Genomic DNA, 72,089 nt, shown 5'->3' with positions numbered 1-72,089 from the left:
TTAACACACCGGGGATATATACCGGGGTATATCTCCTGAGCCAGTGTTGCAACTCACCCGTGGCTTCCCTGTGAGGTTAGGGTGAGGTTAGGTGTAGGGTGCCTGGCTAATGCCGGACTATTAGGACTAATGGTGTCGGACACTTGTACATCGGAACAAACACATGCACCCCATTAAGGGCCCTATTCATGATCTATCAGTATCTATTCTACACAGTGTGGTGCACTGCACAGTGGCACATGTGTTCGGGGTTGTTGTGGTACAGTAGTTAAATGTCTTGTTACCTGAGTGCAAAGTGAGGTGCACGCCACAAAGTGTATATAGACCCATCTACTCACTGCAATTAGTGTTTGGTCATTACATTAATTAAACCAATCAGAGTGCTCCCATTACCTTTAACTACATTGTATATGTGTAGCCAGGGCACTAAGGCCCGGACACAGAACACCAGACTACGCCACTCTGGGAATTTCACCCAGAGAATATATGTACAATAGCACACTGGGCAATGATAAGAAGAGGGAGCAGAGACGTGTAGTTCCAGTACAAAAATGTATATTGTTTTATTATGTTGAATACAAAAGGGTTACTTAAAAGAGACTTTAATCATAAAGGTCCATATCAAAAAGGAGTCTACAATGACACTAGCCTACAATAGATACCAGTAGCCGGGGGGGTACCAGGGGTGTCCTTACAGACAGGGAGTGAGGGGAAAGAATCACCGCCACCAAGGACGCACACACTTCACACTGCAAGAAAACAGAAAAGGAATTAGATACACACAACACTGGTTTCACAATAAAAGGCAAGCCACCGTATAAAAGCATAACATGCAAGTAAAATCCCATACAGCCTTAGTACCACGTGACCCACCACCTGTCGTGACTACAACCCTAGCCCTCCCAGCTACGGGCAATTCTGGTATAGCCAGAGCCTAATACTATAATATATATAGTTCTATATTCATCAACTGCTAGTGAGCTGGTTTGCACCAAAACAAAGTAAACTTAAACAAAACAAAACAAAACGAAATCATAAACAAATTAACGAGGACAAAAAACAGCAGAGGCAAGGCAGACTGGATTGGGTACAAATTGGATGGATTGGATACAAACAAAAAGATACCATTAATACCTGGACATGATTAACTGATTTCAAACTATAGTCTAGTATAGCAGAACTGCCTTACCTCGGTTAAACGGTTCAAACACATATTGGGCAGACGTGCCCACCAGAGCCGAAGAGTTATGATAATCCTTTTTTTTTTTTTGCCGGTAGGCCTACTTTTATTTACAGATTGGTAATAAACACAGCGGTACGATTTCAGAACACATGATTCACTCATCTTGTTTCAACATGCAATGTTCAACAGTAAAGAATTAAATTTTTTCAACATTTTCAATGATCAATAGTAAAGATTTAAATTGTTTCAGCATATTGTTGCAGCATTTCAGCATGATCAATTATTCACGTACCATTCAGCACACGAGGAAAGTGTTTCTCCTTACAGCACAGCGGTCAATGAACTCGTTGGCTATGCCAGACACGTCCAATTTCTTTACTAAATTCTTGTAACAATTGGCTCTTAAAAGAACCGTTGGACTCGGAGTAGCTGCTTCGGCGGCGGGTTTAAGCGGCGACAGGCTGGCATCACTGGCGAACTGTAGCTTTCTCTGGACGAAGCGACCCTTCTTAGCTGGTGGCGGTTTCATTGTGAATGAAAAGTAAGCAGGGCACTGTACTGTACTGTAGGCATATTTATACCTCCCTGGCTAGGTGAAAACAAAAGAAACCCGATTAGCATTTGAGTACTTGGTGGCCGCACCCAACCCTTTTAACACCTCTGAACAGCCAGGCGGAGAGGATGTGTAAATATGTGTAAATAGTATGCTCCGACTGTGTCACAGAGGGTCAATAATTCCCAGGAAATCTGTAATGTAAATATAAAATGTCCACGAAAATCTTCATGGGGGCCTAAAGGGGCCCTAGGATTCTTCATGGGGGCTGCAGCCCCGTGGCCCCCACAGACTCTACGTCGTTGGTGCCCACAGCACAGGACAATGCCTCCGCTTGCGAGGCAAACGAGGGCAGATGAGATGACAGGGGGGACAGCTCTAAGCCTTGGTTGAACAGTACCAACTGTACCAACCCACAGCAGCCTATCCCACTGTCAGATGCCTGTAGAATAAGACACTTAGATTTTGCTCATAACTTTACAATTACACAAACACAGGGAGACCTTACATACCGTCAATGACATTCTCTTGCACATGCGACCCCAACACACCACCAGGCAAACACAACAAAGCCAGCCAGCTACTCTGATCGCTGGGTGTGGCTCCCTCTTATTCAGTGAGCAGCCAGGTCTCTCAGCTGTCCTGAATATGGGTAATTAGGGTGTCACATGATTGGAAAAGCTCAACCCACTACATATGCCTGCTTCATGCCCACTGCTACATAAATGCTGCATTCGGCAAGGAGGAGATACAAACAATTTCATGCTGAGAGCAACATAAAACCTACAAGAGCAGCATTAATAATGTGATATAATGATACAAGGAGATGTGGAAGGAACAAAAGCTGTCTTGCATGGAAATGAGGTGGAACTGCCGCAGTGGCCGTTAGTATTGTAGTCGAGTCCACCTATAAAGCTAGTCCAAGTCATGACCACCAAACAAGCCAGGTTTTATCTAGCATCAGTATTATAATGACTCAAATATTAAATAATCTGCATATCAGCACCCCCACCACCTCAGGACATTGTGGTACTGCATCTAAAACTGCTTTCAAAGTCCAGAAAGAAATGACAAGGCCTGGTTTATATCAGAGTGGTGATTGAGGCTCAAACCATTAGAAATAACATTGAGGGACATAGACAATATGATATTAAATATTAAAAGCAGTTTTAAAATGCATGTTATTTGCACTTTAATATTCACAACATGCTCATCGTTCATATGCCGTTGCCGGAGCCCCAATTGGATATCGAGAGAGAACTCTCTCGTGGGATACAGGATAAATAATTGAAAATGGAAGTGATGACAATGAAATTAGCGGAGAACTGGCACACTAAAACTGAAGCTGATTAATGGGCGCTCTATCCTGACTTAATTCAATTGGCAACTGACCTGTTATTGAACAAACACTCCAATGATTTACCTTATTTTTTCCATGAAACGGTTGTGTTTTAACAATAAAATATCCCTCCAAAGAAGCATGGAGACATTCTCCTAATTATTATGCAATATATGGACAGTCTAGCCCAGATCATGATTAATTCATGTTTTAATCGCAACATGGAGTCCCTTGGCAATCTCATCTACTGTACCATGTTGATCATGAGTGTTGTTTTAGATTCAGATCAATTGCCAATTGCAAGCAGTGTGCGTGCATTGCGAATCCACCTAGATCTTTAATCAAAATAGCAAGGAAATATCTGCACTGTCTTGTCACTGACTGTGCTGGATTTAAGACAAGCTCAGTACACAATGGCCTTCTTACGTAAAGATAGCAATGTGCTAAGAACAATAAAGACCATCACTGTATAGGCCAGTCAATTTAAGCTGAAAAGGGGTGTGACCCAAAAGTAATTGCAATAGTAATCATTCAAGGTTTTTTTATGATGATAAAATATTATATAAATGTTGGATCATGATAAATTCAGGGGTTGAACATTGGAGTACCATTGAAAACCTATAAGGCAAATATTTTATTTATAATTAATTATGCTTTAAGGAGCATGTGACATGTCAAACTAGGCGTTATTTATTTAAATATTATTTATTTATTCTGAACCCATTCTAAGCATTAGTTTTGGGCTAAATTCGGCCATAGCCAATTGCCCAAATGTGCTGACATTTGGGCACAAGGAGTGTTTAATCTTAGAAGCAGTGTTCAATTTACAAAGAAAGACTTTGTTTCAAACTTCATTAGCTGGATTGTGAGTTTTATGTTATCTGTTCCTTCGTTGTGCATTTCCTTCCCGCCATAATTGAAAGACCAGATGTTATAATGTAATTGCATCATCAATCAGATTGCTCAACCCCACGATAGGGGAATGTCCTGATTGCACATTGACTTCTGATTCTCTCACACACACACACACACACACACACACACACACACACACACACACACACACACACACACACACACACACACACACACACACACACACACACACACACACACACACACACACACACACACACACACACACACACACACACACACACACACACACACACACACACACACACACTCCTTTAATTCAGATAAGCTCATGACTGCTTAAAGTCATTATAGTTGTAGATGCCCCTTCAAGAGGCCTCACCATATTCATTTGAAATAGATAAGCCAGATATAATAGCTTTCCACAACAGAAGGAGAGCATGCAAGACCTGGGATCAAAGAGGTGATAAACATATAGCTAAATAGATCAAGTTAATGAATTGCCCCAGGTTGAGGCAATGGGCATGCACCAAGAATAGAATATACAATATAAAGCTCAGGTGATTGAAATGGCCAAAAGCCATTAAAGTGTCTGTTGTGTGATGAGCATTAACATTATGTTATTCTTCATATTTCGCCAGTTTGCTACCCTGACAAACACACGGGTGCACCGCACACAACCCCTCCATGAAGTTTTGTAAACTCTGCCTATTTTGCTGTCCTCCAAAAGTCCCCCGAACAGTGCACTGTACACGACAGCGAGCCCAGTGCGGTCAGCGGTCTACTTGAATTACTAACATTACAATTCCTTTGTTTAAAGTTTAATTTAAAAGATGAATAACAGTACCAATACCCTCTGCTCTGTATTTTTAAAGTTGGTGATTTGTATCACAGAGAATTGTGTAACCTTGCATTTATCGCTGCAAACAAATAAACAATGCATTGCTGTAAATTGGAAGGCCCTTCCCCTCCCATATTGTCTCAGTAAAGTCAGAGATAGCTATATCTCGCTTGATTGGTTGGACATTTACCACAACATATGGACTCTGTAAATCGTATAAACCTTCTGACAGACTGAATATGGAAACTACTATAGAAAAATAACGAACAAAGACGACAGCAAAACAATAGTGTGGCACCATACATTTGTAATAGCTGGGTGCATTCTTAATCATAAATATGTTTGAATCTGCTCCCTTTCCAGAGTGCTCTGGTGTTGTTGCAACTTGCCAGAGAGTGCTCTGATATCAGTTAATCTACTTAAGTCTGACATTTGAAATGCATTCAAATAACGTTAATTCATCCCATGTGTAAACATGATCTTCTGTTACACATGCGTCTTGAATCACATTTTGCAATGACTTCAGCCAACCGTAGGTGTGTCTGTGTCTCAATTCTGTGTGAATACAGTGAATACAAATACAGTGAATACAAATATAGTGTAAGATACTCACTGATATGTCACTGTGTGTCAAAGTAGAACCCAAAATGCAGACAACACAGGCAGGTACTAATGTCTGCCATCCGCCAAAGAATGAGCAGAAAGAGTCCAGTTTTGTAGGCAGTGGCTTGATTGGGGAAGTTGCCACAGGTGAGTAATGATGCAATTGGAGACAGCCAGGTGTGTAAATGGGACTGTAGTGTGGTGGAATGGAATGTGGGTGTGGTCAGGGTCATAGTCACTGCCGGTCAGTTGGTCCGTGTCCGTCTGTCCAAGTGTCCAGGAATCCAGAGGGCAAACCATGAGTTTATCATTAGGCCTACATGCTTGTTTATTTTAAGGTGGTAGCTAAGTTAAATGATTATTTATTGCTGTGCATTTGATATTAAAATAATAATATATAATATAATATCATTAGCGTTTTGTTGACCCAATTTATTTCACAAAAAGTCTAGTTGTGTTTTACCTATACCTGTAGGCTGTAGCTAATAGCTAGTAAGAGGGTTTATGACGCAAAAGGACTGTGCTTGTGCACAAACTATGAAAATGTCCTGCCTTAATTACCAACATAAATGTTGGTAATCTCCCGAGACACCATATGGTACAGTATTTGCCTTACATGGCTTCAAACATATTCCAGTCCATCAAACAGCAGCCTGTGCTATATGTTTCTTTTGTTGCCAGAAATGGATTGCATGCATGGCTCATATAGTCATAACAATGCAGATCAATCCAGAGCACGCTGTTTACAATTGTTTTGATGAAACACTAGTATATGATCAACCAAGCCTAGATCCCAGGGGGTGTAGAAACAGAAGAACAGTCCTACACAGCACCCCCGACCTATTATGTCAAATGGTCATATAGGTTGCAGTTAGGGTGGTTTGGTTTGTTGTGGCATGGTTTTGGCAAGGTTAAATTAATTAAAAGTTAAGGTGTTATAAGTTTTATGGTTAAGTATGGGTTTTGTATATGTTTAACATTAAGGTAAGCTGGTTTAGATTCTTGTTTGCTATTAATCAGTCAATAAAAACAAGAAAGGTATAACTGGGCATCAATATGCCTTTATGTACTGTATTGTATAGCTATAATCTGTTAAGCATGAGGAACAATGGAAAGCATCATCTTTTTAATTTCACTACTTAGCAAAGCTTTTATTTTCAGTTATGTGGCCATGTACATTGTAGAAGTTCCAGAACAGTTTAATATCACTGGATTTAAACAAAACGTTATGCTACTTTCCATTAGGCAGTACTGTTCCGATGATACATTTTAGTGTCTCTACACTTTACTATAAATATTTATAACCAAACAATCTGAGATCTCCGCCTACTGATATGCCTGCCTGATTAGTCTGATTATCTGGCTACATGATGAAGTGCCAACATAGCTGGGCAGGATTCCCAGCATGCCTCTTGTTTATTAAGTTGTTTATTAAAAGTGTCCCCATTAGTTGAGGCCAATGTCAGCAGATAGTTTTCCATGAACTGTTTCATTGGCCTCTATTGTGATGTTATTGTTATTTGCTACAGGGAATATGTTGTGTGGATGCATTTTTATGTTCTTTTATAAGTTCTATATTTCATTCAGCAGTTTTTGTTAACTCATTAAAACCAGGAAGGCATCTGCGTCATTTTAGCAAAATAGCAGATGTACAAGCTCACGTTATGCAACGCTGCGAGCTTGTACATCTGCTACATTATTAAAAAGAAATAATAATAATATATATATATATATATATATATATATATAGTGGCGACTGTCTGATACACAAATACTCAAACCAGGAGAAGTAGTTTATTACAGAAAGTTAAAATACAGGTCTTTCTTTCCTTTCTTTGCAGGGGAAAGCAGTCAAAGGTAAGCATGGATAAACTTAAAGTTCATTTTCAGGGGAAGAAGAGAAGCTGTCGTTGCTCGACCTCGCCGCTGGACTTCAACAGGTAGGTTATTTAATTAGGTAGGTAGGTGTGCAACTGCAAGGGATTGTGCTGAGTATGGTTTAGCTTTAGGCTTTCTCTCCTAGGTGCAGATAAGGCAGTTCAACTCAGGTAACTATTAACAGTCAACATCAAACTTAAAGAAGGATTTTCTTTAACCGGTAAGTATTTCTACTCAGCCTATATTCGAGTAGGTTTACTCCTCCGAAGGCTGTGTACTAACTAAGGCAGGTATACAAGGCTGCTGTACTTTATACCTCATACTTTAATTCTTAGTATGAGGTATATAGTACAGCAGCCTTGTGTTCCTAAAACAGAAAGATTGGGTATTGGGTAAGATTGACATTATGTATCTTTCAAGACCTTTCACTGCTTTGTCTCAACCATGGCTCTGGTCTCAGCCACCGTGGTAGATGTTTTGACATTCAGTTTTTTTATGTTTTTTATGTTGCCACTACTGTTGGAGCAGCCATAAACTACACAGGTTCATCCCGATGTTCTGGGCATCTTTGTAATGTTAGTGTTAGTAAAAAGCAGGTACAAGAGTAACATTTGAGGCAGACTAACATCAGTCGTCTCCGCCTACAGGAAATACGTAGGCTGCGACCATGAGACCAGTTACGGAATCGGTATTGTTGTCATGTTGCTCCCTGGACCCTGGGAATCTTAAACTGAGCATTTCGAAGAGATACAGAATAGATTTCTTGCTCACAATGGTTAACTTTTCTGAACCTTAAAAAAGAAATGTCTCTGTTGTCAGTGTTCTCAACCCCACTGTGGTGCAGTGTAGCATTGCCAACAAATTGTGTTTTGAATGTGAATCTTTTTAAATGTTAGCAGTATGGACATTTTACCACTTTAGCTAGATGTATATTTCATTGTACGATGGTGTCACACAGTGTAAATTAACAGTTAACTTAATAGCATTAACTTTGACACCAATTTGGTGAAATGAATGTCTTTCTTCTCCTCTCAAGCCTGAGCAGACGGTGTGCTTTTGGCAAGCTTTAGATCTAGAATTGCCTAAATGTCATCTAAATGTCATGTTGACGTCCCAAAATCAAATGTATCCCCATGGGTATAGCTGCATGTTTACACAGATGTGGAGCTGTCTGACTATCTTTACTGGATGTTACGTTTTACAAGAAAACAAACTTTAGAGCAGAAGAGAACTGAACAGAGAGACAAAACAGCAAATCAAAGGAACTGGGATTCAGCTGAGATCTGTTCCACGGTGCATGGGGGCAGAGTGTGGCTTTGATGATTATAGCCCTGGCATGTGATCTAACTAGCAAGCCTAGCTTATAGCTGAGCATGGGAGCAAAGCACCCGCCATGCAAACGTGGCTCGTGTTTTAAGGATTACACTTAAACCACACTACTTAAACCGACATCCTTCCGTTGGGGTCTATACCCCACGCCTCTACGGCAAATCTCTTCGACCTACAGTAGTCGACCTACAGTACAAGTACAAGTTTTTGGTCACTGTTAGCCTATTTTGACGAATGTTTTTATTATGACATGCTAGGATTGATTGATTGATTGATTGAATACTTTATTCATCAGACATGTAGCAAGTGGTACAGTAAGACATTACAAGGATGCTAAAAGGATAACATAAAAAAGTCCTATAGGGACTTGTACATTCAATTAAATTTCAATTCACTTTTATTAAAGTGTCAAATCACAACAGTTGTCTCAAGACACTTTACATATAAAGCAGAAAACAAAGATCCACCCAGAGCAAGCAATATTGCGACAGTGGTAACAAAAAACTCCCCTTTAGGAAGAAACGTCAGGCAGAACCCGACCAAAGGGCTGGCAGCCATCTGCCTCGAACGTGTCGGGGGAGATGCGGGCCGGGGAAATAGAAAGAAAGAAAATAGAAGAAAGATAGACATTGTGGTCCTGTTCATCTGTTCATATACATACTGTACGTTTAAAAAAAAAGTCAATCTACAAGCTCATATGGCATTGTGATGGGACATATTTTAAATATACTGTGTAGTAAAATAGTTAGTCTAAAGTCATAATAATATAATAATTAAGTCATTCATTGACTTGTGTAGGTTAAAGTGGTAAATGGAGCATATCAGAACACTATTTGTGCATGCTTGCATGCGTGCGTGCATGCGTGCGCGCGTGCGTGTGTGTAGTGAGGGGTATTCAGACTGAGATAAACGTATGTTTACGTCACTGATGTAGAAAGAAGTGGCAGGAATGATGTGAGGCTTCTATAGTTCTGTCAACGTCTCTCACATTCCTTGTTGGGCCTCAAAGAATGCAAACATCCTTGGGTGGTGATATGGTTGTCTTCTAGCCTGGCTAATAAGCGAGACTCAAATCACACTGTCGCAAAAATAAATTGCCAACGGCTGATTCGGTCTGGCTTATTAGCCAGGCTAGTTGTCTTTATCAATTTCTTCAACTGCCTTCCTTTAAAAGAAGAAAAAAATAACTGTCTTCTACACAGCCTCATGTGAAGATGAAATATTGTATTTTTTACAATTATATAGGCCTACCTGTGCTTAAGTCCAACGCACATATACACACGTGCACACGCACACACGCACAAACACACACGCGCACACACACACACACACACACACACACACACACACACACACACACACACACACACACACACACGCACGCACGCACACACACACACACACACACACACACACACACACACACACACACACACACACACACACACACACACACACACACACACACACACACACACACACACACACACCATACAGTAGCACAGGTTTTACATAGAGGCTACTGATAATTGGTCATACTCTATTGATAGAGTATTGTGAATAGTATATACACTGTACTGAAAGGTTCTGTTTGGCTCATTGCCAGACATCATTGAGCTTTTCCTTAAGTACATTTAAAAGTAGACCGCAGACATGGAAGTGGAGTGGAGTATCTACAGACCATATTATGCTTCAGTTTAAATGAGTGGGCGACAGGCACCAGTGGCCAACAATGTACTGTAGATAATCCCCTAGAATATTGTTATAGGTTGACTAATTCATCCTAAGGAGCCCCGAAAGCCCTCAAATATGTATTGTGTTTTCTATGGCTGTGTGTATGGAATAAATGCAATGTATGTAATTAAGCTGCGCCTCTAGGCAAGACAGAATGTAGTTCATTAATGAACAACATGGCAACCATTTTCCATCCCCAGTTAGATTTTTGAAATGTTTAATGTGTTAGATAACGCAGTACAGTTTCACATGCTAGACGCAAAATATCCTGCACTCTTCGTGATCACAGTGAGATTTGAGCCCATGACCTGTGCTGCTCACTGCTAACGCAGTAAATGCAATACATTTTACCGTAAAGTGCTCACAGAAGAAAACAGCCTCTTCATCTCCAAGTACTGGCCTCTGTGGAGATAATGTTTTGTAATCAAACAGAGGTCTGCGTAGTACATGAGATTTCTTCAGAGATAACTTTGCCGTTGGCAAGTTGGCAACACAAACGCTGGGCACACTGTAAAGAGCAGGAATTCACTTGGATAAACTACATGCACAGAGAGACGTAATAGAAAATGTTGATCAAGCCAAAGTTGCTGATAAATGTGCAAAGACAGAAATGGAGAAAGAAATAGATTTCCTTTGGCCAAATGGAACCTAATCTTTATGCTTCACCTCCTAAGTGTATAAAGACAAAACCGCTTGACAAGTACAATGTTGGTGTAACTAAGATTATATTCATTTATAGTTTTTCACCTCACCTGGAATTTTGTGCAGACTATTCATGCTGGCTCATTTATGGCTTCATGATGATGTTCAGCACATACAGAAATACAGACAAACCCTGTTCAACTTCTAGGCCAGTGGATCTCAAAGTGGGGTCCAGGGACCCCCAGGGGTCTTTGAGGGAGTTCCAGGGGGTCTCCAGCTAAATGATAGTTTGGAACCAAATGGACCCTTATGGGTCTGTAACTCTGAGAGTGTACAAATGGAACCGAACACTCTCAGAATTAAATGAACATGGATTTCACGATATAAATTGGGGTCTCAGAGATAGAAATGCCATTAAGTGGGAGTCTGTAGACTAATGCACGTCAAACTGGGGGTCCGTGGGCTAATTAGTGTCAATTTGGGGGTCCTTGACATGAAAAAGTTTGGGAATCACTGTTCTAGGCGACTTGACGTTTGGCCACGCTATAAAAATAACTATACCACCTATTCTCTGCTCTCTTCACTTGGAAATGCGATGCAGAGATACAGCAGGTGCAAATTATGTCACTAACATCTGCTGTGAGGGAAAACAAATTTGTAAAGCCCTGACAGCAAGGTCTGAAGTAATAGTAAGTACTAGTAAAGTACACCCTTCGCTGCTCAAGTGTCAATTCTCCAGCTGAACCAAGGTGGGCAGATGAGCCATAGTCATAGATTAGATGAGCTTGCTGAATCGGCATAGTCTGCTCACACTCTTGCTGAAGTGTACTTTATTTCTGTAACAGGATTGATGTAGGACATAAAGACAAGATTTTTATGTAGAACATAAAGACATTAGGAGATTCAAGACAACAGAGACATTGCATTCTGGCAGAATCTAGTCGGATTCTAATGCCAAAAAAGGAAAGCTTAATAATAAACAATCATTTCAAAGAATTTTAAGAAAGGGGACCCAAATAAATGTCAATGTTTAATGGTACTTTGTTTTTGTTTTATATAGGTTTTACTTTTATTTACATAAATATAAAAGTACAATCATCAGTATAAATGTGCAACTTGCAACCAGAGTTAACTTGCATACATAAACTCAAAGTTACACCACGATGCAAGCAACATGGGACATACAGCAAGGAGGACATCAAAAAGGTCAACATAGCTATGGATTACAGACACTTGGTGCAGTTTAAACAACTTTGTCGTATGCCGTTGTCGCGTGGCAAAAATAGATCATCTACAAGCTCACGTGTCACAATGTGCCGCATTGTGAGCTTGTAGATCTGCTATTTTCACCTATAATTACATGACCAAAATACTGACGGGTCGAAAGTGGTTAAATCTTACACTCAACTGCAGTTCTGTTCTACGTTCTGCAGACGTGAGTTAGGACTCCTCTCAGGCTTTATTACAAAAAAAGACAGATCCACCTTGGACCATCTCCTGTGGATTTGGAAATCAAGCTCAAGATCAAAGACAGTGTAGCCTACTGTTTGCCCTGCTGAGTCTCTGGGCAGCCAAGCAAGGTAGCAATACAACACATCCTCCTGGCGAGGTGAGCTATTCCACTGTTCAATGCTGTGGAGAGCAGCTGCTGGAAGGCCCTGAGCAATTATTTATAATGTACCGTAGCCAAATTGATCTGAAATTTAGATTCTAAAAATCCACAAATGGGTAGCTTGAATGGCCACAAAAAAGCAGAGTTCATGCATTGTTTTTCTTCTTTTTTTTGTGTGGAATTATAATAATTGTACGTAATGTGCTGTAACTTTGCTGCCTAAATGGAAATGGGGTAATTATGCTACATGACCAGTGACCATTAAGTCACCTGTCTCAATAAAACAAGCTTCACACCGTTATTAAAGAGCTCATATTCCTGGACTTTGTGGGAGTAAACAGATTGCCAAGACCATGCAAACACTTCACAGGTCTTGACCCCATGCCGTGCCGCCCGCTATAGGAATAATCTAAGCCTACACACAGTATTAGCACTGAAGTCGATGTCTGGCGTCGTAAACCTATAACCATGTTATTATGCAGCTTTCTAACACTGCTGGCAAACTGCAGCTTCTCACATAGCAATTAAAATGTTGTAGTCAAGAGTGCTTTTATCTTTAGCTGTTGCAGGCAGAACATCCAGTGCCGCAATCCAAGTCTGCTATGTTCACCCATTATATAATGTGTGGGTTTGAAGATTTTGCATCATTTTCAAAGAAATAAACCAGTGGACTGTAGTTCAGGATGTCACGTCATGGTTGACACCATATGAGATAAATAAATGCAGATTAGAGAGGAAAAGCCGATGATATCACAATTAATAAGAAGCATTTATGTTGATAACGAATACAAACATACAGTCATTTTAGACCACCTGTCTCCCCTTACAGAAGACACAGAGGGCAGCAGGACATTTAAAACCATTGCAATCAATGGAGATCAATTTTGCGAAATGCAAAAGGTATTAACACACAAGCTCTACATACTATTGATTTTGACAAGGAATCTTTTTTTCTTTGTTTTTATGCAAGGACAAAAGTAAGGCAATTGATTTCAAGCCATGCATGCATTTTAAGTGAGCAAACATTACTCTAAATACTCAGTATCAAGGAAAATACATTTTGAATGGATAGTGAATCATTAATGAGTTCCGAGGGCCCATGTAAAAGCCTATAATTGTATATGCAGTTACACAGCGGTCTTGCTCGCCAAAATAAATAACTTATGGTTTGTATCCGATCTGTTATTTTTGAAGAGTGACACCATCGGACGACAAACAATATAAATGAGGCCTTATAGGGAGGCATTGAAGATGAGTGTCGCAGTTCCTTATTTGCCATTTCAGTCCTTTTACACATCATACTGTTTCATATCTTGGGCACGGAATCATGCATGCACACATACACACAGGCAGTTCTCGTCCAAAACGAATGAAGGATAAATATCATTGGTTAAGCAATTGTGAACCTCGGCCAATAGGCTACACCTTTTACGCTCCAATAGAGATAATGACATTTTGCAGACATCAGACGGAAGTAACATTTTGCCAGTGCACAGTACAGTATATATTTTCCCTTTGGTGACATATTAGGCGAAGGGAACACCGTTGAATTCAGAGGATATATAATTTGCTACAGTATACCCATATACACGCGGTCAAAGCCACGGGGCTTGACATTTCCTCATCGGTATGGTGCCAGTGGTCTCGCAACATAACAAAACAGGCTTCACATTCAAGGTATGATGTCTCCTTCACCATACACAGTCAAATCCTGCAGTGTAAATTGAACTCTACAAATGTAACCAAAATGGTTACATTTTTTGCACACTCCTCCATGAGTTATAAACAAGATACATTTAACACATTTCACTGTGTATACGTTCATTAAACTGATCATCATCATCATCGCCATCGAGGGGTATTAAGTCATCAGGGGAACGATCGTGACTGCTTAAGAGACACACGCGACAGTGAGACACATTCACATTCAGTCATCCATTGTGTCAGTATGTACCGTATAGATATTTGAAAGCTATATAGAAAAATAGATCTCAAAGAGTCCTCTGTTTTTATATATATATATATATATATTATATATACAACTACAGTATCTAGTATGGCTTTACCATAATGGCATGCAGGAAACTAAGACAAGCCTGAAGTTTCATCTACCTGAGTCATTTTCTCTATTCCTCTTGTTGAGGACGCGGGAAGAAAGTAATTCAGACCTATTAATGCACACACAACAAAAGAAACGGCATGGAAAACAATAAAGGCTAGATCTACTGTAGCTCTAATTTCCGTCCTAATCCGCTGCTATTTACAGTCATGGTGTGTTTTTTTATTCACAGTGCAAAGGCTGATGAGAGCTATGCAGAGCTGAGGTCTTATGAGGGAAGCAGGAGAGTGTGCGTGCATGAGTGTGTGCGTGCATGAGTGTGTGCGTGTGCGTGTGCGTGTGCGTGTGCGTGTGCGTGTGCGTGTGCGTGTGTGTGTGTGTGTGTGTGTGTGTGTGTGTGTGTGTGTGTGTGTGTGTGTGTGTGTGTGTGTGTGTGTGTGTGTGTGCGCGTGCGTGCGTGTTTGTTTTGAATGCAGAGATGACAGGGTTGTTGGGAGGGAGAAAAAAAAGCGTGGGTTTACTGGGAGAATAGTAGATGATGCCAGGGAGAGTTCAGCCCTCGGCTGAGATAGACTGTGGATTTTACATTGTATGTGGATGGGCAGGGTCGTTTTTCACTCTCTCCGTGCACTACCAGCCCCTATTCTATCAGGCCCTATGCTTGGTTTCCGAGTCTCTGTTCGCATCCTTTCTCTGGGACAGTTTCCCTGTCGACGTAACCTAATAACCTCTCTCTGCCTTTGGTTCATGCCATCACTGCTTAAATCCTGAGGATTTGCTGTGGATTTGTATGTTAACCCCAGCTATGCAGCTAGTCTCCTTGGTAAATGTTTACATAGGGAGAATCAATGCTATTCAGAGAGCCTTTTTTGTGTGTGTGTGTGTGTGTGTGTGTGTGTGTGTGTGTGTGTGTGTGTGTGTGTGTGAACAAGTTTTATTTTCCAACTCAATGAAACCTACTCCACTGGTCTGTCTCTCTCATTAACACAATGTGCCTGCAGGACAACTCACAAACCCTTCCACCCATCAAAACCACCAGAACATAAACATGTATTTCAATTTGTATTCAAAATATCATAAATAAGCCCACATACGGAGTTTTCAGTGTAAATTATGTGTGACGACCAACCCCCACACTTGACGTGGCAGGCTTTTATCAATTCCCCCTACTGTTGCACACAGCTGCAGAAGAGTTGGAAAGTGCCAGCCTCTTGTATCCTACGGATACCCTTTAAGTCAAGGTTTTGGGTCCCTGAAAGCATGTTCTGAGCTGATAAGAAGCCCAGCTCCTCCTCTCTCAAGAAAGGATTTCCACTCTCAATCTACTCCACTCCACTCCTCTCTATTTGGCGCAATAGGAAATTGCAGCTTGAAGCCCCGGGGTCCTCTTTAATATCCTGTCCTGACAGACCACTACTACAGTACCACCACACCACTACACATGGCAACTGTTCTCTCCACTCGGCCCAGAAACAAACCACCTGAGGGTAAGACTTGACCAGTGTCAAGAAATCAGCCCAATGAATGGAAGGTCTACAAAATGGTGCAAATAATGCATGAGGAAACATATAATGCATAGTTTAATATGTGCTATATCATCCAGAAATGTCCTTTGCTTTTACCGTTTAAATGTTTCTATCGCCATACATTCAAATAAACTGGTAAAAAAACAATAATGATCACACTGAGTGATTCCCTTGGCTCCAATACAGTACACTATTTCAATTCGATATATTAATCATGTATGGCTGACTACATCTGATGCACAATAACACTGTGTTCTCAGTCATTTGTTCTAGGTTGGTATTGATTTAAGGAGTAGGAAAACGGGATTATGGCCTCCCTGTTTTCAAGTCGTCTCATGGTGCTCGCCTCTCACATGACATAATAAAGAAGGTACAGGTTTAGATTCTCTCACCACCACCACCATATCATCAACATCATCATCATCATCATCATCACCACCACCACGGCTCATCAATATCAACCAATACGTTCGAAAAGGTCATGCATATCATGCATATCAATTAGTGATACTGAGAATCCATTTTCAAAAGACCCTGTGTTTGTCCATGAGAAGTGACCTCAGGTGCTATCATGCAGGGTAAAACAGCTGCTCCTCTACCTGGAATTACTGGTCTCTGCCAGCCTGTTGTTCATAATACCAAGGGCGCCAACGCCTCCAGAAAAACCATTATGGCGAGAGCTTCCGCACACTGTCCTGGGATATCCATTGGCCGAGTCCGAGAGCTGCTTCTGCATGAGGGCCAACGACACTTTGTTGGAGGCCGTGAGCTCTTTCATGGAGATCATCTCGCCCGACAGCCTGCGTCCCTCCGTGTCACTGTCGCAAGGCCCATCAGAGTCAGAGCGCCCTTGGCGGCTCTTGGAGCCCGGTCGAATGGCGTTGCGGCGGCTCAGGAAGGCGTTGGCCTTGTTGCAGCGCTGGCAGAACAGGCAGCTCATCTTCTCCAGCATCCAGTTGAGCACCTGCTTGATGACGATGGATATGACGTTGAAGAGCGAGTAAATGCAGCACACGCCCAACAGCAGGAAGATGAAGTTGGCCAGCCGGTAGAGGCTCTGGTAGCCGTAGGCGGCGTTCTGGCTGCTCACGAAGTCGCCGAAGCCGATGGTGCTGAACGTGACGAAGCAGAAGTAGAGGGAGTCCAGGTAGGCCCAGCCCTCGACGGGCGTGTACATGGCCGAGGCGCAGCAGGAGATGGTGATGGAGGACAGTCCGAGGATGAGCATCACGTGGTAGACGGACGGCTTCCAGCCGGGGAAGCTGTAGGCCGAAAAGTCGTGGCGGATGCCCGGCGGGAGGATGCCACTATTCCTGATCCTCCGCTCCCGCACAGCCTTCATCACCACGGCCAGCAGGGTGATGATGCGCTCCAGGAAGAGGTTGAAGAAGAGGATGGTGGCAGCGCAGCCCAGCATGCCGTAGAAGATCAGGAACACCTTCCCGGCCACCGTCACAGGAGTGGACATCCCGAAACCTGCCAGAGAAACAGGACAGGGGATTAAAGGGTTGGAAGCTCTGAAGTTGAGGTTCATTCTTTCATAATAATAATAATGGCCTGGGCCATGGCTCAGTGGTCCAGGCACCTTGGCTGGTAATCCAGTCTGGCAGTGTGCCGCGGGTTCGACTCCCGATCCTGACGGCCTTTACTGCATGTCTTCCCCCCATCACTCTCCCCATTTCTCTCCTACATTTCCTACTGTCTGTCCCTCCATAAAATAATATATATATATAATAATATCTTATATAGTGCTTTTCATAGTACTCAAAGACGCTTTACATGTGTGGGGGCCAAGGGGAGGGAACATAACAAAATGAGGGGAAACAAGTAAAATAATAATTAAAACCAATAAAACAGTACATGTAACAAGTAAAAAACAGGTCAGCTTGGGAAGGCTAGGTGGGTTTTCAGTGCGGTTTGGAGGGCGGAGGCATCTCTGCTGTGTTTGGGGAGAGCATTCTAGAGGCAGGGGCGGCCTTAAGGATCGGGAGGCCGCGTTCATGAAGTCATAATTTTAATAATGAATAATTATATAATAAAAAGGACTTTTGCGGACTTCAAAGCATGAACAGCATACACAGCCAAGTAAAAAATACACAAAAGCAGCTTGCTTGATTAAACAATATTTTACTTTAAGGTATAACTGGAAGGCAACATATGCTATATATAGGCTACAATGATGCAATCGCAACTGTCAGTGCTGCTAGTGCAGTGAGTGCACACACTGGGAAGTGGGAACAATTACAACCAAACAACACACTATACTACTACTATTTCTTTTTTACAAAAAAAAATTGAAACGATTGAAACATATATAGAGGGTAGGGGCAGCCACAGAGAAGGGCCTGTCGCCCCAGGTTTTGCACTTGATCTTTTTGGGGACTTCAAGGAGGCCGGCGTCACTGGACCTGAGGGAACGGGATGGGGGCGTGAGGCTCGAGGATTGCGGAGAGGTAGGGGGATTTTCAATGTCCCGATGGAGAGACACATTAATCGAAACGTTGACAGCAATAAATAAATAAGCAGAGCTTTTTCATTACCGGTGTGCAGACCTTATTTCCTTTCGGTGTTTGGGCCTATGGGCATCGACGTGAATTATGCGTGCACTATTGGATTTCATTTCAGTTTTGCTGAAATGCTGCAATCTCAAACTTATTTGAATTAATCCATGTTATTCAACCAATCTGTAAGGTAGAGGATGTTAATACAATATAACTAGTAGTCTACATCTACACCGACATGTCGGGAACGTTGCCTTCTGGTTGACAAGTACAGTAGCTCTGCCGAAATTCATAAGCTCAATATATCCCCTGGACAAATGGGGATTCCCCCTGAACGGTAGTTTAATTGGTCTCCTACGCAAGAGAACCAAGTTGGAATCCCCGATGTTAACAGTTGCAGTTACCCCTCTCAGACAAGAGGGGACATAAAATGTGTGAATTGAAGCTTTAAAGTTATTTCTTTCTCACTGGATGCTGTCAGTGGTCTTTTTTCCCATTTGGAAACCTATAGGTGCACTCCATCATTGTCGAAACAGAGAATAAAAGAAAGAAAGAAATGGAACAATGTTTTACAACGGCTATAAAGACAAATATTCCACAATATTAAAGTAGACCTGGTTCCACATTGACAAAGGACTATCAATCCATGTATCTGCAAAAACACCCAGCAGACACGGTGTTTGTGTTTGGTAGCCTACTATTTTTTTAACGGCAAAGTATACTATGAAACTGTTCAAATATACTATACTTTTGTATTGTCTGTATGTCACGATTTGCAATAAAATATGAATTCCTTGACTGTTACCTATAGGAGGTTATAATGGGCAATAATGTAGAGGCATAATAATAATCAATTTGTCAGCACTCTGAAATAATCTGTAACACTGTCTGTGATGACAAGTACAGTAGAGTGTTGAACTTCACACAAGTGATCAACACTCTTTAACAATAATTATGATAATGATAATAGCATGGCTCTCAAGTGAAGAGCTAATTAAGGTTTTTATGTAACATGGCATTGTTATTCATTTTACACAGAACGACAGAAGTCTACAACGGGATAATCTTTCTGGATATAAAATGGGACAAAAGGTTTATTTTAGGGCAGTTAATGATGACAGGGATGTGCAAAGTTATACAGTACTCTTTGGCTGAAAATACTTGACTTGGAGGCGTGATGTGGCTTACAGTACGTGTATGAGTTAAGGAAGGGGGTTATGAGTGGAGCATTAATTGCGACTGTAGAACGGATTTACTATGAAAACCTGCATTTCCGTGTCACACCTCCATCTATGGTCACGCCTCGTGACTTCACGTGACATCATGGAGACCTTGAGATCTCCATAATTATATAGTTGTCAGTCCATCATGCTCCATCACCATGAACCCTGGCCATACCGTCATTGTGCAAGCACAGCACTTGCCCAGCAGTCTGCTGTCACCAAGGCGGAAGCGTGCACACACTGATCTGCCCCAGCAGCGCGACCACCTCAGATGATGCCCTAATACAATCCCTGATATGCCCATATATGGAGATCCCTGATGTCATCAATATTAAGCCCATATATGGGAATGTCAATATACTGTATATGGCCAATTTGGCCATACTGTGACAGTCTCATAATAACCAGTGTGGTTGCCGCGATGCGAGTCACACTTGCAAATTAACCAGGTTGGTACTGTACAACACATGGATCTCCGTATGTGGAGCTGACTATCATCACCTGGGTCTCCATATATGAAGATCACAACACTGACCTCATCAAACCCTGGATAACCGTACATGGTTTGACGTACTAGAACTCCATATACTGTATGAGCCGGCCAGAAACTCTACATCTGACCTCACTGACAACAGATTCATAGTTTAACTCTTGCTTCTCGACCGTATTAAGAAGCTCTGTTGTTTCAGCACGACCTCACCCTTTAGGGTGAATCATTGGGAAGAGACAGAAACAATGAAGTTGTATCTACAAGGAAGTAGGCTACTTAAAAAAAAAAAAGCTGTCAAGATAGCAAATGGAGTTTGAACTACTTCTACTTATTCTGAAACTAACCAACTATTTTTCAATGCATGACACCGACGTGCAACTAGTATAAGCGAGGCTTTAGAGAAGATGTGGGTTCTGCTGCATGTGGAGTGAACATGCAAACAGAGCAAAGTCACAGAGGCGAGACTGGCTGCAGCTGTATGACTAACACTTGCCAGTTGCCAGTGTTGCCAGTGAGTTAGTGACTCATTAAAAGCCGCATTATGCAATTGCAGATACAGTATGGCAAGAAATCCGCCACCATTGTGTCCAAATAAATATATGGCATATGATGATAAATATGATAATTTTTCATCATTATTTTTTAGCTCCATGTCTTTGTAAACGGATTGCATATACTGCAAATAATGGATATTATCCAAAAATACAGTTTATGGAAATGAATCACTGCTGGAAAACAAACAGTAAAAACCTTTATTTAACATCCCCTTGCATTTTAAATGTGATATGTGATAATGCTAGTTTCTCATAATCTGAACAGCACAGTGCAGACACGGATCAAGGAATGATCGCTCATTTAAAACTTTTGTGTACATTATGTTCAAGTAACGGGCTCCTGAACCGGCTAGTATCAAACCAACCCACAATGCATTACATGAATATCCTGAGCCGAGCATGCAGAGCTCAGGTATACAGTATTGTACATACTGTACAGGTGTACATTATATTGGCTTGTGCCTCAGGCATTACAGATCCCTCGATATCTAAGTTTAGGTAATGCTAAAATTGTTTTGTTTAGGCATTACTGTAGATTAGCAATGGGTTTGAGGTGGTTAAGATCTGGGAGGGCAGAGTAAGCCAATGAGATTGGATGACCTCAAACTGTAGACATAACTTTTGTTGACTGAATAACCTTCTCAATCCCTGAATACGACACTTTCCTTGAGATCTGGAAAGTGATCTCCACAGGTGGCAAAGTGCAAGTGCACGCACACACACACACACACACACACACACGCACACACTTGGTGATTGATAATCTAGATATATATAATAGAGTAGTAGTAGTAGATATGGGCGCAAGCGCACGCCACACACACACACACACACACACACACATGTGTACACACACACACACACACACACACACACACACACACACACACACACACACACACACACACACACACACACACACACACACACACACACACACACACACACACACACACACACACACGCTACATCAGACCCCTGGTCACAGGCCAGAGGATGGTATATTTGTCCACAAATAAAAGCGTGCTGAGAGATCAACGAGTTCACTTCCCTGCCAAGGTTAATAGATTTTTTCATCATTGCAAGCGTCCATTTCTGTCTTGTCAGGGCATGAAAGTCATGCTCTCCCCTTCCCTCCCGGCAAGCGCTCTGTAACCAACCCTTCAGTTTCAGGTAATAAACCACATCAAGATCCAGACAACACTTCCATTATGAAACACAAAATGGCTCTTTTGACCTTATCTTGTGGATTGCACACCACTCTCATGTGAGTTCTCTGTTGACATGCCGGGTCATTTAGATCCCGTCATGATTGTGATAGATTGTTAATAATATACATGCAGAGAAATGACCTCCCCTCTTATCTCTTCCATGTGTGCGTGTGACGTGCACATACAGTACCACCTTATATGAAGGCTTCATACAAGCACATGTAAGTCGAAAGGTAGAAGAAAAACATAGTATAGTGTAGTGGTTTTCAACCAGTGATCCGGGGACCACCAGTGGTCCTTTGGGGGAGAAGAAGTCTATATTAATAGACTTTAGAGAAAGTATAGACTTTAGAGAAAGTAGAAGAATTGCTCATTTGATCAATGTTTGCCTGTTGTCTCTATATGGTACCACGTCAATACAGCATGGAATCCTACAATACAGCATGGAACAAAATCCCAACGATTACAAAATATTCTTTAGATTTGGGTCTGAGATGCAAAATCTAATCAAATGGTGGTCCGTGGCTCAAACGCTGAATAAATAATGGAACTTGATATGAAAAGGGTTGAAAACCACTGCTATAGTGCATTGATTCTCAACCTGTTTAATCCGTTAAAAACAGGAAAGCATCCCATCTGTGTAATTTTACATTTTAGCAACATAAGTTGTTCTGAAGACTGTTAGGACCCAGGGGTCCTTGAGGGGGTTCCAGGGGGTCCCCAGCTAAATGTGTTAATGCAGTATTACAAACATTTTAACCCCTTTATCCATATTTTATACTCATTTGGGGGTCCTTAAGGGTGTCACACTTTGACTTAGGTCACATTCTCACCTAATACTTCGGTAGACTCGATGCGAATGGGCGGAGAAGTTGGGATTCTTGCATATGATTTGCTGCGGTTTGCCTTCACACTGGCTGTGCCAAGCACAGCAAGGAAACGAAGCAAGGGAATTTTATCATTGTGTTCAATTCACAAAATACACAGTGAAAGCTATGGTGTCAAAAATATACTTTGAGTAATAGTTAGGACTTTTGACGTAAAGTGAGGGTAGCAGATGCAAAGCAAAATTACCATGTTTACCCAGGGTAACTGGATTAAGCTCAAGAAGTGCGTGCGTGCACATTTTAATCACTGGTATCCTAATTTACACCGTGTACACAACATGGAGCCAAATGGACCTGGTTCCATTTGTATACTGTCAGAAATTACAGACCTCAAGGGTCCTTGGTGGTCCCTAGATCTGACATTGAGGCACAGTGTGATTATTTTCTGGGAATAATTGTTATATACCGGTAGTAGATACAGTACATACTGTAGAGCGAAATGTTTGAGTAGTTCTCACACGTTTTAATTTCAAGGACCCCAGGACCGCCACAGGCGTCCACTAATGAGAGTGGAACCCCACTCAGTGACCCTGCTGGAACCCACTTTGAGAACCACTGGTGTAGTAGGCCTATAAGTGATTCATGTCGGGCAATGCTCTGTGACAAATTAGCAAAACACAGGTGAACAGGAGAATGGTGCAGCATGCAGTGGAGTTACCAAATTAAGTCCTCCATGGCAATCACGTCGTCAGTGTTTCATTGTTAATTAATTAAGCAGCCCGACCCTCTCTGAAGGACGGGGCAGGCCAGATTAAATCTGATCTGTTACGTTGAGGGAAGGACCTCTGTAGCGTCTCTTATTACCAGCTAAATTAGCTAAGAGAGGAAAAACACCAGGCATCGATTCAGCGTAGCATTTCAAAGCCATTACTCCAGACTGGTGCGTCAAGATCCATTAGGGACCAAAAACAACTCTAATGGAAAGCAAAGGACAGGCACGCAGAGACCAAGAGTCAAGCATTGCATGGCTCTATCTGCACTGGGGGACACTTTAATTGTCTTCAATGAGATTATGAAACCTTATATTAAAGGTTATAGGACTTGTCGGACATTGAAGCCAGCTGTCCAGACCCATGGGGACTAATTGCTGCCCTCATGGAAGTTGTTTCTTGATCTCTCTCCATTCTGGTCCGGCCAAGATGAGTCACTTACTGTAATTCAACAGAACTTGATAAGGCAGGAAATATATGAGCTAATCCAATCCTGTCAGAGCCGTGGGGGAATATTTAGCCATTGATATCAAATGAAGAATAATCAACTCAACATTGAAATGCTATTATGGGCTCTATTGGCTAATGATAGCTGCTCACATAATTACACACTAGGGACTCAACCAGAAGGAAAGTACAATTACAATTTAGGCATTTAGCCAGTGGTGTAAAGTAACTACGTACATTTACTCAAGTAAATAAGGTATTTGTACTTGAGTATTTCCAATTTCCAATACTTTTACTTGTAGGCTTGCCGCCTACTCCACTACATCTCAGAGCCAAAATGTTTACTTTTAATCCACTACAATTATTTGCAAACTTTAGTTACTAGTTACTTTGGAGATTTACATTTTGATTAGAAAATAATATACATTAACCACTTCAAAACTATATACATTTTGGCCATTTGAAAATAGCCAATCGACAAGCTCACAATGCGTCGCGATGTGACACATTGTGAGCTTGTAGATCGGCTAGAAGGGAGGAAAGTGATGGAATTATCCATTGGCTACCACACACACTGTAATGTTCCCCAAGCTAAGGGAAGACAAATGCACAGGCCTATAGCAGAGAATCTGTTTGGGATTGTGCAGTAGCTTTTAGGCAAGCATAGGCCTATAGTGTTAAATGTTATGTGCTCAACAAAAATGAGAGCGATTGCACAGCCAAGACTTGGTGGCTCTCATTGCATTCTAGTTCTGAATTACTTTGGTCCTTTAAGAGAGAGAGAGCAGAACAAGTGGAAAGACTGATGCATTATAACGCTGTGCATTTGACAACTTGTCTGGCCTTCCTCCCTCGCTTGCACTTATACTGCGAGCCTCTAAAACATTGATGGCATATTGAATTTTAGGATTATAGGTGGTACAAAGGTTTAAAGGGGTTAAAAGCAGCAGCTGTTAAATAGATTACCATCTTCAAGCAATATTTCATTTGGCAAGATATATTGAAATGTGATATTAAATACTAGAATGGTACAAAACGCAACAAAGGAAAACACTTAACCTGCCTTTGGGCATATTGATCGCATTGAGCATTGACAAAGTATAAATCCATCTTCATGGATGGCCGAGTGTGTGCACATACAATTCAACAGTAGGCCTACTGAATATAGTAGGACAGCAGCCAACATGCTTGAGTCCAACAAGAGAGAGAAAACTGATATGCTTCCCTACAAATTCAAAACTACAGTACAAACCTATACTAAGGTAATAAAAGCTTGAATTAATAATAAGGCCCTTCTAATTACTAACTTCATTATTAATTATAAGGGAGCTCTGGTATGAGATCTTTTCAAAATCTCCTTATGAATGCCATGTGGCCATGAGGTTAGGAAGGAATGACAGCTTTTAGCTGTGAGTTGACATTGCAACACTAAAATAATAGCCATACAACAGGAATATGGAAGCAACAAAGGAACAGCACAAATCTGTGTTCACTGAGCTAAAGTTAAGGGCATTGCTTCTAACATACTGTAGCACTCAATACAATATATACAGTTTGAATGTGAGTCAGTGTGAAAGGTACTATAGGTACGCCAATGTTTTTCCTCTACGTTGTTAGACATCTATGCATCACACACACACACACACACACACACACACACACACACACACACACACACACACACACACACACACACACACACACACACACACACACACACACACACACACACACACACACACACACACACACACACACACACACACACACACACACACACACACACACAGAGAACAATGGCATGCAGGGGTTCTTTTGTCAACAAAAATCAAAGCTGTGCAAAAAATACAAATTACCGGCGTAATTACCAACTACAATAAATTGAAGCCAAATAGAGTGAAAGAGCAGCCAAAGCCCCACCGTGTCCCAGACTAGGCCTACAGAAAGCACCTGATAAGGTCTGATATAAGACCCACGGGTGAAATTGCAGTGCAAGCCTATTTCTCTGAAGGCTGTGTCTCTGTGACGAACAGGAAATCATTAGTCACAGGGTGGCGCAGCGGGAGGTCTGCAGAGACCTGCACTGAAGCAGCAACACCGCACACACCATCTGCTGAGGAGCTGCCAGGATTACTGGCAGACTGGACAATAATAGGCACGTTGAGTGAGTGTAAACACAGACGGTGCTGCCAATTGTATCTCATGCCGATATGGAGAGAGCATATACTACAGAATACTGATATATTATTGATTTGTAAACATGGCCCGCTTTAATTACTTTATGTCCAATGTATTTGTATGTCGTTTATAAAGTTTACAGAACAATAATTAAAGGCATTTGAAATTAAATAAAATGTATATATTTTTTACTAGATCGGCTATTTTTGCTACAACAGTAACATGCATGCCCATGGCCCACCAATATAGTGATCAAGCACCATGCACTGCGGCTGTATTTGGCATTAAAGCCACTGTGTGAGGGGAAAGTTATAACGGGACATGAGACCCTATAGCAGGGGTATTCAATTAGATTAGGCCGGGGGCCACAACTGTAGAATGATTGTGTGTGGGGGGCCGCACAGTGTGCGCTCGAAGTGCGGAAATTTGTGGGTTCTCAAAATGCTTTTTGTGCTTAAACACGAAGATTTATGTATATTTCCGCACAGTAATGAGCAGGATAATATGTCTATACAGGTATATGCTACATTAGAATAGATGTAGGCCTAGACCTATTTGACAGTGCATAAACAGCATTGCTTTGACATTAACGAACATCAGCTGGACGGACACACACACACACACACACACACGCGCGCGCGCACACACACACACACACACACACACACACACACACACACGCACACACACTCACTCTGCTGTGGGCAGTTCAGAAACCCGTCCACGACCACCAGTGACATCATCGTTAGGCAGATTGTTTTTTAAACAAGATTTATTTACGTGAGAATAGTTTATCAGACTATATAAAGATCAGATTACATAGAGCAGTGATTCCCAAAGTGGGGTTCGGGGTCCGGGGACCCCCAGGGTCCTTGAGGCAGCTCCACGGGGTCCCCAGGGAAATGATGGTTTGGAACCAAATGGACCCTTATGGGTCTGTAACTCTGAGAGTGTACAAATGGAACCAAATGGACCCTAACAGGGTTTATTATCGTGAGAATGATGGCTTCCATTTTCGCATTGCAACTTGCGACTAGAAAGCCTGCAGTTTCTATTAGCTTGGATTCTCCATTGATGTCACTGTTGGGTGGGTTTCTGAACTGCCCACAGCCCTCCTATGTGACACAGACTCAACTTGACAAAACTTGCCATTTTATCATGATTATTAGTGAGGACCTATTATATGAAGATAGTTTGAAAAGTGGTCCTTTAATGATTACCGTCATTATGGTAATCTCACAATTAATATCACACACACCATACCTGTAATTCTTTTTTCTTTTTTTTTCTTCCAGGGGCCACAAGGAGACGCTCCGTCGAGGCGAGGCCGTCAATTGAATATGATAATTTTGTACCTGATTGGCCATGGTTAGTTAGTTGTTTTTTACTTGTACGGGTTTCACTCCCCTTTTAAGGCTCTCCTATTCAACAATGTTATTACATCTCCCTGCATGGGGCAAACCCATTGTTGCTTAACATTCCACACATATCTCACCCACACCCAATGCAAACTGTATGTATGTATGTATGTATGTTAATAGTATCTGTTATGCGCGTCAGAAATTGATAATCAGTGTTGTTATGTTACAGATGGCTGAACAGTAATTACAAATAATGGACTGTGGTTAAAATAATTGAATGCAGAGCACACAGTCATTAAAATAGACCATTCTAAATCACAAAATGAATCACAATGTGCAGCAGCGTTTATCATTGATTTCTATCGCTACCATTCAAACCTCAAACTATTCCAGGTCTCATAGGCTAATATAAATAAAAATAACTGTATTTGTATTTTAGTTTGTAAAGTTCTCTGTCAATAACTGGTATACCAATCCCATTGTTTCTTGGTCTTTCATTCACTGGCAAGGATAGCCAAGCTGCAAACTGCCTTCCTCACTATTGATTTATTGTCAAGAAAATGTGCTGCATAGCGCCTTTGGCACTGTCCAAACATTTATAGCCTACCCATTTATTCATTTTCCTCTGAAACTTTTATCTTTGCGCATTTTGAAAAAGGCTCACAGGCAAAGTGAAAATGCACTGAAAGACGAAGTACAACCTCGCTTTATGTAAAGGCTCGCAAAGACTTCAATCGAACAAATTCCATATTGGCGGAGATTTTCATGCTGCTAGATAATTGGTTCCCTTCTCAGATTGACTGCCTCTGGCCACTATGACGGTACAAGGCAATGTCCTTGTACATGCTATTATGTGGTGCACTGTACACACAGCCAATGTTTGAATAAAAGCTTAGCTCCATGCATCCATAAAGGTCTGCTCTATTATGCCCCAAAGTAAACACACCTGTCCTGGGGAAATATTTTCAGGGCTTGACTATATAGGTGTCCAGAATCTAAATGTCCTCCCTCCCTCACACTACAGTATACTATAATATATAGATACATAATCAATAACAATCATATGTAATGCTTATTTAAGCATTGTTAAATTACAGACCTGTGTGACCCAAGCCCTGAGACAGTTCCTGAAATGGAACTGTCATTAACTTAATCACTTGAGAATTGTCCGATCAGATGCAAATGAGTTGAAAGATGAGCACTGAAAATGAGATGGGATTTGATTCGAGCAGCGAGACCTTAAAATTTATATGGATGCTCATTAGTGCTCATTACTGTACTGTGTAAACGAAACTTGTGAGAATGCCGACTGATCTCAGATCTATACCAAATCATAGCTAAACGCCTCAAAGGAACCGTCAGGCAGCATTGCTCCAACGCTCGCAATTAAATGCGTCTTCCATTAAAGAGAGCAACATCTATTCTCTCTCTTCACTCAGACCTCAATAGTATTCCTTTGCCAGAGGCCATCAACATGGATGTACAGTATGTAGAATCATTTGGTTTAAAAAGTGGACAAAAATCTCCACGTAGAAAAAACATTTCTTGCTGGCTATAGCCTACTAGCGTTTTGTGGTTGCTCCAGCTGTGTGTGTCAGTGTACCAAGAATGGTGCTGTACAAACAAAAACACGGCCTACATGGTTATTTCAGTTTCTCAGGGCAAATGAAGGATAAAAAATAAATAAACAAGCTATTTAATGTAATTTCCAAAATAACAAACAGCACTTGAAGGCGCAGGTACACCTCAGGAGCCTAGTGTGACAGGTAATCCAGTAATCCAGCAAGCGTTTATTTTTGCATTTATATTTTATTGCCTGCAGCTCACGTACTGTATGTGTTCTTGACTGTCAATGTTTTGTTGCCTTGACAGGTTATCATTAATTACACAGTATGTCTAAATTACCTACAGTACACTGTCAAGTCCTCAGTGTTTATTTAACACAGAGTTAAAAAGGTATTCATGAACACATGTTATACTGTAGCACAGTGGTAAATCAGCATGAAGAGGACGGCATACCGTACGACACAGATCAGGAGCCACATTTAAACCGAGAGCTTCGTGAATACACACAGCAATATCAGTTAATTTAATTCTGGCAGCGTACAAATGGGCCCTTACGGGGCTAGCACGCTGCACTATGATGTGTACAGTATAGCTATGTGTGCTGTATTGCACATCATCTATTTAAGCCACCAGGGATCTTTTTCCAGGCTTCATTTGACCTTTTTATTAGACGTGATCAAAGCACCTCTGTTTCTTTCTAATTGATACAGTCTCTGTGGAGTTGAATAGTTATGTTAGATACATGTTATTTAAGGGGCACGGTGGCACAGTCGGTGGTGCTGTCGCCTCCCAGCTATAAAGGTCCTGGGTTCGATTCCCGCTGGGGACGCTGTGGGCGTGTTCTCTCCTCCATCAGTGCCCATACCCGAGGTGGGGTTGGCGAAAGGGCCTTTCTGTGTGGAGTTTGCTTGTTCTCCCCGTGTCCCCTAGGGTAGGTACCCTCACAAAAATCCTGGTCTCTAAACTACCTCCCCCTGGCCAGCCGGGGCGCCTGATGGAGGGGAAAGGAACTGGCCGGAATAACGTGTTCCTTCTACGCGCTACATCCGGCCGGGGAAACACTCCCCTGTCAGGTGAAAAGAAGCAGCTTGGACTCCTCATGCATTGAAGGGAGCATGAAGTCAGTCTGAATAGTAATGTTTATACATTTTCAAACTTCTAGCCGGTGAAATAATAGTGAAATGAAACACCCTGCACCAAGGACCCCTGAGGGTCCCCAGACCCCACTTTGAGAACAACAGTGCTTTAGTCCACTCAGGAGAAGCAGTCGCTCTGCTCGCTCAGCACATTTAATTTCTCTGCTTCTGTTACAGTATGATACACCTGTCAGAGCAGCTCATCGCTTACACAGAGAAAATGATTTAAGACCCCTGAATGAGACAGTTGCTCTGTCGTCCATTACGATTGCTATCGAGGCATCTGAATGAATTTCAGTAGGATGCCAATGAGTGTTCCATGCGTATAAAGCATTTATTTTCTTCTTACACAGAGAAAATGATTTAAAAGTTAACCGTATATTAAATGACGCAGTTGGCAACTTTCTGTCAACCATTATGACTGTTATCTATGCACTTGAATGACAGTAGGATGCTGATGAGTGTTCCATCCGTATACTGTATGCAGTGTCATTAGCTGGTCATTATGCAACACTGTGACTGTTTTGTAACAAAGTAATTAAAGTGACATTTTTATGACTGCATACGCCAGCAGAGAAGGCCAGCCAACCATAGGGTTTAGTTTAGTTACGCAAATGGGTTTTCTGCTTATGTGGATAATTCAGACCACATGACAGGATGATTTTTGCCCTGCTGGTCAGCAGTGAAATTAACGAAATAATGATTACAAGTGGTTGTTTTATACACTTTTGGTCAAAGGCATGAGATTAAAATGAAAAAGTTGCTCAAAATGAGCACTTTGAGGAGAACAGGGCAGGTTGACGCAGTACACAGCGCGTTCATCTCCGTGGCCTGCCTGTGCAGATAGCAGAATAAGTGAAATGCTAATTAGGTGGAGGTGGAGAGGGCTCTGCAAATACGTCACGTCCTCTAAAATGATCACCATTATTTATTTTGCATTAGATGGTATGGCTCTTTTGCGTTGAGGTGAGTGCTGTACACACACCTTGGCCTCTCCGCCCTGTCTCAAGGCTGATTTATGGCCCACTTTGACAGGGGGGTGGAGGTGTGTGCATTCCCCGGACAGGAGCTTTCAGCTGAGATGGGGATTTATCTAGACTTGCCAACCCCCTTGCTCCGGGCCAAGACACACCAGCGCCTACAGGGATTGGACACAATCTTCTGGTGCTCTTGTGTCTGTCTGTCTGTCTGTCTGTCTGTCTGTCTGTCTGTCTACTCGCCACCTGTGTGCCACCTGTGTGCTGGGAAAGGTTTTTCATTTCACTGAATGGCTTGGTGGTGGACAGAAAGGTCTGCGCACAACTGCAAGTGCAATACATCATACATCTTTTACAACAGAAGTGCTGAATTTTTGCGATCAACAACACTGCATTTTCCTAAAAATGAAAGGCCGACCTACGCTGCATGTCTTTCATGAGATCATACATTTTTCACTCACTCACATTTCCTGTGAGTCAGTGTTTTTACTGCCCAACCTGGGGCATCCGAGTTAACAGGAGAGAAAGGCAGAGGCGGTAGTAGACACAAAAGCATGCACCGGGTGCATTGCCTGAGTGAGTGTGTGACTTATTAACTGTATGGGAGATTGAGGAGATCGAACAGCAGAAGGATATAAAACTTGTCCATGTCTCTAGCCCGCTTCTAATGGCTCTGCAAAATGGCCAGCAAAGTGATCTCCATCTCATTATGTACTGTACTTATACCCCTCAGCAGTATATTTTCTGCAGCGTAATTACAACGCGAGGGAAGGGTAATACTAGGGGCAAAATTGATGCAACACATTACTAGAACTGCGGTGAGTGTGGTACGGGTACTGCTATGCTGTCGAATCAGGCATGAGGTGACAAGTTCTGGCCATGATCCTCCATTATCACAGCTGGATAAATAAGAGGACTAAACCACTCTGACATTTCACAGAACGGGAGATTGAGTGGGAGAGACGCTACGCTGGAGCAAGAAGCCTTGCGACCTATAAATCTGCTTTCACGAGCGTACAATCATCTGTCATGCCCCCTTCTGCGGGCACACTCATAACGACTGGAACGGCAGCAAGGATGGGTTTGACCTAGCACACCGGGCATTCGGTTCATCTTAAAAGACAAATAGATGAAAACATGAAGTTAAAGTTGTGCCCTCAAGAATCCAAATAAGCTGTCATGTATCATTTCTCTACACAGGACTGCAAATGCTTCCATTTGTACACTTAATTTAACACTCAGGATTATCATTATGTACTGTAGATCATTGTGGTTCGTAATGTGGGGTCCCGGAACCCACCGGGGTCTTGGAGGAATTTCCAATGTGTCGTCAGCAAAAAGGGCAACAGTTTAATTTCACTGTTATTTCACCAAGTTAACCCAATGTAAGGACAGACACAGACAACACCAATGCAACTCAGTGTTGCAAATGGTAATGGTTGCAAGTAGTTGCATGTTGCAAGGTGTTGCAAGGAGTTGCATTGGTGTGGACTGGCCTTTAGAATGACTATTCAGAAATTTCAGATCCCCTCCACTGTTATCTCACCCCCAACAGTATAGACTATAGATGGTTGTAGAGTTCTGCACTCAATCTAATCTAACAACAAAAATCTTCTCTTTGGTACAAAACATTTTCAAATAAGGGTCCATGGACTAATGCTGTATGTATCAAAATGGGGGTCCTTTAATGGTTGAGAATAACAGATCACGTCTGCCCGCATTGTGAAAGTGCAGGCTTTAGGATAGAGGCAGCGCTTCCCTGGCTGGTTCAATCAAATTAAAGCTTTGTCTGTCTCAACACAAGACTCTGTGATAAATGGTTCCATGGTCAGACAGGTGTGTAATTACACTCGCCCTGCACACACATGGCTCACTGTGATTCTTTTCATGCTACATCAGCAGTTTTTCAACTGATACTGTGTGGCAAAACAAGCGTTCAACTACTATACTATCTGGCCCATCGATTGCCAATTAACGCTGCTAATGTCGCTGATAACTGAAACACCTTAAGGCAGGGTGGGCAACAGCAATTATCAGAGTGTCATAAACTCATAATGACTTAGGTCAGCGAAGGGCCACACATTATACACATATAGTACTGCATGAGGTATGTTAAAACCGCATGCATTTGGTAGACATGGGGCCAAGTGGTCCAGGTGGATGCCACATATAGGCTTTGGCCTGACAGCGCGTCGCATGTTCGAGTCCTGTTCATGACGACCTTTGCTGCATGTCTCTCCCCTTCGCTCTCTCCCTCTTTCCTGTCTGTCTTCACGTAATACTATCAAAATAATTACTTTACAAAAGGGACCTTGCTACTCTGAGGTTACAATGAAAACATAGCATAAAACAATCCACTTCAATGCTGTATCAACTTTTAAATGAACCCGTTTTTATTTTATTTATTTAACCTTTATTTAAGCAGTAAAAACACATTGAGACTGCGTCTCTTTTTGCAAATAATAGCCACAAAGCAGACCGTTTAACATTTGAGTGTATACTGATGGAATATGCAATGCAGGTATGTACTCAAATGGCAATCAATATAGTGCTATTAATTGGAGTTGAGGTAAATTAATCTCCCTCAAAACCAATTACATGCTGCCTTTTAGATTTTGGGGGGGGGGGGGGACTTCACGGGCCGGATTGAGATAGTCAAGACTATTAGTATGATGTCCATGTGTGCCTTAATCCAATTTAACAATTTTCTGAAAAACCTCATGTTTCTATATCAGTGGTTCTGAATATTTCATGTCAAGGAGCCCCAGAATTACATGAAATTGGCCGCCGACCCCCATCTGAAAATATGTAGTTCCAGGGACCCCCCCCCAGAAACAAAGATTTGAGTTAAAAACGTTCACTCTGAAAGAATATATATTCAAAGAATTACGCCACATTTTCAAGATTTTTCAAAAATAGCAGACCTACAAGCTCATAGCGCAGCACTCAGTGCCGCGCTATGAGCTTGTATAGATCTGCTATTTTTCAATAGCTAAAGTATAACATAATGCTTAAAACACCAAAAGGGGTTCCCGCCCAAAATGGGTTGGAACCATCCTTTTCTCACTGAGACTAGCTCCAGGAACTCCATGATCATCATCAGTCTAGTAATATATGTCACATCAGTCATTAAAATGCTAAAAACTAAAGATCTTTACGCATGGAATGTAAAGTATGTTAAGCACTAGGGGTGTAACGATATTGTAACTGTATCAAAATATCGACATATACGAGATATATATATATATACCGATATGTAAACAGCAAATATCGTATCGTATCGTTTTGCAATGGAAAGTACTTGTGAGTTGTATTTAGCAGTTTTTAAGAAGAAAAAAGACAAAAATGTACACCCCCTATTAAGCACACATACATTGCCATTAATTACTACACACACACACACACACACACACACACACACACACACACACACACACACACACACACACACACACACACACACACACACACACACACACACACACACACACACACACACACACACACACACACACACACACACACCCCGTGGGAATAGTAGTCAGTCGCCTCACACCTATGCAGGTAAATCCATTTATTCTCAATCATCTTTATGTTGGGTCTGGGCTCTGTGAACAATCAACCGTAAGTAGTGATTCCATTCACACTCACGGCATGATGGAACAGTTCTCAAAATCATACTTAAAAAAAATAACCAGTGCTTTGTTTTGCCGCTCATGTTACATTGGTATTCACCACATATTATAGTGACAACACAGTGCTGTATGGTGACAGGCCTTTGCTGCGCTAGAGAATTTCTATCAAGTACAAAATAACAGGTCATCTAGCCATTTCACTTTCGCCAAATTTAAGTACCCGGGTTCATCTTTTAGAAGAGTGTGATTTTGACACCTGTTTCGCTCGATAAAGATGATAAAAAATATTTGGACTTAGATCATGGCCAGGAACTGTAGCTATAGAAGGCAAGGTCCTATCAAAGTTCAACACCACTTTTAAGGAAAATTTATTTTTCTTATGCTCTTCAGTTCACCTTCCACACAGTCACAGTCACAGTCTAACTCAGTCTAATGCCAGACTTTAGGAGCCAGTGTGCTGTAACCCATAGCTTCACAAACCTTTTTATTTTCAATCATCCCATAACCCTGAGTGTACAAATGGAACCATTTCCATTTGTGCACTCTCAGAGTTGCAGACCTGGGTCCATGTGGAACGCCCTCAAAGAACCCTGTAGCCAATGTTGCATTGTCCGTTTACCCTCTGCCTGCCTGACTTAATTGAATAAGTGGAGGTGACTAAGCAGGCAGCTGGTGTGCAGACCTATATCGACTTCAGGAAACAGCACAGTCCTAACCAACTGCTTCACGTCGTGCCTGTGGTGTATTAAGTGTATCTATTCTGTGTGTTCCCCAGTAACAAAGTCGACGACTCGACGGCCATTGTTTAAACAGAGTGTGATTATAAACTGGTGTAAATGTTGATTCAATTGCTTTTGCCGTCTGCCTCTCGTGATGCATTCTCTGCCCACTGGGCATAGTCCAGTTCCTTACACAGAACGTGGAAGTGAACTTCAACTTTACTTTAACCAACAATAGTCTAGTGATGCTGCAAAAATACAATAATGACAAATAGCCAGTAGTGGAAGAATGTTTAGCAGTATAACACAATGTAGACATAACCTGTGAGAAGTCCTGTATTCAAAATTGTGCTTGAGTAAAAGTACAAATGTGGTGGCATCAAAATATACTTATACCAAAAGTACTCACAAGTCTTGAGCTTGTGAGACGGGTTGTGAGCTTGTAGATCGGCTATTTCTGAATAGACAAAATGTGCTTAAGTGCACTACTTGAGAAACGCACTTGGTTAGTTACTTACTTTCCACTACTGCAAAATAAGAGCTGGGCCTCACTGGCTCAGCTATCATTTAATCAAATCATTATTTAATCAAGCAAACAAACTCAGAGATAGAGAGACAGACGAAATGGCCTGAGTTGTCCTTACAGTAATTGGTTGTGGTCAGCTATCAATCAGCCATCTGTGGCTATGAATGGCAGCCATAATACCGTAATAAATAAATGTGTTTGTCAAGTGAAGCCACGTGCCCTCTCTAATGAGCTGACAGACAGCACGGGGAGTTGCTCAGCCTGAATATGTAGGGCAGGTCAACACCACATAATGGATGCTGACAAAAGCGCAACTATACTTTCAGTAAATCTTCATGGAGAGATGACAGGACTGAAGCTACATTTCCATGAGCTATTCTTAGGGCTTTTGGGGAAATCCCTGAAGGACATTGACATAGATCTGATTTATTTGGGCTATATTTGAATGTGGAATGTGGTGTGCCCAGAGTTCACGGCAATAAACATGAGAAGGAACGTCTCAAATTGATTTCCGCACTGATGATACCTGACAGACAGAGATCCCTTTCATTCAATATTCTGCAGACACATTACGAAGGAGGAACTTGTCCCTATTTATAATGTAGAGCTAAGGAAGAGTGACATGAACAGCACGGCAGTAGGGTCGCCGACATGTCTGATAAACAGACATGGGAAACCCGAGATCCCCTGCATATCAGCTCTCACAACACCAACCACACTGAAGAACTTAAGAAGTATATGGGAGGTATTCCAGTAGGCCTACTTCTACTTCCACTGCACTACATCTCAGACAAATATTGGACTTTTACTCCACTACATTTATTTGAAAACTGTAGTAACTAGTAATTCGTTTTTGATTATTATTACAAAACATACGGTACATTAACCATTTTGGCCATTTGAAAATAGACGATCTACAAGCTCACAATCCGTCGCAAATTATGTTTGTTTTACATTTGAAAACTTGAAATGTGACATTCTGCATGCATTACTTTAACTTTTAGTACTTTAAGTATATTTTGATGCCAATGCTTTTGTAGAGAGAGAGAGAGAGAGAGAGAGAGAGAGAGAGAGAGAGAGAGAGAGAGGGAGAGGGACGGGGAGATTTAAGTGTAGAGAGAGTGGGGGTGGTGGTACTGAGATCAAAGCACAAATCAAATCAAGGCGGAAATTATGCATTCAAAGGGAAGAAGACATGAGATGAGAAGATCCCACCATCATCATCACCTCTCATCATTTGGCTTGACGCTGAGTATCTGTGAGCTACATTTGTCATGATGAGTGTCATAATGAAAAAACAATAAAAGGAATTTGTGGGCCCCATGTGTGTTGGAAGAGAAAGGGGGGTAGGCGGGCGGACGGACGGGAAGTAAGGAAGGGGGCAAATACATGAAGAGACAGGCTTAATAGAAACCTCATGTCAAACACACAAAGCTGATCTCTGAAAGGTCTCCTGCCCCTCATGTGATTCTATGAGTCTCCCTGAGCACAAACACTCATTATTTCTCTCCTCATCATTCTCTTTGCCACCATTTTTTCAATTACTGAGTCACTTGGGAGGTGCATTGTGTGTGTGTGTGTGTGTGTGTGTGTGTGTGTGTGTGTGTGTGTGTGTGTGTGTGTGTGTGTGTGTGTGTGACCATATGAGACCAGCACAAGAACTGTCCGTCAGCTCATATTATTACTGCCCTGGGCTTGCTCGTTCATTCACTCAATCACAGTCTCCAGCTGTCCATCATCTTTAGTTATTAGTGCATGACGAGAACACGCGAGAAACAGGGGGAGGGGTCCGAGTTATATCAGGCATGCAGCGCACTAGTGGCCCTTGGGGTGCCCTGGTGGGCACGTTTGCTCTTTTCTGACCTATTGCACGGCTAAATGTTAAATGAGGGGGGAGCAGAAGGGGTTTCTCATTGACATTCATTTTTGGTTGGACTGGAAATGTGGTGAAATCAAATGCACCCATGGGGTGAGTGCTGTCCTTTTGTGTCTCAAACAGAAGTGCAAGTGACATTCCAAATGGCAGGCAGCTGTCACCCCCCCACCATGCCCTGAATGGCATGGTGAGGGTCAGGCATGGTCAGGCTCACATGACTGGACACACACACGTGTGTGTGTGTGCGCTCTCTCTCTCTCTCTCTCTCTCTCTCTCTCTCTCTCTCTCTCTCTCTCTCTCTCTCTCTCTCTCTCTCTGGTGCTCTTTGTGGAAAGCATTCTACAAGGATCATTACAGGTGCTCCTATACACACCAGCCAGTCGCTCATCATGAATGCACGACTCCTGGTTTGCAGCAAGACAACAGCATCAGTTATTTAATAGAGACTAAATTGTATTTAGTGCCTTTTATGGTCTTTTAATGACTTCCCAAAGGCTACAAAAAATGCAATCAATCTGAACATAATTTGTTTGCATTCCCCCACCTGCTCTTTCCCAGCTGTCTAGCCTAAATAGCAACTGAAATAATGTTGGTCTACTGTGCGAAAAGATTATATATATGTTTTACATTCTAAATGAAATGTTTTAAAGCAGACATACCATCCATTGATATAGGCTATAGTCTATGTATAGGTCCTATAGGGATGCAAAGGTCAAGGGACACTTGTACACTGCGGATTCTACCCACCTATCGTCGATACCACGGTTCCGACAAAGTAAAAAGCCCCCGTAAAATCCCATCGCGGCCGCAACGCGTCCGCCCGGATCCCCGCGGCGATGGCAGCCTCGTACTCCCGCAGGAAGGAGTTGAGATCCCGCAGGCTGACATTGAAGGTCTCGCTGAAGTTGAAAAGTGTCCTGTTCCAGCGCCCGTGAGCCTGCAGCTCCGAGGGCCTCTCTATGGCAGAGAAAACCGCAGCGCCGCAAAGAAGGTACAATATGATGAGAATGGCGAGCAACAGAAAGCGGCCGTTGTCTTCGTTCAAGTGAAGGGAGCGGCAGCCTTGCAGTCGCTGAGGCATCATCCAAATTTCAGCACCACCTGCGAGTGGGACAGCGACCAGCGCCACATCGGAGAAGGCATCCACTCTTCAGATTATTGTCCTGGAAGTCACTATACTACTAAAGTCCTACTCCGACCCGTCTGCGGTGATTTATACAAAATAATCCAGCTTTTTTTCTTCTTTCTTTTTTTTACTCTCCGGAGAATCTCCTCGTTAGAGTTGTGTTAAAGTATAGGTTATTTGAAGCTTAAAAGAAACGAGAGATTAAGACCCACTTGTGGATATGCCATGTGTCCATGCCCTTTGTTTCACGGTTATTTCACTGGTTTATTTCACAAAAGAAAGGGGGAAAAATAAATGTAAGCAATAATCGGCATGACCGTTTAATATCCCAGCATGACCGTAGATGTACGTTCAGAATCGGTAGTTGTGGCATTGCGGTTGAAGTGAAGCGCCGGGCTGCAGCTTCATCCGGAGATGCTGCTATTCTTCCCCTCTGTATAAACTGAGGAAAGGAAATGCAATCACCCTGTGCATTGCTGGCTGCACCAAAACGCGCTGGTCCCACGTGTGTGTGTGTGTGTGTGTGTGTGTGTGTGTGTGTGTGTGTGTGTGTGTGTCTCCAACAATGATCTATAGACACGCTTCAAATCTCGCAAGTTATGGTGTCACATTTATATCTGTACACACTCAGGCAAATGCCACTTTATTGAACTCATCGGTCTTCAGTTTTCCGCTGGCTGTTGTGGATATTATGCGCAGATAAAGAGTCTCCATGTTAATATGCTGGTCGGGAAGCGCCAGTGGCACATGCAAGATCTCGTCTAAACAGGCGGTGCATGTTGCTGAGATCACCTCAGCTATCCCAGTGCGCTGTGCTGAATTCTGCGCCCTCGAGGGAGCGCGCACAAGCTTGCATTGACTCTCTCTCTCACTCAGTCATCGTTTCAGTAACACTAAACATTGACAAGCCAGCCAGGGGAAACTAACTAGCCTTTGTTCAGGATTTGTGAGGATAATTATTATTGCTCTTTTCTTTTACTTGTGTTTATTGAGCACCATGTTTGCATTAAAATGCATGCTATACAGCATTAACCGAGGACCGCTCTTTTAGACTGTTGATAACATTCACCTTTCGTCTGATCAATGACGCCTATGCTATATGTAATATATACTAAAGTAGGCTATTTATAGCCTCTCGTTCGATCCCTCGATCATATACTGTATATTTATATAGGCCGAGAGAGAGAGAGAGAGAGAGAGAGAGAGAGAGAGAGAGAGTATGGCTGTCCAAACAGTCTTATGTATAAAGGTAGTCAGAGTCCTCGGACTTTAATTGGCTTGACGGTCCAAAGACGGCACGGATTGGCGCACTGCAAATGCGTGCATATGACACTAGATTTCCCCACACTCCGTGTATGTACTTTATTCCTCCCCGTTCACTTCTATACGTTGCTTGTCAGTGACGTCACGAGGCTGCCCCATGACCCGTGCATAATCAACTATTTGGACTGTTCAAAAAAAAAAAAAAAAAAAAGAAGAAAAAAAAATATATATATATAAACGTATGAGTCCAAATCATTAGGTCATTATGGTCACTGTTTTTCTGGCAAATTTATAAGCTAGCTAATTTAAGACGATCTCTTCAAAATAAGAGTAGACCTACCCTCTAGAGTATTGAAAAAAATAATAATTGCACATTAAAACTATAAATTAAGCATTTAAACGATGCTATAAGACACACATTATGTAAACAGTTATCTAAATGGATATGCACGGGACCGGGGCACTTCCAGTCAAAAATAAAATAAAGAATAATTATTCTTATTAATTAATATACAATCCATAGCGATTTTCAGTAAGCAAGAACACCTGGTACATCAAATACATATATAGTCATCAATAAATCATCAGTAGCGAGACTTGATATTGTTTAATATCGCAAACGAATCTACAGCCCAAATAGTTGATTATGCACGGGCCACAGGGCAGCCTCGTGACATCACTGACTCATTTCATCACTCTTGTTCGGGTATCTTTCATGTCTGATATGCTGATGCAGTCATCTGACAGATTATAACCAATTCATTAACCCAGGCCATTCCCACCCACTTGGTATGCAGACTGGACAGTGCAGTCTCGTGCAGAGTCGAGTGGGTTTTGCAGTTCGCACCGCTCAGCACGAGCACTCACTCAGCACGAGCACTAACTCAGCTCAAGCCCGTGGCAACTTGTTTTCCGTGTTTTTAATGGCAATATTGACTTGTTGGGCCTTAAAAACAAGGCTCCAGACATTCCAAAACAAACTGCGCAGGCTTGGCCTATCTAATCTCTGCTCATTTTGCTATAGGGTGGGATATGGATATGAGTCAGGATAGAGGACAGCAACTTGCAATGGGCCTGTTCTACAAGATGAGGATGATTTTAAATTCACAGCCATTGGATTAGAGCAATCCCTGATTATTCTTATTATCATTCTTCTAATTTCCGTTGCAGGTGGTGGGAACCACTAGCATTGCTATTGAACTATTTAAGTTCAGCATGCTCGGGTGTCTCAGTGGTAAAATGACTGCCCACCACGGCAAAGGGTAGGAGTTTGAATCCTCCTCTGTGGTGCCTCCGGCCTGGCCCGGCGCTCCAACCAACAGGGCAGGTCATGTTTGAGAGTGGGAAGGCAGGCGGGGAGGGATGCTGATCTCTGTCACTTCACTATCGACTCCTATACAGGTTGGCCAGGGCACCTGTTCAGTGCACCCCGTCAGATCAATATATACCCAGCAGCCGTTGTGGTCAAATGTTTCGATAGGTCACATGGGGGCATCTAAAATAGGAACAGCAAGGTTACTGTGGTTACAAAAATACAAAACATGGCAGGACAGGTTAGACACCGCCATTCTAACAACCATCAAAGACCACTGTTTTCCAGTATGTTGGTTCCTTTGAACCCAAGTAAACTCAGCTGAGCATTTTATTTGATTCAGTGGAGAGAGAAACATGAAGAGAGAACAGGATTGCAGCAAATTGTCGAAAGAGCCAGGAATTGAACCAGGAACTCTCTTTCTGGCATTAGAGCCCATGTGTGGCACACACACTAACCAAGAGGCCAAGCAGCTACAAACGTTGTAAAGCCTTTAGCCAAGAGGGAATGGTTTCAGGGCTGTGTTCTGTTCTAAGCAAACACGGTACCAGAATGCCTGACATAATGTTAGATGTACAGTAGCACACTGATAGAAATGGAACAGTGCAGGCTATACTCAGCGATGCTGCTGGCAAAACACAAAATAAATCATATCCTATGAATCAAATAATATATCCTAAAGCCTTTTTGAAACACACTGTGGGTTACCACTGCTGTGCTGTAGCTTGTGGGCCATCACCACAGGCGAGGAAGAATGAACATCAGATGTTGATGTTGAGTGCATATTCATGACTATTAGGCATTTGTCAGGACACTCATTCCTTGCATTTTCTGACCAATGTTTTTTTGTTGAGCAAGACTTTTACGAGACACAAATAAAACGGAAATAATCCTATTGCCTATATCCTTGCTTCAAAAAATCAATGACCACTTGGAGTCAGTGATCCTTGAAATATCGACTGCAACACAAAAGACACATTATCCAGCAACAAGTATAACCAACTGAATTAAAAAAAAAGTATAACCACATAGGTTGAGGTCATATGTTCGATTATGCTTAGAATAAGACTGCAGGAAACTCTGTCAGCTGGTCATCTGGATCTAGACTGGAACTCACCTATATGCTTTCTCTATGGCATAGGCAGCTCCCAGCAGGATCCGCCGGGAGAAACTAGACGCAGCTGCAGGACATGAGACTAATTAATTAGGGCGACAGAGAGAGAGTGAGAGTGAGTGAGAGAGAGAGAGTGTGTGTATGTGTGTGCGTAAATTTAACAAAGGCGCAGAAATCAGCAGAGAGTGAGCGACGTTTGCTCGAATTGAAGTGGACTCGGCCCCAGACTTTCTTTAAAAACGTCTGGGTTTCCGAGGCTATCTGGATCTGACTGTCACATTTTAATGACTTCACTGAAAACCATACAGTACTTCTCCCTACTTCCTGACAGCCTTGCAGCTACAATTAAGCATTTTGTTTTGTTTTGATTGACATGCAGTGACACCATTCAGCTGCGGTGGTTAAGTGTATGCAACACCTAGAAGGGCCGATTCATCATCTATTTTACCGCTGTTTCGGAGCTGTAGTGCCGAAATGATTTCGGCTCGTCAGAAATTTTCAGTAGCACCGAAGAACCGACTTTAGGACGGTAGTCACGGTACCCCCCCCCCCCCCCCCCCCCCCCGCAACCTCAAATGACGTCAAATTGTAGGCTTTACAGCGCCGAACCGACTTTTATTCGGCTCTAAAATAGGAGTATGAATCGGCCCTTAGGGCCTATTCATACTCCTATTTTAGAGCCGGGGGGGGGCGGGTACCGTCCTAAAGTCGGCTCTTCGGTGCTACTGAAAATTTCTGACGAGCCGAAATCATTTCGGCACTACAGCGCCGAAACAGCGGTAAAATAGGAGTATGAATCGGCCCTTAGACTATAGGAGATAACATATACAACAAGGAACACGTCTTGTACAATGTACTGTATAAGCCTGTCCCAATATTACATTATAAGAGTAATTGCAGCCACTGCATGCTATAACTCAGGGTTCCCAAACTTTTCCATGACAAGGACACCCAATTAGCCAAATCTGCGTCCCATTTCCTATTGGCTTAAAAAGAATATAGTATAGCTGATCTACAGCCTCAAGGTTTGTGATGCAAGAATGTATTGTATATTGTGAGTAGATCTGCTATTTTAAAACCTTTAAGATTCATTTGACAGCTATGATATGGCCAAAACAGGGACACCAATACTTAATTTATCATTTTTATTAGGGATGCTCCAAACATCGGTATTGGCCGATATTTGCCATTATCGGTCAACATCAGTATAGAACCCCGGAGTTTTTACTCTATGGTGTTTGTGATAAGAAATGTATCATAATCTTATCATAATCACCGTAAACATTGTGTCATATTCAAGGGCTTTTTGCCAGGTGCAACCCTGGCTTACAATCACTAGTATTGGGGCTTGTAGTGACTGTAAAAACGACTCTAAACACGACCTACTGTATAGTCATGATTGGCTGCATCCTAATGACCTTACTAGCGACCTAGTCATGATTGGCTACCTCCTACGCCAATGGGAGTAAAACCCCATACTCTGAGCGCTGCAACACGAGTGGTTACTGTGAGTGGCTACAGCAGCTAATGTTATGAGATAACTGGAACTACAGAAAAGCCATAACAAAACAGTGATTGAACCAACAAAAGAACGAAAACAACGGCCGGGAGGTTGTGACAGAGAAACAAAATAAAAAAATTAGGGACAAAAGAGTTCATAATAAAAATAAGGGGAAAGGAGACGGAGACAGCCAAGCAGCAACGCTTGTTGCACCTGGCAGTTATGACCAGAGTCCTTCGTCATTCTTGTTTTTAACTAACATAATTGCCTCAAGGCACTTATGTTGTGTTTCTGACTGTAGATTCTGAACAGTTATTTCTTATAATTAAGATTTATTTGTTTCCCTGGCATAAAAGGGGGAAATAACACCAAAAACGAATAAAAATAAATATTGGTATTTGTATCGGCTATCGTGGGCTAAATTGTTATTTTAAACAAAGGTGTCGGCCAATAATTTCCACATCAGTGCATCCATAATCCCTATTCTTATGTATATATTATTTTTGCCTCCAATGTGTCCCTGGTGCCCCACAGGGCCTCGCCACCCACTTATCCTGTGCTATTGCTAATCGGTATCAGCTCCACACCCAAGCTGGTGGTTTGGGGGCCTCATGCTTGTCATCTCCATTTACAATTTCACCAGAGAGAAGGCAATTACAGAGGAGAATGGGAGAAGTCGGGGCAATGTATTCATGTTTTCTAATCTAATTAGCCTACAAACGCTGAATGAGGAACAAAGCACATTGAGGTATAACCCTGTCTGTGTGATGGGTCTTTCCTGCAGTGAAAACCATTACCTTAGAAAGCAAAAGATCACAGGATGGAGAATGCTCTTCTAGAAGATACAGTTAGTAAAATAAATGGGGGGCAGTGGATACAGGCCAGACGCTCAATTGCGCTATGTTGGAAGAATGTCAATGCCCCTACGATTGGCTTTTGGCTGAGGAATTTAACGCCCAGTTTGGCACATGAGAAACTAACGTATGTAATTAGGAAGAAACCTGCTGTATTCTATACGATATGGGAGAAGTTCTTGGACTTCATTAAGCGAGGTGATATTGAAGAGGCTTTAGATGTATAGTGGTTAATTGGAGTAGTCAGCTGTGGGGTGGGGGTAGGGAACTGTGATGGACATTGTGCATTTGTTTGTTTAACTGTATGTAATGAGTTTGTTTTTTGTTTTTTTGTTTTTTTGTATTTATGGACATTTCCTGATGTTTCTTTGAAGATTTTGTTTAGTATTTGTGCTGCCATGGGGTTGTGGGGGGAAAGATATATGCGAATAATTGCTTTGAAAATACTATGTTGTAAAGAAAAATCAATAAAAAAGGGCAGTGGATATTAGCTGTCAGATGGAGGCAAAAGGAAACGCTGTTAAAGCCGTCGGGGTGCTGAAAGCCCTTCCCAGTTCCTTACTCTAACCTTAGCCTCACCAAACCATGCAATTACAATTTGTAGTTGCGCCACTTGAGACTTGACTTACAAAGTTCACGATTGGGAGTAAGAAATAAGAACTCTAGTCAACAAACAACAGGGCAAGGGGTCAAATAAAAGAGTGCCAAGAAAATAAGTTAGTGCCTGTCCAGACATCAAAGTGCATCTGTGTAAATATCCAGCTTGGCATCGATGGCCAAACAAACAGCAGACCTATCGAAAATGATAGCATTTGTGTGAAACCGTAAACGACATAAACTGGATAATGTGACTTTCATCTACAGTATCTAAATTAGTAGTGTTAGGAATCTAAGGAATCTAGTGAAGTCTGAAGAGGTATGTTCTCGACTCTCATCCCACACCTAAGCCAGGAGGGTTGTGCCTAAACATAACTGTAGTACCTACCCTACCCTTAATGTAAACCCAAGGCTGATTTTGTACTTTATTTTACTACTAGTTCAGGTTAAAAACTGCAGAAGAATAAAAACATGGCAGGCTGAATAAGGCTGACCTTATGGTACACTGTGATGTAAGCAAAGCACTGAATACTCCCAACATCAATACGCATTAACACATTTGTTATTGTGCATTATTGATGTTGTCGTCTTATGAGAGTGAAGAAAGACACATTGCTATTAACTCTGTGTTGAAATGGCAATAAACTATTGAACTTGAATCCAGGCTAATCAAATTACATTGATCGAGGATCGAATATCCTCTAGCAACAATGAATTGTCTGCGGTGCCGAGTTTTTTAAAATCAAGGACCACCCAGCTTGATATGCATTAGTACCACCATTTGTTAAAACATTTATGTCTGGATCCCAATCTACACCGTAACATCCTCCGTAACTCGGAGAGTATACAAATTGAATCAGTAAGGGTCCATTTGGTTCCTAATTATCAAGCTCACTTGTAGATCGGCTATTTTCAATTGGCCGAAATGTATATAGGGCTGAATCCGCTAATGTATGTATGTTTTGTAATAATAATCCAAATCTACAAAGTAACTAGTAACTAAAGTTTTCAAATAAATGTAGTGGAGTAAAAGTACAATATTTGGATCTGAGATGTAGTGGAGTAGAAGTAAAAGTATTGGAGATTGATTAAAAAATAATCTAGGAGTAATTGCACTGCAATCTGGGTGACTCATGGGCAAAACAAAGGACAAACAGCCGCTGTTAGTCAACAGTCTGAGTCTGTCTCTTGAGACTGTGATGGCACTGATAGTCTGATACTAGACAATTGACCTTATGCACACCGTTGCCAGCAAGGTGCTACCGTGCTAATTTATTTCCCATTGACAGCCCATTCATCCAAACAGAAAAGTTCTATCTGATTGTATTAAACAACGTCAAACTCAACAACATTGCAGCTGTACGAAAAGCTTGAATTATCGTCTTTCAATTTGTAAAGTTTTTGTTTCATAAAAATCCACCATAGAAATGTTATGAGCTACTTACTGTCAAGAACTTCTGTGCAGGTTATTTTGTGTCATAGTTTGGGAGTGCTCGTTGTATATTGCTCAACAGCCCTGCGTACCACCTGTTTTGAATTTGCATATAAATGCAGGACGCAGCAGGAGGTTGCTTCACTGAAACGAGTGCTTCCAAACTCAAATACTTGGAAAAAAATCACCTGCAAGGAATTTCTTGACACAAAGTCTACAGTGCATGAATTTTTATGAAACAAACACTTTGTAGATAGAAAGAGGATAATTCAAGCTTTTCGTACAGCTGCAATGTTGGTGAGTTTGATGTTTAATACACTTAGATATAGGACTTTTATGTTTGGATGAATGGGCTGTCAATGGGAAGTTGCACCTAGCTGGCTTAGCACCGCACCCAGGCCAGCACCGCCAGCACCTTGCTGGCAAGATGGCTACGGTCTGCATAAGGTCAATAGCACCACTGTGATGCACTGAGAAAAGGCTTAAGTCCTTGAGAGAGCATGCGTGACATCTAATGACATCATATACAGTAGGTCCGCACTGCCACACAGGCAGAATACCAACTACTGTATGATCAATATAAATCCTGAATTTTAACAGTGCATGGTGGAAGAAGTACTCAAAAGTTTACTTGAGTGAATCAATATATGCTTACACAGTACCAAAGTAAAAGTACTAGTAAAAATAGCAGATCTAAAAGCTCACAAGGTGAAGAAGCATGTCTATTTTTGAATAGCGCAAGTGATAGGGCTTAAGTGGTTAATGTATGTTTTGTAACTAAAGATTTCAAATAATCGCAGTGGAATAAAAAGTACAATTAGATTCTCAGTAGAAGAATTGAATCATGTATAAATACTCAAGTAAACATACTTCAATATTTTACTTACAGTATGTCACATAAAAGCACTTAGTTTATACTGTCCATCACCGAATTCGAATAACTAGTGCAGTACTCATTAGGAGCACGTGGTCATTCAGAATCAGAATGCCTGCCCGGTTGAAGTGGACCGATTGCCTGCACGGCCACAGAAAGAGCTGCTGTAAATGGTCTCAAGCTTTAGTAGAATGGTTAATAATATGCAATAAAAGCAGACAAAGTGGAGAACACATGAGATCAACCGATTGTCCCCTTTAAACGGCAAGCTCTCATAGCCATTAGTATAAGAGCTATAACTGTTGAGACATAAGTGCACTATACAGCCTTAACCCCATTCACACAGAGCAGCCTATATGACAGAAGATACAGAGGGCATGTGGAAAGGACACTATAGTGAACGGAGGACACTGAGAAGGGACACTACTCTCCCCCACTCCCCAACATCGTGGGGACATCCAATGAATAATGATGAGGAGACATGTGGAGGACACGCACGCGTGTGCACACACACACACACACACACACACACACACACACACACACACACACACACACACACACACACACACACACACACACACACACACACACACACGGAAGAGGGAAGCATGTGCGGGTGGGATTTCCCTTCCCACTGTGGGGCAAGAAGTGCTGATTGTGAACAAGCTGTGATATCAATCTTTCTGTCATGTCACATGGGGTAAAAGCCCGCCCGCAGCCAGCCAGCCCTTTACTGGATAATTGCAATATGAAGTGTTTCACATGAAGTTCCGTTGAAATGACAGGAGTAAAACATGCACCTAACGCAGAGACATCGATTTGCATCGCACCTGACAAGGCCAAACGAGCTCCTCTGAGGCTGAGACAGGCCCTTCAGAAATATCATTTATCACGTGATCTCGCCTTCGAAGGTCAGCACTGACACAGTCAACAAGTTACATTTTGTCTCAATACACTTGTTGGATTCTTAATTGACATGAGCCAATGACTCACTTTATGTTTCCTAGCTGTCTTCACATTGCACCATGTGATAGTCGCAAGGGCTTGCATGTACTTCGTACTAGCACGTAGTGTCACACACTGAAAATAGCAGATCTACCAGCTCTGATATGTTTGGAACATGACACCAGCGCACAACAAAGTACTGTATACTCTACGGCCTCATACATGCATATGAAACAGACACTCTGTGTTCTGTCTGTGTTTCATGGCCGCCTCAATGCTTTTCCAATGGAAGTCACATGGTCTGACCAAACATTTGTGTTTGATTGGCCCCCCTCCTCGGCTCCGCCCATCAAACACAAATGTTTAGTTAAACCATGTGACTACCATTGGAAAAGCATTATGGCGGCCATGAAACACAAGACAGAACACAGAATGTCCGTTTGATATTTGTGTATGAGGCCTACTCATTTATAGATCTAGCTTGAGGTGTGCCCTCTAGAGCTGTCTAGCTGCTGTACCGGTGTTGGTTAGTGTATTCATTTACCGTTACTCTCAACTAACTCACTACCAACTCATCACTTGCGGATGCTTGGTCAGGACACACTGGGTTAGCCTGGCTTGGCCAGCCTCATAGCGGGGATTCACTGAAGATTCTTCCCCAGGAAACATCAGTGAACCCTCGCTATGTGTCTGGCCGCGCCAGGCTAACACTGGGTACCCCTTTAGCATCAGATTTCAATATGCAGTATATTGTAGGGTATAGTCCCCTCTCTCTAACTCAGATCAGCTAACACAGGGAAGCTGTCTGATTCTGAACCTTCCCTAAAAAATCCGGGTCAACGCTCCACACGTCCACGACTCCTTTCACCCTGGCTCCCAAACTGTGGAACAAACTCCCCATTGCACATTGAACTGCAGTTTCACTGCCAATGGCCCACTCTAATCTGAAGACTCACCTCTTCAGACTCCACCTTGACCTAGCCTTGACGACAATGCAGACTTATGCAGAGATCAAAATGAAATTCAGATGCTATTTAGACCTATCCTATGCTATAGTTTCTATAGTTTCAATGTACAGATGATATTTTCATAGTATTTTGTTGAACCTAGTTTACTGTGGAACTACACTGTCTCTCTGCATTTGATTTATATGCGTTTTACTTAATTTGTAATTTGCTCTAAATAAAGAGCATCTGCTAAATGGCTAAACTGTAAATTGTAGTCCAAACTGAGTCTACTACTGGACTGTAGATAATCAGGATGGAAAAATTACACCTGTGTGTATCATCGTACATCATCATACTGTACATCATCTCATTCCGGCCAATCACAATTTGCGTCCTCACCTTCAAAATCAATGTTTGTGTTTACACAAACACTCAAAATTGTCCATTCATTGTCAATGGCATTTAATGTTTCTGTTAGGACAAAATGTGGGTTACATACACCCAAAAGCTGGACATACTGTAGGAGGGTGTTATGGTTTCCTGCCTCAGCTGCCTGACTCAGACGACACATAGTTGCATAAGCATATTGATAACCATGACATGATGGTCTGCTACTGTATCAGAGGGACTGACTGTACGTACAATATGATATGAGATGCAAGCGTGTTCCTGCTCATTCTGTTCTTATCATGGTGTCCATAATCTACTAGGGACATCATAGATCTACTGTCCTATATTACTCTGTGTGTAATAAACTTCAGAATGCATGGTAGCATATCACTGTTGTGTTGGCATGTGTGACTCACAATGGATCTTCACCCACCACTCAAAAGGATTATGAGACGTCTAGATGCCTTAGAGATGGCAAAAAATGGACTCGATTCATCTCGATCACATGACTGTGGAGATATTTTGCTCTGCATTTGGTCTGAGTTGGTGCATGTACAGTAGTTCCGCTATTTCTGTAATTCAGGTGAATGTTCCCCCCGTTGTATAGGGGCACTAGGGTTGAAGTATAGTTAACTCAACTCCCAGTCTGAATTTGAAAGGTGCGCTCAGTGTGAGCACAGATCTATCTGAAATAATAACAGTGATGTATGCAGTAAACATTTATACCTATACAGCCAGGAAAGAGCATGTGACAGGGCATGTGATTATATCAGTTGTACATCTATCTCTGTTCTGTCTCCACTATCCTCCCATATACGCATTCATTGTCTTAATACCTCTCCATCTTTCCCTCTGTCTGAGGCATGCTGTGTTGACAATGTTTTGGGGGAAAGGATATACTAAAGCAGTGGTTCAGGTAGACACTTTCATCAGGATTAACCATTGATTGAATGCTATTGCATTTAGTTTGGCTCCTGTGATAATACAGAATATCTGAGCAAGCATGATAAACCCAGAAACTGTATAGGCAGGACCACGGCCACGTCACTCTGACTCAGGCATAACCATAATCAAACCCGACACATGGCCATATATAGACATATCACTATGACTCATACATAACCATAATCAAACCCGACACATGGCCATACAGTATATAGACATATCACTATGACTCATACATAACCATAATCAAACCCGACACATGGCCATACAGTATATAGACATATCACTATGACTCATACATAACCATAAACAAACCCGACACATGGCCATACAGTATATAGACATATCACTATGACTCATACATAACCATAATCAAACCCGACACATGGCCATACAGTATATAGACATATCACTATGACTCATACATAACCATAATCAAACCCGACACATGGCCATACAGTATATAGACATATCACTATGACTCATACATAACCATAATCAAACCCGACACATGGCCATATATAGACATATCACTATGACTCATACATAACCATAATCAAACCCGACACATACAGTATATAGACATATCACTATGACTCATACATAACCATAAACAAACCTGATATTCCCACAAAAGGCATATATAGAGATCCACTTGTTCATGTCAAGAACGTGGCCGTAAATAAATGTGGCCGCGGACACCCGTCTGAAAATAATTTGTATCAGGGACTCCGATACAACAGGACCATGATTGGCCTAGTACAGGGGTGTGCAACTTTGACGATGGAGAGGGTCACTACAGTACATTTCACACTAACTCCAGAGGGCCACATTGACGATGGAGAGGGTCACTACAGTACATTTCACACTAACTCCAGAGGGCCACATTGACGATGGAGAGGGTCACTACACATTTCCACACTAACTCCAGACGATGGAGAGGGTCACTACAGTACATTTCACACTGACTCCAGAGGGCCACATTGACGATGGAGAGGGTCACTACACATTTCCACACTAACTCCAGACGATGGAGAGGGTCACTACAGTACATTTCACACTGACTCCAGAGGGCCACATTGACGATGGAGAGGGTCACTACAGTACATTTCACACTGACTCCAGAGGGTCACATTGACGATGGAGAGGGTCACTACAGTACATTTCACACTGACTCCAGAGGGCCACATTGACGATGGAGAGGGTCACTACAGTACATTTACACACTAACTCCAGAGGGCCACATTGACGATGGAGAGGGTCACTACAGTACATTTCACACTAACTCCAGAGGGCCACATTGACGATGGAGAGGGTCACTATACATTTCCACACTAACTCCAGACGATGGAGAGGGTCACTACAGTACATTTCACACTGACTTCAGAGGGCCACATTGACGATGGAGAGGGTCACTACAGTACATTTCACACTAACTCCAGAGGGCCACATTGACGATGGAGAGGGTCACTACAGTACATTTCACACTAACTCCAGAGGGCCACATTGACGATGGAGAGGGTCACTACAGTACATTTCACACTAACTCCAGAGGGCCACATTGCATATTACTGCGGTAGCAAAGATAATAGCTGATATACAAGCTACTGCGGCTCGTTTTGACCTAACCCAGACAGACAGACAGACAGACAGACAGACAGACAGACAGACAGACAGACAGACAGACAGACAGACAGACAGACAGCACACGTGATCTCCTGGCAGAAATAATAAAATAATCTTTCCAGTCGAATTAACATGTACAGTTATGTCTGTCTCGATTCTGCCTCTCTGCAATTGACAAAAGTGTTGAACTCTAGCCCTTCCATATATACCACAGCTTTAATCCAGGTTTGGCTGTTTCATGAAAAAGCATTTCTGCTGTACGTCCTCTGAGAAGGATTTTCCCACACAAATCCAATTTCATTTACAATCCATTGATAATGTATTCATGCTTCAGATAGGACCAACGTTCACCACATATATATATATATTCTAGGAGACAGTTGGGAGGCCAGAGTCTGATGATCGGATAAGAGATGTATTCAGGAGATAAACCATTTAGATTATGTTATATTGTATCAGGAGCAGGTGGGGCGATACACGAGTACCATGTGCAGCATTGAGGGAACTTAGAATCATTTGAAGGACATGGGATAAGATTTGCTTTGATCTTTTAAAGGCCTATAGTGAAATGAAAAATATGTTTTTCACACTTTTAGAGCATATCCGTGATCATCATATGGGCATATAACTAACGACAGATGATCATCATATATCCATATAACTAACGACAGATGCCAAATCAATGGGAAATTTTACATTGTGTATTGTACTATTTTTATATCAAAAGAGTCCCTAAAGAGACAATTTCAATTACTTCCCGTGAATGAATTTGATTAGATAATTAGATACTATACATAGACTTTCATGAATATAAATTTATCTTAATTTTGTTCACCTGTGTGATTCCCATGGCTGCGTTCATTTCAAACACACCTGATTTTAATTACAGAGCGTATTCCATTTTGATTCTTATTCAAGATGACATCCAGACAGTGTATTGCTCATTTTAAACTTAATCAGCACGCTACAATATGTATCTGAAAACATTATAAGTTATAGAAATGAGCCACATAGTAGCAAACATGCTTAGCTGGCCGTCTCTCTCTCACTTGTAAACGAGCTCTGCTGCACATTATTCTAATGTCCCATTTAGCCTGAAGAGATGGGACACTCTGATCTGAACTCAGAAACATACAAGCTTCTGTTTCAGACTGAAACGTCAAAATAAAATGACATTGCAGTCCTACTTTAAGCTATATTTCACTTTTGGAATGTCCCGGAGGGGAGGACTAACGGCTCTGTTGGTGTCGCTCAATGAAATATTTGCAACACCATCGTGAGATGAATTATAAATCACACTTACTTTGTTAGAACTGTGGGCTTTGAGGCTTTGAAAACTCAAGCCCACTGTAATGTGGGCTTGACCCACATTACATAAGATCCACAATATATATTGGCTTGGGAGGATGTACTGATCATTATATATATAAATTCAAACCACATTATTCAGAAAATCAAACCCATATGAAGTGAGTGGTGCAACTCCGTGTGGGGGTCCCCGGAAGCTCCAGACCCACAGGTACTCGCCCACGGTCCGAAACGGTTGAGAAATGACAGTTACCGTGTGGGGGTGCCCAGGGGGTCCCTCTACTGTACTGTCACTGTAACATCCAAAATCATCATATTTCATCATCAATTTTGTGACAGTGGTAACGAAAACCTTCCCCTTATGAAGAAACATCAAGCAGAACCCGACTCTATAGGGCAGGCGGGCGGCCATCTGCCTCGACCGTGTCGGGGGAGAGAAATAGAGAGAGACACAGATAGGGAGATACAGGCAAATACAAGTAGTAGTAGTAGCAATAGAAATAATAATAAATGTAATAGTGTATGTAAGATGATGGTATAACAATGATGTCAGATAATATATAATGGTATAAGAATGTTAAGATAAAATAGAGATTCAGATCAGTTTCAGATTCACTTTATTGTCACTTAGATGCACGGTTTAGGTAATGTAGGCTACATACATGTGAAAAACTTACGCTCAGAAGCTCCAATATAAACATGATCAGAAACATGATAAAACCCTCAAACACTCAAACAATAAAACACAGACACAAGGCAATAATGCCAGTCAAAGGTGCATAGTGCAGAATACTCTAAATTGCATATTGCACGGTCCGTCAGGAAGCTCTGGATCCAGTTGCACCGTGATGTGTTGGACATCGAGCCTGGAGGGAATGATGGTGTTTGGTGTTAAATGCGGAGCAATAGTCCACAAACAGCATCCTCACGTATAGGTGCGACTTCCCTCCAGGTGGGAAAGGGCATGCAGGACATGGGCGATGGCATCTTCCATGCTCCTGTTTGCTGCAGGGGATCAAGGGTGCGATGAAGCAGCATGGGCAACATGAGTCCATTAATTAACCAGGCCCTCGAAGCACTTGCTCACTATGGGAGTGAGGGCCAGTCATTTAGGCTGCTCACATTCGGCTGTTTGGGAATGGGGATGATGGTGCTGGTTTTAAAGCTGGTGGGGACGGAGCAAAAATACAGTGTAGTGGTGTAATATAATATGGTAGCAGTCCATGGTCATGCTCTGTGAGGAGGCCAGGTCCACGGTCACACTCTTTGATAGGCTCTGTGAAGGTGGGGGCTCACTGGCAGGTGAGCCAGTATGGCACAGTAGCAGTGGCAACACAGAAATGTGTGGCGAGTGGGGACGGCGAGCGTCAATTGGCATGATCAACAAATAAATTGGGAGAAAAAATGCTCCTCGGAGTACAGGTCTCCGCCACTACTAATTCCTACACGGGTTGTGCTTATAACCACGCCCCGGGCATGTTTCGTTTACTGAGGTTAAGTTTAGGTATTGTTTTACTGAGGTTAGGGTTAGGTATAGTTTTACTGAGGTTAAGGTTAGGTATAGTTTTACTGAGGTTAAGGTTAGTTTTAGGCTGTCAATCACAGCGCGTTGACTGCACAACCCTTGTAGGCTTTGGTATGTCGCGTCTCCGCCATGTAGGTTGTTGTGGGCCAGCAATGTTCAGAATATGATACATCTGTCTTGATTACATGACTATAGAGATAATGTGTACTGATTTGCATGATGTTTGGACAATATCTGTAGGAGTAAAAAAAAAATCACACCCGTGTGAAGTGAGGAGTGCTCAACAGCCTCCAACATATCAATGTTTGTGTTTACACGAAGATGAAAAATTGTCCATTCATTGTCAATGGGAATTTAATGTTTGTATAGGACCAAGTTTGTGGACACACACTAAAACCTAGACCCCCCCCCCAAAGAAATCACACTTGTGTGAAGTGAGGGGCGCTCTTATCATCATACATCATCATATACATCACAGTCCGTGCTCAGCCAATCAGCTGAGCACATTCCGTGCTCAAACGGATAGACACACACACACAAAAAGGTGAGCTGTTCAGAGACGGATGACAACGCATGGCTTCTATGTGGATCTCTGCAGTCATGGTGATGATGTCATATCGATGATGTCATAGTGATCGCCCAAACATGGACGGCCTGCGCTTCTCATCACATCTAGGCTTGCACTGCAACGGTTTATGTTGTGTGGGACGTCAGACCTCAGCTCTTGGTCAGCCTTTATAAGTTGTGAATTGTCCTTAGACTTTTTCCACTTCATCTCAGTGTGACGAATAGTTATTTGTACTAAGGGATTTGCCTAAGAGAGACAAAGATAGAGACAGACAGAGAAGAGGGAGGAGTAATATAATATAAAGGACATATTCCCCAACCCCCAGAGAGGACACTAAGATTAGATGATGGACGGAAGCAGTGAATCCCAGTATGTCCAGACTCGGTCTGCTGTTCCGAGTGTCCATATGCCTGTGCCTCCACCTTCCTCCATCGACACGTGAAGAGGAGCCACGACCTCTACTGCCAAACACTGAGGAATGAACAGATGCCCTCAGCAGCCTGTCGACAAAGCAACAGCCCTGTAACCAGCCAGAAACAAGGAGACACGGATGGACCAGAATACGACAGTCATCGACAGCTTAACAAGAATGTAGCTCAGGCTGAAGATGTCACGACACATTGGCTGAGTTGCACAGGAAAGAAAATCTACACTTGTAAACGGTGTGGCAAGTGTTTCACAACGTCAAGTAACCGAAAGACTCACCAGCGTACTCACACTGGAGAAAAACCATACCCCTGTCAACTGTGTCTGTGCGACACGAGTTTCAGTCAGTTAAGTAATCTAAAGACACACCAGCGTACTCACACTTGAGAAAAGCCATACCTCTGTCATCTGTGCGACAAGAGTTTTGGTCGGTAGGTAGTCTGTAGTCTTAATACAGTGTGTCCAGCAGATGAGGCAGATTTTGCTCTGAAAAGCTCCACCTTCCATTTCCCCCCAAAAATGGGAGGTATCATTTTCCATTACTACCTCGCGCTGTCACATCTGATCTCTCTTTAGAAACGTAATATTCCAAACGAGTTGCTTGATTAAGTCAGAAATGAGGACACGCAGAACATTTCCGTTCTGATCAAAACCATGGAGAGAGACATAGATTTAGAGAGAATAGACAGATTTGTCGGGACGTAAACAAAGAAGTGAATGTCAGTGCGCATGCGCGAAACATGTCCGAGTGCTGTGTGCAAGGCGTTGCCTAGCAATGGCCCTGTCAAAAAATAGATTTTAGCGATCCGGTTTTATACCATTAAAAAGAAGCCCAAGGCGTCCCCACTCCTACGAGTGTAATTATAAAGCCGTGTGGGAACGTCCTGGGTAGGGCTGGCCAAATTGGAGACATTTTATTAACCGGAGCAATTCTTTTATAGGGGCTTCTTGTGACCCTACCATTAACATCCTATGGCAGGCAAAATTGTCAACATGTTCAAACTTTCCTTATGCTTTAAGTAGCATGTGACATGTCAAACTAGGGGGTTTTCATGATGATTCCATTCCAAGCATTAGTTTTGCACAAAAAATAAAAAAACATTCCATAAACGTCATGACAAATGTGATCACTTGTTCAAGCTATGAATGAGGTTTTACACCATTCAAATGCACTATATTCATGAACAGTTCCCAGCTCCTAATGAACAGTTCCCAGCTCCTAAGGGAAGCTGCAATAAACAACAGCAGAGTTTGAAGCTTTGCCAGTTCTTTTATGGGCATTATCGCTTTATCAAACAACACCCCAAAGCAGAATGTTAACATTCGTGACGTGTTCCTATGCCAGTAGATAAAAGCCTACCTTGATAGTGATTATCTTGATGAAACATACACGCTTTAGAAAACCCCCAGCGACAGTATGAGTATGGTACACCGTTATAGCTGAATTGTTTCTATTTGGTCCATCTGTTTAACCCATTCTGACCTGAGATCAGATTCTAACGCACAGAAGAATGGTGGTTCTTTAACGCATTTTGACCTGAGATCAGATTCTAAAAATGTCTTCTAAATCCTGACAGTTTAAAAAAATAGCAGACCTACAAGCTCGTAGCGCGCCAGTAGATCTGCTATTTTTCAATAGCTAAAGCATAACATAATGCTAACACCAAAATGGGTTCCCGCCCAAAATGGGTTTAAAGCTAATTACATTAGATAAATGGACACCTGAATCATTTTCAGAATAGTGGATTATATATTGTATACACTGTACATACAGTATAGCCTATTGATTTAGGCTTATGACAATTGTGATGGTCCGTGGTGGATCTACTTAAGTACTGTACTTAAGTAAAGTTTTTAGGTATTTCCAACAGCTTTTACTTCTACTATACAAACATTGTACTTTTACTCCACATGTATTTGACCCAGCCAGGGATCCAGCCAGGGACACACATTGCTGGGCAATGGAGTGGCTGCACCACTCATACAAGCTCACAATGTGTTCGCATCGCGACGCATTGTGAGCTTGCAGAGCGGCTATTTTCAAAAGATTTGTATACAACTTGACATTCTGCATATTGAGTATACTTTCTACTTTTGGTACTTTAATTAGTTTTTATTAGTTTTAGTTTAGATTATTTGCACAATAAAAACAGTACAAAAAAAGGTAACATCAATAAAAGAGAAGTGTGTGCAGGTGAGAAAAGTGTGGTGGTTCTCACCAACGATAATATACAAATAGTAATGTACAAAGTAAGACAAAGTAATCAAACATATAGATATGGAAAATAACAGAAACAAAAACAAAAAATACATTATTTACACATGTGTGTGTGTGTGTGTGTGTGTGTGTGTGTGTGTGTGTGTGTGTGTGTGTGTGTGTGTGTCTGAGTCCGAGTATGTCTGAGTATGCACAATAAGGCTACATTACGTTAGAATCAATTGGAGAGGGTTGCTTCAAGAGGCTGGCCCTCAATCTATGTTTAAAGTTACAGAGTGAAGATGAGGAGTTGACAATAAGTAATAAGTATGTGTGAATTCCAGAGTAAAGAACCTCTGACCTTTATGGAGAACTGGCTAAGAGTGGTACGGCTGAAGGGAGGATGACTATTGTCAGATTGTCTAGTATTATAATGATGAACTTGAGAGTTGGTCTTAAAATATTCTTTGAAAGTTGTAGGAAGCATATTTGGAAGGTAAGTGCATTAATATATGAAAGAACAGGACTGTACTATGTTAATGTCATAGATGTTACATTTTGATACCAATACTTTTGTACTTTTACCCGAGTAAATGTTTCATTCTGAACGTTTACTTGAGCATTTACTACATGGCAGTATTGATACTTGTACTTAAGTAAAACATTTGAGTACTTTTTCCACCACTGCCAAAACGCTGCGACAATAATAACAATTGGGAAATATTGTCATTGGGATGAGACGCGGCGAGGCCCTGTGAGGATAATGAACGGAGGATGGTTGAATAGACATAGCCTTTCATCGCTTAAGTCTCCTGAAGCAGCACATTTCACGGTCCACCGGAGCCATCAGAAATGCTCTTGGCCAGGAGTTCACAAAGCCACACCACACTACACACTTTACGTTGTTTATCTATCTATCTAGGCACAAATGGACATTTTCAATTATTCCCGAAGTGGCTTATATGAATCCAACAATGATTTTAGTAAGACAATTTCTGCTCCAGCTTATTATAGACAGTAAAATGAATGGATTTTCAAATTCTAAACGCAGGGTAATTATAGTTTCCCTAAAGGAGTATTTTCTATCTAATTACATTCCACATGAAGCCTTGATTCATCTTTTTTGTTATTGTCGAATAATTTGATGACAGTGGTGTGTAATTGATAGCATTTGGGTGAACTAGATTAGATTTACTTTTCAACCGTCAGGACGGTGCGTTTTATAGCGGATGAAGTCAGAATCTGCTCCATCCATTTATCATACATGGCGACAGACAGCCTCCTATAGACACCCGCATACAGTACCTACCCTGGGCATCTTCTGTATGTTGCTCTATAGGTGTTGGAGCAGAACAAAAATGATGCTGAAGGATCAGCCCAGCAATGGAGTGATTTTGCCGATGCAGACAGGCATGTGTGTCTGAGGGTGTCTCAAGGGCACCGGCCACGAAGAGACTGAGCAATATTGTTTTCTCCCCGAGGCTATCAGAGCTCTGAATGTGGACAAAACAAACCAAAACTGCCTTCAATTTGTAAACGCCATTATTTGCCCACTACGGCCAACATTCTCCTTTTTTGTGAAAATCCCCTGAACATTGCTGCACACTTACTTTTACTCGCACGCACGCACGCACGCACGCATGCATGCACGCACCTGAGTCAAATTGCTACAGTAGTCTGCCAGGTCAACATGTTTTTTGCCATAGTATGAGAAGGGCAATACAGAGCACCAGATCAGCATAAATTGTTAATATACCTGTCGTAGACATGCGCAGAGCAAGTTCAGTCAGGGAACCTCAGTCAGCGCGCCGGCCGTTAATTGGGCCACCGCAGCATCAGGCTCTCATCCACATGATTCACTCAGCCAATCACACGCTCACCCCATCTCATACCGGCTACTTTAACTGAAGGTTTTGCATTCATCCTCCTGCTTGCTTGCTTGCTGCTGCTTATTGTATACTGTGCGCCGCTGTATACAAAGTGCTCACCCACCTCCACCCCAACTACCACCTGTCGTTTTGGATCTACTGTTTAGGTACGGGGGATTCAGAGTCCCTATGGTCGGGACTGATGCGCTTGACCTGAGTACCTAAAAAGCAGATCCAATACATCGCCAAACCATAATAAATATATTGCATTGGTTATCTTACATCAATAAATATAAATATATATATTACATCCTCCTTGAGTTGTCTGACTGAACTAATAATTATGCCATTTCGGTTGGTCATTGACTGGCTGAAACCCAAGACACCAGATATGACAATGGATTTCTGTAAGTGACAACTATGACAACAGGATTATAATTCAATTTGAATAGTTTAGTTTGGCCAAACTAATCGACAACATGGACAGAAGTTGACAAATAAAACATATGGACAAATAGGCCTAATGAACTTCCCTGTGGGATGGAGGATGAGTTACACCTGGTCTGAGTCAAACTAGCTGGACTCAGAGCTGACTATAGGCCTACCGGTTGTGCATGCATCAGGGTAATCGATGTACACAGGAGAAATCAGTCATCCCCACAAACATTCAGTTGGGGCCACTGTCTAGACAGAATGGAAGATCTGCTCTGCCCTGTAACAGTTGTTCGCTTGTGGCAATGTACCACACCAATATGCTTATGATCTAAAGATCAAAACAGGGAAGGAAAAGGAGGATACAAAATGACAGAGCCGTTTGTAAACTCCAGATCCTATATCCAACCTTTGACATACAGAGAGTATTGCATCTTTCAACAGGCCACAAATTCACAGCATCCATCTGGAGAAATGGCGAGCACAGCAAACTCTGAGCTTCTCTTGTCACACGGTGGGTGTTCCGGGGAGGGGTGTAAGCATTATGCGGCAGACTGTACAGCCAGGGCAGAGAGGAGGGAGACTGATACGTTAATGCTGCACATACTGTGTTCTCTCTGCACAGTGCACAAGGAGATAAGCAGCATTAATCAGTCGATATGGGGGTTTGTAAGCGCTCACACAATAACCACAATGTTGCCTGTACGTGTGGAAATGGGATGTGTTTTTTTGGGTTTACAAAAGCATCCGTTTAGTAAATCCCATGTACTGTAGTCCTGTTCTTGTTATGCAGATGCCATGGAAATAGGCTTGCAAAAAGGTCATGCCTGACACCAGCAGTGTTTAGAATTCAACAAAATGTCACACCCACACACATCCAAAATGTGCTTCTCCTGCAGTGATTTACAGATAAAACGGGGGAAAAAGCTCTGAACCATAGAGACTATAGTGTCTGACAACTTCAGATATATTATTAATAATTATAAGCTATATCTTTTGTCATGGGGGGGTTAATGTTACAGTGAATGCACTGCATTGTGGAGACATTTTGGGGGTTTAAATGTTATGGTTATGCATAAAATGTATGCATCTCGAGATGTGACCTGCTCTATTAAAATAGCTGAATGTAGGGCTGTGCCCAGTCCCCTCTCACTGCTATTCTATTCTGGGTGGCCCAGACTTTCTGTTCAAGCCTTTTTAGACAGGGCTTTAAGGCATGCATGGGTAACTGGTGGCCCGGGGGGCACATGCGGCCCCCACCTTCACTTAATGCGGCCCTCAAGTTAATATCAGAATATTGATATATTATTTATTAGCTGTTATACAATTCCAAACATGCAAACATGGCCCGCTTTAATTACTTCAGTCTAAATTAGTAGCTAAATGACTAGTATTAAAATGTTATTGCATTTTTTATGTCCAATGTATTTGGTTCATAAAATTAACATACTGTAACTAGGCTATAATTAAGGGTATTTGAAAGGCATTTGAAATTACATAAAAACATATATTTTCAGTATTCCAATTCAAAAATAGCAAAAGATTATTCAGGATAAAATATATAAATAGCAGATCTACAAGCTCAAAAATGACAAAACTTACATAAAAACATACATTTTCAGTATTCCAATTCAAAAACAGCAAAAGATTATTCAGGATCAAATATATAAATAGCAGATCTACAAGCGCAAAACGTGTCACATTGCGACATGTTTTGAGCAGTAATATATTGCATATTATGCAATGTGGCCCTCTGGAGTGAGTGTGGAAATGCCCTCTCCATCCTCAAAGTTGCACATCCCTGCTTTAAAGCATAACGTAGCCAGGGGTTAACAAAGCTAAAATATCTATTTGTTATCCTGTTTTATTATACAAGTAAAAGTCCTGAATTCAAAATGCACTCGAGTAAAAGTACAAAAAAGTACCAAAAGTAGAAAGTAGTGGAGTAGAAGTAAAAGTATTGGAACTTGGAAATACTCAAGTAAAGTACAAACCCTCACAAAAAAACATGCCCCCCCCCCCAGGTTGCCAGAGGAGGTGTAGCGCCCAGGGTTGACACTGGGTGAAAAAATGGGTTGCAAAATCGTGGGATAAAAATGATATGAAAAAAAAAAAAGTAAAGTACAAATACCTCAGAATTAAGTACAGTACTTAAGTAAATGTACTTAGTTACTTTCCACCAACTGGGCCATTGGTCAGCAGGTTGGCCTAACAACAGACTAGCCTGCGAGACTACTCATGATGAGAGATGGCAGATCATCACAGATCTATCATTCCTCCAGGCTTAGGGATGTAGTTGATTGGAGTACAATTCTATATGGGCCCTGCCTCATGAATGATGTGGATCACTGCTCAGCAAAGCAGCCTCATTACAATGCACAAGTTGGGATCTGGTCAAGCCATATTTTATACTTTTGATCTGTAATGGCTATATGAAGAAGACAGATCAATATCCCATTATTATTGTCTGATTTACACATTGCACTCTATCATACGCATTGGTACCTTCCATGCATCCACAGCCTGGCAACGTGAGGCAGAAATCTGTTTTACGGTCTGCAGTGGCTAAAAAGTCTAGTGGTTAAGTTGAACCAGACCCTTTATCTAGAAAACTAGAAATCTGTGTTGATAACCTACCTGGCCTGGTGTAGACTACAATTTGGATGATAACTCATTAAAGGTATATTCAGTGATTTCACTTAATTCAAATATCACTTATTTTTTTGTTTTGTTGTGATAATCCTCCCTACTATAGAGTGTGCTGACCATATAAGGAGTTCCTCCCTGTCCCTAGTTAACCCCTGGGGGTCAAAAAACCTTAGGTTTCGTTTTTGACTCTCTATCCTGATTGGACGAAAGGCTGGGTCCCACAGCCAAATGCAAATATTACAAGGTTCTGAATAACAAACTTTATTTGACATGTTAACGCCTTTCAGAATTCGAACGTCTGAGGAAGGTGTTAATCTATGGTTTTCTGTTGCACTCTGCTGTGTTTGTATACTACATTCAACCCTCCATTATCCCTGCGGACGAAACCCAACACCGGCCAGCCGGCACGCTCCGCTCCTCCGTGCTGTGGCTGAATGTCTCGTCACTCCTCTCACATGCCCATGGACACTGAAGTCATGGCGTCTTTCCTTGTCACAAACAACAAACAAGATCGATAACTACACGGATTCGGGAACCCTGCAATCGTTGAGGACAAACCGTTTTAGGTTGGGAAGTGTTCTGGTTTTGAGTGATTGATTGAAATATTTATTAACAGTTTGTAGAATTACAGTACATTTCAAGCACAATCTCAATACAAAGACTGTTAACTGTGAGTGGACGACCCAATTAAGCATTACACTTGTTTACAACAGGGTCCACATTGTTCAATTCATCAAAACATTTAGAGCCATACAAATAGACACTTCTATGTACCGGTAGTTAAAGAACAGAACAGGAATTCATCATATAGGAAGCAAAAAGGGAAAAGATACATATACAGTGAGGGGAAAGGGGAAGGAGGGGGTGGGGGGGATTCAGATTTTACAGAGGCCAGTTTCGAATTGCAGCCATCCGTAGGTGCCCTTTGAGAGCGGTTTTGAAGGTCGTCGGGTCACGGGACTCGCCGCTGCCCAAACTGCCCACAATTCCATATTGCCCATACAGGGTCCAGCCATACTGGGTTTTGACCCTCAGACCTTCGTTTTCCTTGTGTCCTTCCCTCCTTCCTTTTCTGGGTATTTCTTCCCTCTTTCAGTTTGTTCTCTCCTTCAGTTTGCACTGTTACATGACTTGCAGATAGGCTGACAATATTGAACAACAGCATGTGCTGCTTTTGGACATTTACTATCTCTGAAAATATTTCGAGTCATTCATAGAAAGCCCATCAATAACTAAACTTTACAGCAGATTGCATAATGTCTGTTCACACAGAAGCAATTTAGACAGAAGACAGACAGGGAGAAGGAAAAGCAAAGCCGTAAAGATAATTTATACTTAACTGTCTTCCAACTGAAAAATGTGATGTGTTGCATTACGTTTTTCAGGTGCAAGGTATTTTCAGCGAGCGACAAGGCTGTCACAGTGTCACTTCTCAAGCACAGTATAAATTAGGCTTTGTGCAACCTAATTGATATGTCTGTTGGACAAGTACAATGTGCAGTGCTCTCTTACATATACAAACCAGGAAAAAATACAAATTGTCTATAAATATAGCAGGAGTCACAGAGGCAGCTAAATAACCAATCTTATGTGACTCAAGGCACAAAATTGCTACTACCCAAGTATTAAAATCCATATATGATATAGGATGATAACAAGAACTGTATCTTACCGGTATGTAGCCAACTACTGGCTCTGTTTGTTCATTTATAGAAAAATCAATGTGCGTTTCTCGCTCCAATTGCTCTCTGTAAACGCATTAAGTCAAGGTTTGTTTAAAAAAAACATTAGTTCAAACGTAATTTAAGCATGGCTATAAAAGCTGCATGATGATTATTTTCTGCAGACATACGAACAATGGATGAAATCACAAATGACAAATTGTGGCTTCAAGGCAGCATTATACTGGCGCTTTGTGAAAACCCTGTTAATGGACTAAATGGAGTACAATTAATGACTCCACTTCTGCCACACCTGCCTACTGTGTACACACAGCGCCAATCTGCTTCAGTCATTGTTAGCAGCTGTGTCTTCCCTGGGACCCATCCAGAGACAACACAGCACACTAAACTCTTCATTGGCTTATCGACACGGAGCCAAGCCATGTGTTCAGCTCCTAGCTGCACCTTCACCATGTCAGGAAGACCCAGTGCTTATCATGATGTCACACACCCTTGTACACACACAAAGGATTTGATCTTTGCGCACACACACACACACACACACACACACACACACACACACACACACACACACACACACACACACACACACACACACACGGTTGTTGAGACGATAGTTTCCATGTGCCTGCTGGTGATCCAGTGGTGTCTATACATCGTGATCAGGTTATTGCTCTTATCATTTCTGACTGGGCCCCGCCCTGTCGGGCCTCATGGAGGAGGAATCACAGTCGCCATGACGCTTATATTTATCCTGCAGATAAAGAACCATACCTACGTCATTCATTGTCCATTGTAAACATTGGCCAACGGCCACATCATAAACAAATATAGTGTACCAGTAAGACGCCCTGAGGGCGAGAAGCGACCTCGCCTGCACGCATCCGCCTGGGTGACAGCAGACTTCTGGACGAGTGCCGGCACTTTGGCATGGGGGGGTCAGATCAACATATGGAATGAATTCTGTACTGGCCATATATGGAGCGTGTCTTGAGTGTACAGGGTTTGATGAGGTAAGATCAACATATCGAATGTTAGAACAGGTCAGCTCCATATATGGAGATCTAAGGGTGGATTCCCCAATCTCCGAATGCTATAGAGTCTGGAGCCTACTGAAATCGGAATAATCTGTTTGTCATTTCGTTCACAAAAATATCTTTAGGGCTTATTTTTTTATTTCCATTTCCAGCAAGCTATAGACACGTGGATGATTTCTATTCATATTAGGATAAATTTGTGCAACTGTAAAGACGAAATGCAGGTGAGGAGGAGGCTCCACCTCCGCTTTATATTTTACTCATGGAGCTTCTGTTGCTCCAGACTGTATGACGGAAGCATTTGGAAATTGCGAGAGGCAACAGTTTGGCAACGCAAGACTAATGACACTACAACATGTTGATGTGGACCACCACTGCATGAATCTTATAAACAGCCACAAAAAAATAAAAACAATCAGACCAGTCTGAAGTGAGTGGCACTGTACTGTACTGTACTCCTCTCTGGCCTGTGCGTGCGTGAGTGTGCGCACACACGCTCGCTCTATGTATCAATGTAACAATATCGTAAAATGTATTCAAACTGGTGACAATTTCAATCACGATTAAATCGCAATTTGAATCGTGATGCAAAAGAGAAGAAAATACAGGAAGACAACTGATGAAAAAAGAGAAGACAATTTAAAGAAAGAAAATTCTGGATTTGTGAAGAGAAAAAGCCTAAGAAATAAATAAAAAATAAGATTTCATTTCTCTGGAAAATAAAATTGTGTTTAAAAATAAATCGTGAATTTGTACCGTGACCCTAAGCATCGTGATTGGAATGGTGTCTCGTTCCATGCCTACCCACTGTATACATGGCATCATTTCAGAAATGATCGGTGGCTAAAAGGTTTCTGCATAAACCCTATTAAAAAACTGCAGATTTACAAGCTCACATGAGAGAATCAGTGTAGTGTAGAAAAGGATCAAAGACAATGTTTCATCAAGTTTGCCTGTAAAGATCAGTATGCCCAAAATAGGGATGTCAAGTTGAAAGTGATTGATGAATCAATGTATGGGTGCTGAGCACTAATCAATCAATCAATCACATTAATCTGCAAAAAACACAAAGAGAAAGACATACAGAAAGAAATACATTGAGAAAATATGGATAGAATAACGGAATTGGAGGTTAAATGAATACATAGGGGGTGGAAAATGACAATGCCATCTGGGACCCCAAATGACACCCCTGGGCCTAAATTTTCCATTTAGCGGTAGTTCAGTTCACAGCGGTATGGAACGAAACAACTGCTGCATTGGAGTCAGTCCCAGTGAGAGACAAAACACCACTTTTTGCTTCCTGCAGTGAAGCTGTATTACAAGATATTGAAAGTATGTTTCTCACAGATTAAAAAGGGTCTGCTAGCCCCCACTAAAAAGGGTCTTTTAGTCAAATCAAATCAAACTTTATTTATAAAGCACATTTACAACCAAAGTGCTGTACAGGATCAGGTAAAAAGAAAAATAAGACAAAAATAGCATGGTATAACAACACAAACAAAAGAGCAACAAATTACACAGTTGTAGTACAATTGAGCAAAACCAAAAATTAAAATCAAGAATCAAATAGAGTTAAAAGCCATGGAGAAAATAATTGAGTTTTAAGAGAGGACTTGAAAGCTCCAAAGGGAGCGAGCGGACCTAATCTGCAAGGGCAGACTGTTCCAGAGTTTGGGGCCGGCCACTGATAAAGCTCAGTCACCTCTAGACCTGTACTTTGTTGAGGGCATAGTCAGAAGCAATTGCACAGCTGACCTCAAGGATCTGGCTGGGGTGTATGGATTTAAAAGGAGTGATAGATACTGGGGAGCGAGCCAACAATCTAACAGGTAGGCAGTGGAGTGTGGTGAGGACTGGGGTAATATGTTCACGCCTCCTCGTGGTGGTGAGGAGGCGGGCGGCGTTCTGTACAAGATGGAGGCGTCTGAGGGCAGACTGGTCAATGCACAATGAGTTGCAGTAATCAAGCCTCAATGAAATAAAGGCATGAATAACCCTCTCAAGATCTGGTTGGGAGAGATAACCCTTAATCCTGGCCAGCAGCCTAACAACTAGTCTTGACTACCGAGCTAATCTGCTTTTCAAATTTAAAATTATTGTCAAAAATTATGCCCAGGTTCTTGACTGAGGAATGAATATTGGTGCTGAGGGGGCCCAAGGTGGAGAGGGAAGGCGTTGGTTGTAGGCCAAAAATGATTACCTCAGTCTTATTTTCATTTAAAGTGAGGAAGTTATTGTCCATAGTCTGCTCTGAAGAAGGCCGTTTGCCGAAGCGTGTCAGCGTTCTCAAATAAACATGAGAAATGTCATCTGGGCCAGTCTTGCATCTTTTATTTTGGAGTGCTGCTTTTTCCAATTAGTTGGTTTATGAGTTAAATAGTTTATATGCCTCAGGGAGAATGCAGCTTTGCTGCCTGTCATTGATTTGATATCTATAGGTCACAGTGCTACGTCTGTGGTCACACGGCTCCACTGATCAGGGTAATAAAGAAGAAACACATTGAGTCCTCCCATGAAAATCTATTGAGGTGAAATTTGCTGCATGTTCCAGCCATTTATTCAAACTGGGGATAATCAGATTCATCAGCCAGATGGGCTTGGTGTTGTTTATTATGTCATTCAAAGACACATTTTCTCTAGAGGATACAATACAGCAGGCATATACACACCATAGCTGAACATTTTTTACACAGGTTTTAAAATCCTATCCAGCTCATTTTTAACATGTACTAAAGTGGTAGAAATTCGGATCATCCTCCACCCCCCCATTCTAAAATATTCCCTCTGTAATTGTTGCCAAACCCAGCCCCTGCCGGCTGCCCACCCGTGAATACAGCTATTTGTGTTCAGCAGAGCACCCGGCCAAGCCAGAGACACTGTGGAGGAATGGAATCTCCCTAGTCTCCTCAGCGGTGGGCAAGATGTAGCACGTTGTGCCATGCCTTAGTTAGTTACAAATAACGTCACATAATGACACCAACTCTGCTACGTTTTTATATTGCCCAGCATGAATACAGCTAGTAGGCCTTTCAGAACCTTTCATCCCACTAAAGCTCAGATTTATGGAGGCATCCCTCCCATCTCAGTTGTTGTGGCAGAAAGAAGATTCTGTTTTGCTGGACACTGCCACAGAGCAAAACACCAGGTCATTTTAGATATTCTTCTGTGGAGACTATACCCTGCCCATTATGTCACATTTCCAGATGTTCTGAGTAGGGACACAGGCCTGACAGTGAATTAACTTGGTGTGGCAATGAGCAACAGAGACCAGTGGAAGCAGCTTGTGTTGCAGACTTCGAGGGCACTCGAATGATGATGATGAGGCCTATGGAGTATCATGTTGTAGTTTACCGATCGTGTGAGAAGAGGGAAAAACATAATTGCACTTTGTCATCTATTTCTGTTATGCCTCTTTTATTATTATTTGAAATTATTAATGAAGTTATTTATTTCTATTTAAATGCCCATTCATGCCCCTTGAAAAGCAATGTGAACATTTGTGCATATAAATATGTACAATACAGCAGGTTTTAAAATCCTATCCACCAAGTTCATTCACGTGCGTGTGCCATGGCAACACATGAAAAGATGAGATCAGCGAGCAGGAGACTCACTGCAACACCTACTGGATAATACTGGATAATACAACACATACAAAGTGCCATATCTGCACCGGACATGTCACGTACCGACAGTGTTGGAAAAAGGACTCAATTGTTCTACTTAAGTAAAAGTATCAATGCTGCAATGTAGAACTACGCTGTTACAATTAAAAGTTCTGAATTCAAAATGTAGGCTACTTGAGTAAAAGTACAAAAGTATTGGTGTCAAAATGTACTTCAAGTACCGAAAGTAGAAAGTAGTCATTGTGGAGAATGTCTCATTTCAAGTTTTCAAATGTATACAAATCTTTTGAAAATAGCCGATCTACTTTTCAAATGGCCGAAATGGGGTGAAGTGTTTAATGTATGTTTTCTAATAATAATCAAAGTAGTAGCTAATTTGTTTTCAAATAAATGTAGTGGAGTAAAAGTATAATATTTGTACAGAGTACAAATAAATTATAAATACTCAATTAAAGTACAAATACCTAAAGAAAAATACTTACAGTTCTTAAGTAAATGTACTTCCACCACTGCACCAACAACTAGCTCACAACGGGTCGAACTGTGGATCTTTGGTGCATGACATGACACCGCATGCAAATTAATGATGAATCAAACCTTTAATAGCCCAAGCCTAACCACAGCTCAAAATGTGCCAGCTGTATGTTCTTGGACCTCCAACTTATGTATGCGCACTCCTTAGAGGCCATGGAAAAACATATTTTCCCTGCATCCCTCTACATCTGCCGGTTAGAGCGCCACCATGAGGCCAAACACATTGTTTATGTTAGTCGCACAGATTTCATCATGCAAATATACATCTCTGTATAGTCATGTGATCAATACGAGCCTGATGAACCCAGATTCTACACTGATTGGCTAAGATTGCCTTCCAAAGTTTTCAGGAGTGGCCCATTTTGTACAAAGGGAACAGAGCGGCATTCCGACGCATCGCCATTCCGACAAAATGCTTGTACTAAATGCTGCACATGTCCTGCTCATCCAGAATTCTATCCTCAAAGATGGTATGAGTGTTCTGGCTCTGCATTTCCTCAACAAAATGAAGAAAATTGTTGCAAAAAAGTAAAATCAAAACTAACAAAAAAACATGTTTATATTACTCCCAAACATTTTGCCAAACATCACACACACTCCTATCCTCCCAGAAGGGCTCATTTTCTAATTATTGCTGAGTTTGGCATTTGCATACCATTTAGCGGTTCCCATGCCAGAAACAGCCACTCCACACTGGCATAGCCTCACTGTGACAGGAGGCCAGGCCTAAAGTGGGCAGATGATGGCACCACGGGAGATGGTGGAAAGGGACAAGAGTTCATGTAACAACCCTTTATCACAGGCATATCAATCAGTGTCCCAGAGTAGGGCCACTCAAGTCGTTATGGAAGCATACGTAAGCAAACAGACGTCTCTCCTCTGCATAGAAAGTGCCTACTTACTGGACTCTTCATAATCCCTTCATACGTTTTGGCAAAGCAATGCATCGGATCCTTTGCTTTTAAGTTGGTTATGACTGTCAGCTTTTTATTGCAACTTTCAAACCCTCCTGTATTGTTTCATTTCCTGCAACCTGTTGGGCTCACACCTTCCCTTTCCTTTTGGTGAAAATCTATCATAATCATTACACTAGCCCCTCTCGGAACCCTCCGTAAAGCTTTTCTGAAATTTGG

At 41.9% G+C, this 72,089-nt stretch overlaps 1 protein-coding gene across 1 annotated transcript; it reads right to left on the bottom strand.

Moving 5' to 3' along the window:
• Window positions 1-16,770: 16,770 nt before the first annotated feature.
• Window positions 16,771-39,256, bottom strand: kcnk12 (potassium channel, subfamily K, member 12; the record flags this gene model as incomplete). Its single annotated transcript, XM_083774193.1, has 2 exons — window positions 16,771-17,651; window positions 38,920-39,256. The coding sequence occupies 2 exons, from the start codon at window positions 39,254-39,256 to the stop codon at window positions 16,771-16,773; spliced, it is 1,218 nt and encodes a 405-aa protein (XP_083630319.1).
• Window positions 39,257-72,089: the final 32,833 nt, after the last annotated feature.

This window comes from Protomyctophum parallelum, assembly GCF_964188405.1.
Source record: "Protomyctophum parallelum genome assembly, chromosome: 10".
Taxonomy (NCBI): Eukaryota; Metazoa; Chordata; class Actinopteri; order Myctophiformes; family Myctophidae; genus Protomyctophum; species Protomyctophum parallelum.
This window is presented reverse-complemented; position numbering and strand designations above follow the sequence as displayed.